A 72,089-nucleotide genomic window follows, 5' to 3' on the forward strand; every position below is an offset into this window, starting at 1 on the left:
CATTGCGTAAAACCGTAGTATAAAAACCAACGGCTACGTCTTTTAATTTAATGTCGACAATATATACTGGGTGTACGCCTACACCGGGATGTCGATGGTCGTGGCCATTTCGTAAAATGATGCCAAGGATATCCGGGACAACGGTCATTAAACCCCCCAAAGGCTTTTAAGAAACAAAACTGTTTAAATGAGCCGATCATATTATTTAATTAACCACCTAAGCGATGGAAGAATATAAATATCAATCAAGCGGTATTAATATACCGTAACCCAAGCCCATATAGGGGAAATAAGTTAAAGTATTTACCTTTGCAAGTATTATTCCTTAGTTTGATTAAATCACCGATAGCTTTTACTGGGCTCCTAATCTGGAACGAAGGTTTTAATTAACCTCTTAGAATCCTAACGGGTCTTTATATCAGCCGTAGCCTAGACCGGTTGGTTCCGGAATATAAATATGGTTTAATCGCGCGAAAAGGCGAAAACCGAGAATGGAATGTGATTCTGCCCCAAACAAGTTCAGAGACTTGTTTTATATGGGTTCAAGGTTCACACTCTGGATTTTGGGGTCAAAATAATATAGTTTGACCCGTATCGGCTAATTTATGAAAACTAGTTCCATAAGCCGAACCGTGCGCGCAATAGGCGAAACGGTTAACCATGAGAGTCTTACGCTTATTTCCTAAGTCAATATGCCTTAAAGAGGTTGTGGTATCAGTAGGATACCTTCCGTAATGCCCGTAACGAGTTTAAGTTAATATTATGCCCCGTAGGGGCTTTTCGGTCATTTTAAAGACTTTTAAAAGGGCTTTTCGAGTTCTTCAGGAAATCTGAGTTTCCCGAACAGTTTATAAAGTCTAAAATACTTAATTTATTATCTAAAATCAGTAGCAACTGGAATCGGGTTAAAAGACCTTGTAGAACTCAAGTTTTGGCCGAAAGGGCATATTCGGTATTTACCGAACCGTAGCCATAACCGCAGGTTATGAGCGAGGTAAAAATTATTAAAAATCTTTAAAATTCCCAAAATATTATTTTAATACAGTGGGTAAAAGTTTTGGTGACGAAATCTTGGTTTAGATAGGCGTTATGCTAATTGCGCCGTTTATTACAAAAGTTTACTTTAACCGCGCTATTTAGCATAACTCTCATTCTAGACCTCGGGTTGACGTGAAACTTTAAGGACATGCTTATAATTTAATAAGCAAGGTTCTGGTCCGTTCACGTGTCCGAAATACTCGTTTTATTTTCAAAATGGCGTTACGGTCAACTTTTAGGCGATTAACGGAAATGCGCAAAAGACTCGGATAACTCATGAACCGATCACAGAGGTTTATACCATCATGTAACCTGGTCCTAAGAGAGTCCTAAGGTATATCTATACCTCACTAAAACGGGTCAGAACTGAAGTCAAAGCAAAAGTCAAACTTTTGCGACATTCGGCTCCGAACCGGGTCAATATAGCAAACGGTCGATTCAAACGAGCGCAAACAGGTTTACATACTTATTTTCATGCTTTATGATTATCAAAACAGGTTTCATAGCATATACATTACAGATTATGTACAAAATGGCAAAACGACTTTCTGTTGACTTTTTAAGTGCGTGTTTGACTCGATATTTGACATAGTTAGAGTGGTGATCAGAGGGAACCCTTTTAGAGGTTTATTACCCACATAAATACCAACTCAAAACTACTTTTGATCCGACAATTCACTGGACCATTTGTGATTTATCGCTATGACAACCGTTAGTTACGACGGTTGAGTTTATAAGCTAAAACTATGGAAATATATGACCAAAATGGGTGTGAACGACTTACAGAAGTTGTATCTTGCTTAGAGAGCAGAAGAGAATGCTAGAGAGCTTCTTAGAATGATCAGATATGAGTGTTTGAGGTGTGGTGAACATATGCTCACAATGTGGCTATTTATAGTGAAAAATGAGCTCAAGATCAACACACAACAGCCTACAACTGATCATGGATGATGGGCATGTGTCCCCTGGAGCTATGGGTCAAGTATAGGGTGCCCATGCCTCATTTATTGGTGTTTGATCGTTCATAATGCTCAAAAGGCAAGAAACTACAAACATTCTGCATCTGGGCGTCCCACGCGGCCCGCATGGGAGTTCCATGCATGTTTAATGCGGGTCGCCTGAGGTTTAAATATCAGGCGAGTAAAAGAGGTGGCTCGCGGCCCGCCTCAACTTAACCCGAGACTTAATGCGGGTCGCGAGAGGTTGGATTTTCAAGTTTTTAAAATCTTTTATAATCATTACGAAATCCTGGTAATTAATAACGAAATCTTTCGTAATGATTAACCTGACCTTTCGGGTTTGAAGGGGTAACTTTGCGGTTTGGCCCTCGGTTAATTACGACTAAGGACCTCGTGTTATTTACCCGCGTTGTTAAGTCCCCGTTTAGTTTATTAATTATTCAGAAAGCCTTAACTTTCATTGTTGACGCTTTTAACCCTTCTCATACGAATTTGATTATAACTTTCTCGTTTTAAAACGGAACTTCGTGGAATTTATACAATATGTTCTTGTGAGCGTATAATACTGTTACAAAGCCTCGGGAGCGTTAAAGGGTCACTCAGAGGTATAATTAAACATGTTGACACAGTTAACCCCTGTAGCTTGTAATCTCTCACTTTCTTCCGCGTTTCGCTTCCGTACGATCCATGATTTATTCGTTTGAAGGTACAAGCACCATTTAGGGTTACTATACAGTATATTTACCCTTGTTTGACATTTATAACCCTCGAATCTATATACTTTCAAGGTTTGTCAATATTAGTCCTTTATTTAATATCAATGCCACGTGTAAACCAATGACACGTGTTAACACATTATTGGACACAAAATTCGAGGTGTTACACAAGTGTTGATAATGTTGATAATCTTTATTAACACTTAGATTTTAGAATATGTTAATATGGATATTGATAGTATTAAATTAAATACAAAGAAAAATTAAAAACTGAAATATGCATAAAATATTACACGCTACAATTAACACTTGCTATGATTTCGTAGACTCTCGCCTTCTTCCATGCGATTTCATTCTTTCTTTTGTTTTGCAGAGTGGCTAGCATGTCGCAGATTTTCTGATCCTGTTTCAGTATTTGTGTGATAAACTCTTCTGCATTGTTCTTGAAATCTGATGGAGGAGAGTGGAGGACTTCATCAAGGAATCCGATGCTGCTCCAGGTTTTCTTGTAATTATTATCACTGATGATGCGGACTTTTCTGTTTAGTTCTTCATCTGCCCTCTTTTCTTCGAACGACCATCTAGAGAATTGCGTTTTAACATCGCTGATGTCTGACTAGTGGTAGAAGCATCTGTTTGTCATCTAGAGTATTGTTGGTGTTGCTGATTTTGATTTGTTTTTTGACAGACAGTTTTATAAAAGATAATTGTTGATTTTTGAATCAAACTAATCATCAGTCTTTTATAGTATTTAAAATGCGTCTTTATGGTAAACGAAGAGGTTAATTGTAATTATGATAACCTTTTTTTTTGAAGGTTTAAAATTTGTCCTTAGGGTTTCTTGATATTTAATTTTATATGAAAACTTATTTGTGAAAGGTTTTGCATTAAAAGACTGATATTTTTAAATATAAATTTATATGTTTATATAAGAGTGAATTGCAAGAATTGTCCTTTATCTTTATGCCTCTTTACAGGCGGTGTCCTTTATGTTTAAAATTGACGAGTTTTGTCCTTTATGTTTAAAAATCAAGCACGTTTTACCCTTTGGGCCTAACCCAGTTTGTTTTCTCAGTTAAATGTGACCATGTACAGGTCACATGAGGGTAGTTGTGTCATTTAATGTACCCCTGAGCATTTCCCACTAATTTAAAGAACCCAAACCCTAGTTCTTCACATTTCCCCCAAATCGATTATGGTGTTTGTAACTTAAAATACCATCTCCATGTACTGCTTGAGAGACTGTTGACTGTTGTCTCTGCAACCTCATATTTCAATTCGCCGGTTCAACTCTTCATGACTCGGTAACAAGTATTTCTTCAGCTTCTCCCCGGATTGCTGATGGTGTTTGTAAAGCCATACGCTCCTTGAATGTCTCTGATTTGCTCGCCATCTTTGTGTTTGTCATTGACTCGTTAGATGGAGGGTCGTGGTGTAGCTTCACGAAGGTGTCTGACTTCCTGAATTGCTTCGTCGTCGTCGTCGGAATGTGACGACCGTCGGTTATCATCTTCCATGTGCTATCTAGCGTCTCTTAAGCGGACAAGAGTCTCTTAAGCAGTATACAAACACCATAATCTAGCGTCTCTTAAGCAGATAAGAGTCTCCAAGTATGATTTGTTAATTGGGTTATTAATCCCTAGTCAATATGTTTCAGGAACATGGGGAAATTGAAGGCAAGTTGGTCGTATGGGGTACAGAAAGATTTGTAAATGATATCTTCAATTATCGAAAACCTGAAACACCGTTACTACCCATGGGTATTGGATTTGGGACCTCACCTAATGATCCCCTAGTCTTGCCATCATGGTTTTCGAAAGAAGATCTCGCATACTACCCTCTTAAGCATTATATAGAGATGGTATTTTAAGTTATAAACACCATTTGGGGGAAATGTGAAGAACTAGGGTTTGGGTTCTTTAAATTGGGGGGAAATGCTCAGGGATACATTAAATGACACAACTGCCCTCATGTGACCTGCACATGGTCATATTTAACTAAGAAAACAAACTGGGTTAGGCCCAAAGGGTAAAACGTGCTTGATTTTTAAACATAAAGGACAAAACTCGTCAATTTTAAAGATAAATGACACCGCCTGTAAAGAGGCATAAAGATAAAGGACAATTCTTGCAATTCACTCTTTATATTAAATGTACACGTTTTTCCCTCCTAGATTATTAAATATACAGTGAATTTAAATCTGACCTTTGGGCTATTAGATATTTCACTATATAATATCATTGCCAGTTCACCTGTTTTTCATCACGTTTTACTACCAAGATATCATTCTTTCACATCGGTTGAGTAATATATAACTTAAAATGTCGTCATACACTTCTGCAGAGTCTGATGATTTAAAGCAGCGCTTTATCAAGCAAGTTGAGGATCAAGTATATGCGGATAGGGCTACTCTTCAAGAGCTGAAGAGATGTTTTGATGGACTGCACCTTGGTCTGTTCACGAGAGACCAGGTTTCCAGAAACCTGCTGGCGATGCCTTCGACTTCAGTTCGTGACCTTTGTGTTGTCAGTAGTATAGAGTGCGGTGACATAGACGTGGAGTTTATGGCGATGCTCAAGGATATACATCGAGAGGTTTAACACTCGATAGAGTTTGTGACACTTCAGGTTTTCCCACGCAACTATATTGTATGATACAATTCTGTGGAATTATTAAATGAAAATCTATGATATAATTATCGTGTATTATGTGAAAATGTGTAATATAATTAATATGTGCAAAAGTGTATGTATGTATGTGAACTGAAACCTCTCGGTTCCGACTCGAAACCCCTTGGTTTCGACTCGGGAATTTCCTGGTTCTGACACCCCCCTTCCCGAACTAATGGGTCATGCATTCATGATCTGGCCTAACGTAACAAGCCCACTCGGAACCCTAGGAGGGTGCGGCATCTTAGGAAGAGTATATAAACCCTCTCATCAACCGACATATGGAATGTTTTGACAAGCAATCATTCAGCTCAAATCCCTAAAACATTCCCTCATTCCCTCTCTCTCCTTATCCACTTTCTCTCTCTAAAAACCCTAAAGCACACAACCTTTCTTTCCTAATTCTTGATCTCGACGGTAGCCTTCAAGACATCAACAACTCACCACTTTGGAAGCTTTATATCTTGATTTTTCTACACCTTCTCGCAATCAATCGAACCAGTTAGTGAACCACCTTCATACTTGTTAGGAATGCATGTTAAAGGATGATGTTACACGATAACTGTTTCTGTGCAATATGTTGGTTTATTGATAAAAGCTATTTGATGCTAGAATGTAGAGGTTGATATAGGATTTAGGAGTTTGTTGTAGCAAAGCTTGGATTTTTATGAATAAAGATGATATGCTTGTTTGATCAAAACTTTTTCGAATATGAGATGAATGATGTTGAGGATTTTGATTGTTCTTGATGGATATATATGTTCCTGTTTAGTGAAAGGGATAAAACTGTGTTAAAATCAATAAAAAAAAGTTGTACGATGCTGTTGTTTGATCGGTGCATTTTATGTACACTTTATTATATATTAATTCCAACGTCAATGCATTGATTTTAGTATAAAATATATTACTTTAGTCAGGTTTTATGTTTTATAGGTCTCAAATGACAATGAGTTAAAAATGATGGAATTTATATGCATTAAAAGAGTAAACTAGCTAATCTATATAACTATATAATACATTTCCAATGGACACACAAGTAATTTAACACCTCTTTTTTAAGATGGCATACTAATAGTCTTAAATAAAACCTATATTTTTACATTGTTCTTCCCATTTTATCCTCCTCTACCCTTTATATCATCAGTTTCTTCACCCTTCACCTTCGTTCTCTGTTCAATCAACCTTTATGATTGAATCTCTACAGCCACATTTCCTCCATCAATTGTTAATGCTCATTCATACCTGATTCACTACACCAATTTAATTCTCAAGATACGTTTCATACCAGCAATTATTTAACATCGAACCCATCATGGAACTGGGTATTCATTTGCAATTTCCCTCAATTTTTTAAGACGCCATCTCAAAGTCTGAAGCTAAGTTCCATAATTTTCATCATCGCCCCCAAATCTGTCCCTCATTTAACCCTTATTAACAAGGTATCAATGATTTCTTACATCCCTCAACCCGGTCGACTGTTCCATATCCTCTCACCGCATGAAAAATTGAATACTGCAACTTGAATCGTTTCGCATCTATGTCAAACCGTCAGAGATACACTTGAAATCCATGAAGGGAGTATAAATCCATCAAATGGTACCTGTATTGAACTCGATTTGGGTTAGATTTGACTCCTAGGGTTCCTGTCGAGACTTCCAGAGGTATGTTTTTGGGTTTGAATCTGAGTTATCTTCTTCTACTCTGTTACCCCCCACAGATTTTTGATAGCTAATTTAGTTCTAATTTATTGATTATGGATGCTTGTATTGCCCGATTTCATACATGAAAAGTTTGCTAGTGAGTTTTGTTTAACCAACACAAGTTCAGTTAGAACTGGAATCTAGCTTGCAAAATTGCTACTGTTCACTAAAATTGCATTTTACTGAATTAGCTTAATATTGCAAAATTGCTACTATTCATTCTTAATTGTATTGTTTGTGAATGTTATTTCAGGTTTTGTAAATTTATGGTCAGATGTGATCAAGTTTTAGCAGATTGTGTGCTTTTGCACAAAATGGTACGTCTTCTGGGACCATGTTTCAAAATAAATTATGTGTTAAAGAGAGTGGTTTTTGTAAATGTTACATGGTGAGCCTTGGGCCTAAGCGCTTAAAAGGTGAGGGTTTTTTTTAACAAGGTGTAGTATAAACAGACCATTTTGGGGGCTTTAGTGTTGATTTAGGCTGGTTCCAGTATATTTTGGATGTTTAAGAGTTGTTTATAGCGGAATTTGTAGATTTTGGCAGGAATTTGGCCGGTGTGCTACAAGGTGGTATGGCGAGCACCTTGTGTACCTTTGACTGCTAGGGTTTCCACTTACGGAAGCATTGATTGTTTAAGTTAATTGGTATGACTTTGGGGAAACAAAACTATTAGCCCTCAATTGAGTATTCATCTCTACACCTTCAATACTTGCAACTTTCACATAAAATTTGTTCTTAAATAACCGATGAGGAAAAGAAATAGTTGGAAATTAGAGTAGCATATTAAAGTGCATGATACTTGCATTATTAGTCTAATTTAGGGGTGCAAACGACTCGGCTCGAACTCGTTTAACTTATGAAAGTTTGAGCTCGAGCTCGGCTGTTAGTTATTTTTTCAAGCTCGAGCTCGGTTTGGGCTCGGCTCGTTTATTATTTATTAATTAATTCATATTAATTATAATTATTGGTTTAAATATAATTTAGTTATTTTTTCAAAATTTTAAAATTAGTTATTATTATTTTAATATATATTTAATATATTGATTAAAAAATTATGTAAACAGTGGGCTCATTTAGGCTCGTGAGCCGACTTGAGCTCGATAAGATAAAACATATAGATTTGATCTTCATACATGAATGCTTTTACATATAGATTTGGTCTTCATACATGGCCGTTTTTGCGTATACATTTGGTCTTCGCTGATGTTGTTGCTACTGAGCTCAATACAAAACTCTTCAGCAAATCAGGGTGTGTATGATTAATTATTATTTGTTGGTCAATTCAGTATTTAATTGGTATTGTCAGGAAGTCTTTGACCCGACTTCTTCCTTCCAAAAGCATTACTTTGGTTTAAAAAAATGGTAATTTTCATCCATTTACTTGCAAACGACTTGATTTCAGCTGTGTTTTTTTTTAATCTAAAATGGCTCAAGCGGGTCGAATAAAATACCTTAAATAAAAGTGGTATGGCCCAAATATGTAAAGTACAAGATTTCTAATACTAGGAGGAAAAAGGAAGATACATATATTCAATTTAAAGTGAGTAAACCTTTTGGCAGGTCTTTCTTTGTCAAAAGAAGTAAGTTTGATGACCAGGTCGAGTCCTCAAACAATAACAAATAAGTGGTGTCACCAAGTTGGTATTGTTCTTGCAGTTGATGTGGCTGTTTGTTTGATACTATTTATTGTTTGGCTTGTGGTGTGTCGTGGAACTGAGTGTATTCATTAAGATGGGATTCATCATTGAATGGATCAGAGAAACGTGTCTTTGTTCTTTGAATTCCGTTGAGATAGTATATGGAAGCTGCACGTGATTCCGGAGTGATGATATGGAGACTGAACAAAAGGTTGTAGACATACCGCCACCCGCAAGCCAGAACGAAACTTTGACTCAGTTGATTGGTCAACCTGCCTAAACTTGAACAACTTTGTAAGTGTCTAAATATAGTATTTAAAGATAAGTTGTGAAATCATGACTTATTTGTGTCTTTGTACAGCTGCAGAAGAAATATCAGCAGCTGCTTGTGATGATAAACCAAATCGTTTGGCAGTGGGCCGCCTTTATAACGACGTAAGTACTAAATTTTAATATTTTTATTGTTATATACTCATATAAAAATCTGCATATTTAGTTTAATAATAGTTTTTGCTATCATTTTTAAATTTTTTGGACTTAAACCTGTGATCACAGATGTGCAAGATAATCGAGGAAAACACTGTTGATTCAGTAGAAACATATATTGCCAACAAACCTGCGAGTTTCAAGCTGAAAAAGAACCTTCAACCACTAGAATTAATACATCAAGAAATCATCAAAACCATCTCACCCGTAATTAAAACCGAGAAGAGAAATGGTGACGTCGCGACTTCAAGTCCACATCAGCATGAACCGGGTCCAGTCAATGGGACTGCGACTGCTGATGTGTACGAGGAATATAAACTAACAGTTACATCATACTTTCCAAATTGTGTGTATGAGGATCTTACTCTCATGTCTGATGACTGTAAAATTACATCCATCACTAAGTTGTCACTTTTAGCCCATATAAAACAATTATTGCATTGTGTTCTCTTGACCTACAATTATGGTACTGTTGTAAGATGCAACAGAAGTCATGTTGTGAAGTATATGTTCACCAATTTGTATCTCGTCGAACCCGAATTCGCTTGCTTTACAAGAACAGTTGTTGCCGGTTATACGAGGGTTAACTGGGTCGATAGAAAATGACATGAGTTTGCTGGTACACACGAACACGACTTATTTAACCCATTTTTCTATGTTTTGCATATTATTGCTCTAAAATTATATTTGTTTTATTTTTTATATGTTACCACAAATTAGCCAATCATTTTAAGTTACTAGTGGGAAACCCGCGCGTTGCGGCGGAGTTGACAATACGAGGCGGGAACATAATTCAAACATTAAAACGGCAAAGAATCATATGTTCACTACTAAAGTTTTCTTATTGTATGTATTATTTTGACACGTGTATGTGCTCGCCAGTGCACTCGATTCGAAGCACTTACAAGCATAACAAAATTTATGACCAGATGCAAAAAAAATAATAATAATAATAATCAAAGGTAAGAATGTAATAGCATATACAAGAACTAACAGGACCATTTCCAAAATCCATCTAAAAAACACATAACTTAATTATAGTTTAACTCATTTGACGCATGTTTGTTAGTTTTTTTCGTTATCTCACTGATCTACAAATTATATTACTTGAGCCTAATACAACTATCTTTAGAGCAGGTGGGAAATCGATGAACAGGACGCCCTTCTTTGCATCCTGAAAGGTCATATTAAATAGTTTATTAGTAGGTGATAATGATAATAATGTAGTTCAGCATGATATTTGTAACACATGTTCAGCATCCAACCTGTGTAACCCATGTTGTTCAGCATGATATTTGTTGTCACCTTCAAGCCTTTCTACTTCAACATACTTGTCAAATGAGGCATACACATCTCGGCAACCTTTGACATCAAGCTGAAGATCTGACACAATATATAGATTAGTAAGAAATCACAGTATAACAGAGCTATGCTCATTAGCGGGGCCCATTATTGATAATCCAACGTCAGAAACTTAAGCATTCCATTGGTCATCAAGTCGGATGTTGGCGCTTTTTACATCACAATGGATAAGTCTTTGGTGATCATGAAGGTACCTTAGCCCCTTTGCGGCATCCAAACATATCTTCAGACGTTGGGACCACGTGAGATGAGAGGAGTCCAAATAGCGGTCAAGGCTTCCACGAGACATGCTCGTACACAAGGATCATCTCATCCCCTTGGTAACAAATCCCAGAAGAGAAACAATATTTTCATGCCTGTAACAGGAAAGAGTCCTGATCTTTTTCAAGAACTTAGGGATTCCTTGTCCATACTTCGGATCAATACGCTTAATAGCCATCATGCTTCGGCCCTTGCAGTGAGACACTTCTCCTCTTGACACAAAGCCTTACAGAGATGTTGATGCCGCTGCTTAACTGCTAGAAAACACCACCATTGTCTTCACTGGTTACCAAACACCATTTACCAAGGTAGACTTAAAATAAACACGTTAACAACTAAAAGATGAGTGGGTAACTTTGATTTTTTTATTCCATTTAAAAGAACATGTAACAATAATACTAAAAAGATGCAGAATAAAACTCCAGAATTATGATAAAGCATTATGCTTCGCCTAATTGTCAACTAAGTCTTGAATACAAAATCAAGCTAAAATACTGAGCTCAAACTGGGCACAATAAATTCCGAGCCAACTCGGCCAGGTTTGAAAAGTGGTCTAAAGCAAAAAAAAAAAAAAAACCAAATTGCTACTATAAAACAACCCAAAGTGCAACTTAATGTAGCCAAGAGGCCAAAAATTCAATCAAACCAAAAGGACCAAAAATGCAAGTAAAAAGCTTGTTACTTCTTCTTTAAAGTTTACCTTGGCTTTTATAGAGAGATTGTTTTATAAAGTCTGTTACTTCCACCGAGTGGAACACCAACAACATGCATGACATTCATTGCAGATTTTTTACAGAATCATATTTCAATTTTATTTTATTTTTTCATTTAGTTAAATAATTCAAGTGCTTAATTTGAACCAGCTTATTGAACAACAATAAGTTACAAACTTACTCTTTTTTTGAACTATTTTGACCAGCAAACTTTTGCAGAGATGAGAGTACATTGTTGTACACATTGGTTAGGCTAGAGATGATGCCTTTAACAAGTTTTTCAGCGAGACTGGTTCGTAAAATACATTACGGGAGCGATGTGTGTAGATCTTGAGCCAACTGAGTTTCACGGGGTACGAACTTACCCAGGGACCCAACAGTTCTGTCACCAGGAACAACTCATCAGCAGCGAAGAAGACATTACCATAAACATCATACTTTAAAAAATAGAAACGCCAATCAAATACTTTCGTTAGTTAATACTTAATCAATAATCAAATACTTGCATTTTGAAGAAGTTCCAGAAAGTAGGGACAATGTGGATACCTGCAATCCTCCAAAAATAAACAGATATTAACAAACTGTTGAAAAGAATGACTCTTGATACAAACATTCAACATAATAAGATTGTTAGACTAAAAGGCAAAGCACAACTCAAATAATATATTTTATGTATTCAGGTCGTTGCGAGTACTGAAGGTACTTCATGTAGCCAATGAAAGCTTTATCTTCAAAATAACGGTTCTAAGCTAGATCTACATCAATGAATAAATTTGAACTTCATAAAGGGTAAAAGAAGTCAAAAAACATAAAGAAGAAACTGACTATAAACTACCTCTACATTTAGTGACTTAAAGATCTCCTAGAATAAATAGATACCACTTATTCTATTTGTTTAAGGTTCCAAATCAATTAATTTTTGTTTCCAAATTTCAAATGTAGAAACCACATCACTGTTGCAAATATTTCTCATCATTTTTAGTACAGTCCTTCATAATATTGATTTTACATTGTAACTTTAACTTACAGTGAATATAGGTTGGATTAGCAAGGTACTGGACAAATTCATGTTCAAGCAAAAATCTTTGACACCCATCGTCTGGATCCTTGTATACTTTTTTGGGCCTGTAACAAAACTCAAGTCAGACACATGGTAGAATAATATGATAACTTATATCCACACTATATGAGATGTAGAAGCTTACGAGCTGTTATTATTTGAAGAATCATCAATTTCTTGACCCGAAGCCATGCACTCGAGTTCCCATGTACACTTGATGCTTTTTCTGGCCCTAAATAGAAAACAGCCCCCATGGCGATTAAGCTTACCGCCAACTACAATGGTGGCGGTCTTCATGGCTCCCTTCGGTGAGACGAAGAGTCAGATGCGTAAGGGGGCCACTGATCATCATCACGTATCAACGTGCTTCGTCTTCGATAACTCAACCCTTTAGAGTCATAACCAGGGTACCTAGGCGAGAAGCTAGACGGCAAGGAACCGATGACCCGGTCAACTCCAGGCGGCCCATCGTCTCTATAATCACGGTTCCACCTATCTTTAGGATAATGGTGAACATAAATTACATTTCATGGCGGTCAAAAGCCATCAAATTCAAATTGATTGTACAGACCAAGAGTCAAAGAATTAAATTCCACTATTTTCTAAAATAACAACATAGATTCCACAGTTGACCAGCTAAATGTATGCATATCATCGAACTGTTGCTATTTTCATACAGATATACGTGCAAACATAAATGAAATGTCCAAAAAAATGCAGAAACAAATCAATTCACTTACCAGAATACCAGTGACTCAAGATCTAGCGATTTCAACAATCTAATTTCAGTTTCAAGACCTAGAACCTGCAATTGCAAAGGAACTTGTTTCAATTTCAAACATATAAAACGATGAACCGATATATGCAATTCAAGGTGTTGATGAGGAACAAACTTGTTGAAATCTAAAAAGATGAAAATAAGTAACCAACATCCTTGCTACAATACACAGAATCGATAAAAATCTTCAGCAAATAGAGAGTGTAATTCGATAACTACAGTGTTTCATGGCAAATCCTAGCCGTTGGCCTTTGACGACCACCAATACCACAGCTACCACAGCCCCTGGAACCACTGTCGCCGGCAGAGGGTGGAGTGAGAACGTAAGGGGGATTTGAGAGGACAAATTGAAGGTGGGACGAGATGAGAAGAAACTGTGATTTGGGCATTAGGGTTATATATATATTCAATTCCAGGATAAGAAACGATTCAATTATCTGACAAGTTAATGTACGGTTATTCCATGATCAAATTCCTAACACACCCGTATGGTGTCTTAAAATTTTGGAAAAGTTGCAACTTTAGCCCCTTTAAAATGGCTTCTCTCTATCTATATACTATATATAAGCATTTCCTATGGACATAAAAGTAATTTACCTATACAATTTTAAGACGGCAGACTAAGGGTCTTCATCCTTCCCTATATTTCATCCTTTTCTACCAATTTTGCCCCCAATCAATGTACGTTGCTCACAAAGAAGTCTCCAACTGAATGCGACAATTGAATCGTTTGCTTCTCCCACCTTCCCTTATTCTCTCCCAAATCGGTTGTGCTTCCCACACACATATACAAGAGGGAGTCTCTGCCTCTCTTCGTTTTCAATTTGGTTTAGTTCTTCCCCCAAATACACAAACAATCACTCAATCGGAAACAAGATTATCATGTAAAACACCAATTTTACACTTTTTCACCTGAATCTGTTGGTAGATTTCTCTTAATCGATTCAATTTCGCTTTTTTGTGGCCCATGAACATTTTAGGGTTTCCCGTTTTTAACATATTGAAAAGAACACACACATAGCTTCTAAGGTACGTTTTTTCTTTGTTTTTCAATGTTTCTCAATCTAAAGTTTCGATATTGTTATAGATTATTAGGTTGATTGGTTCATAGATCCTTGTTTGAGTTATGGTAGATCTCAATTTGTGTTCTTTTGATTGATCATATGTTTTTTTTGTTTGTGAATTGGATGAATTCTTGATTTACTGATATGAATTTAGGGGCATGAGGTTTGGAATTGATGAGTTTTGGTGAATTCAGGTGGGGAGGGTAAGTGAGAATTGAGAAGATGACGGATGCTCAGTTACAACGGTTACAGAAGCCAGAGAGTACGACAGATGCGTGTTCGGAATACGAGAGGGATGCGGTGTGGACTCGACTATGTCGGAAAGCCGAGCAAGTGAGCGCGGGAGTGAAAACGATTACAGGGCTTGGCCCAATGATCAAATGGAAGCACAAAACGAGAGTCAAGAAAATGATGGTTCTAACCGTGAGCAGTCTCCTGATTTAGTTGAGCTTGATGTTGAACGAGAGAGGGAGAGAGTGAGGCTTATAGTTCAATACTATATAAACCGTTTCTTTGTAGAATGGACAGGTATGGTAAATGTTGACCCGTTTATGTTTTTTGGTCCACTTTTATACAACTGATTGGTGAAAAAATAAATGTTGTATTATTGTAGGAGTGGTCGGTATGTATGGGAGGACCATAGTCCTCAATCGGGTTTCTTTAAGGGAACTAATGGAGGTGAAGTTATCTTCTTTAGTGGCTGTGATGATGATCAATCTTCTGCGGATACAGTGGTAATATGTTGCTAAACCTATTTCCTTCATTAACGATTAAATATGAAATTTTCTAATGTAATAAACTAATGCATATGAGCAGGCTCCATCGAAAGTGACTTCAACCGGGGCAATGACATTTTCATTCATACAAGCAATTGAACGAGGACATGCAACTACGTATGGTGATATGTTGACATCTATGAGAACCACCATACGCAATAACGAAAGTGATATGGGCGGCGGTGCTGTCACGTCTCTCCTTGGTATGCTTTTAACCGGAGGAAGCCTTGGTGGTGGTATAAGACAGATATCTTCATCTTTACTCGAAATCTTTTTACTTCATTACTGTGCGGGACAAAACGAGTGGGTCGGGTTGACCCAGAAACATATACCTCTACTAATAGAAAATTTAGTCGACTGAGAATCAACCTGTTCGGTCTATCCTTATAATTAAATTGTTAGGGAATATTTTTGTTGGAATTAATATTTAATTTTGTGTGTAAGGTTTCATGAGGTTAAAGTTTCCTGAAACATTGTTGAGGGAATTGAATTTTTATAGGTTCACAACTTTGAAGTGGAATATGGTGTTTGTTTTAGTTCAATTGAAAAATGTATTCTGTTGTCGGTGATTTTGCGGAAAATGGGACTTATGGATCATAAAGAGCTGCATGAATGTCAAAAAGTAATTATTCTCAACAGAAGAGATCAAGAATGAAGAATCTAACATAAAGTAGAATAATACAATTTAATTGTGAAATGATTGTTTGCTTTGGGCTCAATGTGTGGCTGTGTGGGTAGGTAGTCAGTGGAAAAGAGATATTGTTCCATTTTTGACCTTTTTTGTGATCAAGATAGGTAGTCTTTCAGTTTTAAGGAAAAGACCAATTGGCAATCGACAATTGCATCTTAGTATCATTTAGATTATGAATAAAAAAACAGTATACAAAAAACATTATGTTAACCTTGTGACAAATTCATATCAAGTGTACATCATAGAAGTTATAACTTTGACTTAAAAAGTCAAACTTTACATTTCTATAAGAATTAGAGGTGGACAAATGGGCAGATTGGATGGGTTGAGTAACGAATTAATACGGGTTAAGGTTAAAACGACAACACATTACAAAAGTTGTGATATGGTAAAGATGCCAAAGTTATTTGTTTCAGTAGTATTAACAAGAAAATAATAAATGGGTAATCATTGATGGGGCCCACTACGCCCATTTGTGAAAAATGCCCATAATTTTTTCTTTGGATTTAATTCCTGGATTCATAATTTTTTTTTTTTGGTGAATTTTGAGTTTTAAGTAGTAAATCAACAGTTTTTCTTGATAATTTACCGTTTGACTTCTTGGTCAAACGGCCATTTTTTTACTTCAAATTGACATGACTTAATTGAATTTTAGAGGATCTTGATAAGTACCATGAATCTCATGATCATTTCTATAATCTAGGAATAATATTGGTCTCAAATATGTAATGCCAGTCTAAATTATGAATTTAGATTGTTATGAATGTTTGACTCTCATTGTCAAAGTGCTTCTCTTGTAAATGTAACCGAAAAAACCGAAATTTGTTGAAAACAGGATAATTCAGTAATGGGAAAGAAAGGAAGCTGGTTTTCTTCAATTAAGAAGTCGTTTAGTCCGAGCTCCAAAGAAAAAAAAGCCAGGTTTGTTTCAAGTCGTAAATCATCATCGTTTATCGATTTATTAAAAAATTATCGTTAAGTAACGATCTTTTTGCTGATCATACAACACCAGAAGTCAGAACCGTAAGGGGTTATGGAGGAGCAAGAGCAACCTTCAGTACCCGATACACCAATTGTCGAAAAACCAACGGTTCTTGCGACTCTCATCCATTTTCTCCACTAGAAAAGACGAGACCGCTTGAGGTGCAACCTGAGCCGCCACAGACCACCAGTCTTAATATAACCATTGCGGAATCGACTGCAGTGGTAGCCCTCATGACCCAGTATGCAGGAAAATCACGGGAGGAAGTAGCTGCGATCATAATCCAAATAGTTTTCCGCGGTTATAAAGAATGGCATACAATCTTCTTATAAACTTCTCTCTACTCTTTAGGCTTGTTTATAATAAGAAATTATGTGTTACCAACAATTGTGATGCGGCATCTTGATCGTACAAGAAGCCAATGCGCATGACTCCGCCGCAACGCGCGGGTTTCCCACTAGTACTAATAAAAAAGTCTCCTTAATGCCATGTGGCATTCTCTCATAATAAAGGATTTTATCAAAATGCCATGTGGCAATTTATTAACCTACATCAACCATAATAAATAATAATAATAACTAAATTAATATAAAGACTATTCTCCACCTTAGTAAATTTTTGTTATGCATCATCTCACTCAAAAGAAACTCACTCAAAAGAAACTGATATACCATGATTCTTGAGTTACTAAATTATACTATATGATATATAGATAAAGATATAAGAATTACTTTATCTCTTGAATATACCGACTTTACATATTAAAGATCATGATTATCTTCACCTCTATGACATACGATAAAGGATCATTATATTTTTTTAATATGTTTGTATTTAATATGAATATCCTTTAAAATCAAAAGCCTTTTATTCGTAGGTTTATTATTATCTATAACAAAACTATTATTATTTTTTATTATTAATATCCCTGATTTAATTATTTATGCATATTATATTTACTTTATTTGATAATATAACACCTCATTAAGATTAACCATATATATTTCTAAAACCAAATGATTTAAAATATTAATTATTGATAAAGATGATAAAGTAACATCTCTACTAATAAAAAAAATCCACTTAATGGCACATGTCTCTCCAATTTAACTTTTAATAAACATCAAACCTTATTTACTTTTAATATAAGATTGCAATTATTGTGACGAGTCACCTCTCCTTCAACTTTACAATTTAGAGTTACATTTTATTTAAAAATATTTTTTAATTCTTATCCTTACTAATATAATAAATTTAATTTAAATATGTTAATAATCATATTAGGATGCACTATTTAATTAATTTTATAGATAAATACAATGTATTTTATTAAATATTATCGTAAAATAAAAAAATTTCAATAATTAGATCTTTTTTACTAAACCATCCTTATATTAATAGTAATCGGAAACACGCAATAATTAGATTATACTATTAGTACATTTTTAACTATGTGATCAAGATTATATAGAATTATGATATGATTTACAAAAAAATATATATATATATATATATATATATATATATATATATATATATATTACGTATGTAATACACGGGTATGTAACACTTATAAATTAAATTATTTTTCAATCTAAGTTTTCTTTTATATTAGTTGAACTTAAATTGCGAAATTATTGTTTTGATCCGTATTTTCTTTCTCGATATCACAGCTTGTTATTTGAAGTGGCATGTTACAACCATCTTTCATGTTGGAATAAAAGAAAGGGAAATTGGCCTGTAATAATCCCACCTAGACCTTATTGGCCATTAATAATCCCACCTCAGAATATTCCCTCCACCAGTCCCACCTTTCACCTATTTTTCCTACAATGGTCCCCCGTTAAAAAACCTTAACGGAGTTAAGCTTTTTTCCAAATTACAAACAGATTTTTTAGGGCTTTTGATTAGAACGACGATACGAGTCCATTGATGTAAAACTTTCCTCGAAGCGGTGCTTCAAACGATGAAAGCGGCGCTTCAATTCGGGTGTTTAAATTTCCAATTAACAAAAATCAAGTCACTTGGAGCACCATTTCGAAGCAAGTTTTACATCAATGGACTCGTATCATCGTTCTGATCAAAAGCCCTAAAAAATCTATTTGTAATTTGGAAAAACGCTTAACTCCGTTAAGTTTTTTAACGGGGGACCATTGTAGGAAAAATAGGTGAAAGGTGGGACTGGTGAGAGGAATATTCTGAGGTGGGATTATTAATGGCCAATAAGGTCTAGGTGGGATTATTATAGGCCAATTCCCCTAAAAGAAATCAAGTGCATGGAAAGAAAGAACTAATGAGTTTGGGATGTGAATATACTATAATATATAAATTGGCTCTTGTATATTGTCACGTGGCCTAGAAAAGAGAGTGAATTAAATTGGTTAATGGGAAAATTAGTTGTGGTGGCTTTTGATTTAGTTGTTTTGGCTCCCAAGTATAACATCCCACCTATTGCAAATCACAAGGGAATAAAAGGAATTCTACGGCAGATCTGTGGTGAGTATTGACTGCTGAGTTTAGGAACAGAGAGGACGCACAGAAGGCAGCTGCCTTTTGGCGGTTGTGCACGGTTCAATGCATGAGCGACTAGGTGGCTTATTTTAGGCATACAGTTCGTAGGGTTTAATACTTTTTTTAGTTTTATTCATGTTTGGACTTGTTTTTAACATTGACAACGTTGTATAAACAATTTGATTTGTTGGTTTATTTATACTATTTGCATGTGTTTTGAGTTCTTACTTTACAACTTGTTCGGTTAATGACAAAACCTAGTAGCTTGTTGGGTGACATAGAGTAGGTTGACTCACACTAGTAAATAGGGTAATTGAACTGTAAAAGATCTGATGACAAAGACCTTTTTTTGTTACCACTAATTAAATTAACCAACTATCATGTCACACCCTGATTTTCCTATTGGCCCGGACTTGGGTTTACTTGTGACAAATTGATATAGATATTCACAATAACACAACGGAAGTCTTGGGAGTATAAAAATAATTATTACAAATTATAAATGTCCAAAAGTTCCTAAAATAATATATAGATCGATAGTGTATAAAAGATCCACAGGCGGATCAAATAACAAAAGATTATATAAAGACCTAGGCTTCTTGCATGGAGTTGCAAATTTCACTTAAGCAATTACCGGACAACTTCCAGCCTATTTACGTTATTTGCAACCTGCGCTTAGTCTTTTGAAGATACGTCAATTTTCACTGGTAAATACAAATAATCGACACATTTTAAAAATATTTCAAAATCATTTTCATGTACACTATGGCACATATATTTTCATAAATAACTTGGGACACACCACTTTAATACCCTTATTGGATAAACCCATATTGGGTTATAAAAATATTTTATCATAGCATTGGCATCTGTCAGGTGTATACATATACCCCGTGCTTAAGTCGTGGCCATTTGCAATTGAATGAGCCAAGGATATCCAGGACACGATCGCATTAACCCCCATTGTTTAAGTTATTAAGCAATACGAATTAAAAAAGGTTATTTGGATTCTTGAACACATAGGTCATTGATCCCATACCCGGCCATGCGGTAATAATTTACCGTATCTCAAGCCCGTATAGGAAAAATAGGTTAAGAGTATTTACCTGACTTAAGTCCTTACAATCCAAAGACAAATATAAGCACAACCATTCAAACAAAATAACAAGTAAGGTTGCAATTTACTGGACACCCTTAGTCTGGAATGAATGGAATTATTATCCATTAGAATGTTAACAGGTCTTATTCAAGACATACGACTTGGACCAGTTAACTATAATATAATGAAAAAGGTACGGTTCGCTAGATTAAACGGTGACCGGATAGAATGTGGTTTGTACCCTCACAAGTACTATGACTTGTATAATATGGGTCACCATAATACATTCTGGATTTTAAAAGAAATTGAAGGATTTGACCCAATTCGGTTAACTTATATAAACTAAGTTATATAAGTCAACCGTACACGCATAGGCGGTATCATGTGATAGGATGAGTTAATTTCAAGTTCATTATGCCAAAACATCTTTATTAAGTTACCACATCAGTAGGTATTCCAATATATATGTACATTATGGTTTAAAACTATTTTATGCTCAAAAGGGCATTTTCGGTATTTTTAAGGCATAATATATGAACTTGCATAAAATCCGACAATTGATTATTATCATATGGTATAACCTCATAGGGTTATTCCATACATTAATATGGTCACAATGCAACTTCAAATCAGTAGGTAACTTAGCTAAATCTGGTCAGAATCGAAAGTCAAAACAGAAGTCAAACTTCTTGACTTTCGTTGCAAACCGGACTATAAGCAGGAAATGACGAGTTGAACATGCTTTAACATGTTCTAATATGTTTTACCAACTGATATAATGTCAAAAATATGTGTTTAGATACTTAGAAGTTCATTTTATACATTTCCCGTAGAACTGCGTTTTGACTTTTATTTTAACATAACTTTGACCCGTTATTTGACCAACTTAACGTGATCTTCAGGAGGTGCCCTCACAGGTTTTTTATCACCTGCCTTATTATGATCATGTAGCATGTTCAATTCGAACATTAGCTTGACCATAATGGTCATAACTGAAAGTCAAAGCAAAAGTCAATTTGCTTGACTTTCGGCTAATAACTTAGCCTACACAAGAAATGAACTATGAAAGAACACTTACAAGTGTTCTAGGTGGAATAAGAATTCAGTGGGAGGCCTCTAAAGAAAAGCAATCTCTAGAAATAAGTGAGTAGAGAGAAAAGAGTGAAATGAGCAAAGAAATTGGTTGAATATGATTGCTATTTATACTTGAACATGAGATGTAGGATCATGCAGTGTTATGAGGGATTCTTATATGTGTACAAGTATTATGTGAGGTGTTAGAACCAGATTTAGAGTGGCAATTCGCGTATACTTGGCTAAACATGCAGGCTGCCATAGCAGACTGCATTCTGCTAGCTGCAACCCCTTACGGACCGTAAGAGGTCATGGCTTACGGTCCGTAAGCCTTATGCGCGTCCATGGTTTTCAAATGCTTACAGTCCGTAAGCTATTAAGGCTTATGGTCCGTAACCGACTGCCAGTAACAATATTATATTTATCTTACGGTCCGTAAGGCTTTAGACCTTGCGGCCCGTAAGGGTTACTCAGAGGCCAAAACTATGGCATGTTAACATATTTAGTCCCTCCACATCCAATCTTCCACTATTTTACACAATTAGTCCCTCTCGTCCAACATTGTGGCATATTTGAGAGTTAATTGGACACGTGTTGCCATACGATTCAATATGAAATTCCGAGGTGTTACATCCCAGCATCATGTCTATATGGTGTCCAAGAAACCGAGTAAATTGAGTTTTGTGTAAACCTAGAATCTGAAACTTAGAAGAGGTTACCTTTATCTTTTCTCTTATGACTTCCCCCGGATGAACGATTGTTCAAGTTTTCAAATTAAACTCTGTTTTTCTGATTCTTGTAACTGGTACTTTTGACCACTTGTGTTGATTTCTTGGTAAACGTTTATTATATTTGAACTATTTGTCTTTTAGCAAGCGTATTTACGATTACCTTGCATCATTAGTGGGTTGGTAAATTGGTGGGTAGTTGGTATAGTGTAACGGATTGTTAGGTTGTTATAGTTTATTTAAAAACGGTCCCTAACTATTAATCAAAGTCATTAATTCCAAGGCTATGTCTATGTGGTATTTGAATCAGTAAACGGGCTTTTGTGTTAAACTTGCAATCGAGATTCTGGTTACTTCTTTTTAAAGTAGAAGTTAAAGTATGTGAGAAAGAAAAGGCAAAGACATTTACCATAGAAAACAATGAAGAACATGAAAACTATAGGGAAGATCACATAAATGCCTACTGTGAAGAACTTGATCAAGATTCGATTCTGAATCTTGAGAGGAAGAATCAAGTTGTAAAAAAAAATAACATTTGAATCGTTTGATGATTGTTTAAAGTTTATTGATTTACAAGAAATGTAGAATTTGTGTTAGAGTTTAAGTTTGAATTGAGGGGCAAATTTGAAGAACTGGTGGATTGGTTCGTGCACAATTATCTAATGGTTCCCAACACTGTAGTGTTCCATAAGTCATAGAAAATGGTTGTAAGGTAGATCTGCTAGATCTTTATTTAGTTGTCAAGAGAGAAGGGGACACAGATGGGTTAATGAGCAAAACTTATGGGCTTTGATAGTGACGAGGTGTGACCCGCATCGGTCAACCCGACCCGGTTTCAACCTATTATATTAATATAAATACAAACGATTATTCTAGAACCTTCCATATCTACATGGAAGTTGCACAACCAAATCTCCAACTTTGCGGGAAGATCGTGTAAATCTCTAACTTATCGGAATATATCCTAGGTTAAAGGAAACCCTAATGGAAAACCTATAAATAGAGGTAAACGTATAAGGTATGATCATCTTGTTCTCATACATCTTCTTCTCCAAAACTTCTTTCATAAACCGATACTTATTCTCACGCCGGAGGGTGGTTACAGGAATAACCCCATTCCTGTAACGAGTCCTAACGGTGTTTCTGTTTTGCAGCCAAGCGTTCGGGTCACTAATCATTGAAGCCGTAGGTGCTGCATAGGTCAGTGTTTCTTCATTGGCGCCATCCGTGGGACCTATTTAGCGACAAGAACCTCATGGCAAGTGATCAGAACACGGCTGGTCAAACGTTGGCAGATAATAATTTGGCGTTAGGGGCGGAAACCAGTACCGTCCCACAGTCTTCCCCAGCCGTTACGAGGTCGTTAGACCCAGAGTTCGAGGCAGAAGGACCACCTCCAGGTTTTGACAATATCACCACCGTCTCTTCCCAGACTGTGGTTACAAGCCCTTTCCTCTATATGCCCTCACAAATACCACCAAGGGGGTTGGGGGGAGCTAGCAGTAACGCATTCACCCCGGTGACAACTATTTTTTCACAGGCTTCACGCCTTTACTCCACCCCTGTTATTACCTCGGCGAGCCCTAGTACCATAGTGTTAGAAATCAGTACGCCCCAATACTACCAGCCGTTGGTTTCCAACCCAATGCCGCCGCTATACTCAGCAGCGCTCACGGCGGCGTTATCTACACCACCTCATCAGCCGGTCATCATGCCAGCTGGAGTAATGAATGCCCCTGTCACACCAGGAAATCAGGTGTATTTCCCGGGGTATTGCTATGCACCCCCTTACGGGTATTTACCCTCATACGGGGGTTCAGCGTACCCGTTTCAGGGAACAGCGCAAGGAAGCTCTCAATCGCCGTACGCGGCTTACATGCCGCCATGGTGGAATGTTCCAACTCCACAACCAATGTATACTCAAGCGCCAACTGAGCCTGTGCACGACAGAGGAAATGCGGTCAGACCCCGGGTAGCCCCGTTGGAAAACTCCAACCTAATGGCAGGACCTGCCCCGGGTATGAACGTTCCACCAGCACAACCCGTAAATGTGGAAGAAGATGAACTAACCAAACCATACAAGCCGGTAGACGCGACGTTCCGGTCCAAATTCACTCGTAGGATCACCGAAGCTCCTATTAAGGAAAAACCCAAAATGCCCCAAACGGTCGGCAAGTACGATGGCCTCACCGACCCTGACGACCATCTCAATTTATTTAAGAGCGCCGGTGAAGTGGCCTGCTGGCCCATGCCCCTATGGTGCAAAATGTTCGTACAAACTCTAGTGGGAGCGGCACGAGTATGGTGGGACAGCCTGCCCACAGGCGAGATAGACAGCTTTGAAGATTTGGAATCAAAGTTTATCCTACAGTTTAGTCAGCAGCGCCGACATACGAAAGATAGGAACGAACTCCTTCATATTCGTCGCCGAGACAATGAGACGGTAGAAAACTTTATCATCAGATTCAACAAAGAAAGCCTGGCGATCCCAGTCGTCACCAACGATCTGGCATGTGGAGCGTTCCTCCAAGGAGTCAACGATGACGAGCTACTAAGAACGCTGCATGGAAGGGATGGTGTACCCCCAACCATAGATGAAATACTGCGAATAGCCAAAGTATATGTTATACAAGAAAAAGCGGTAGCAGCCAGTCATGCAGCCAATAGAAAGAAAGAAGCCCTAAAAATCAGAAGAAAAAGATCACCGGGGGTCCAAAAGCAAACATAGGGGGGACCGACACCAGAGAAACGACAAAGACTCGCGATATGACAGACACCGAAGCTCCTATTCAAGGAATGAGACGTCAAAACCTCGGTCTGAATATCCCAACTTAAGCAAGACCCCGGCTGAAATTCTTGCCTCAGAAAACCTCAGGCTTAATCCACCAAAGCCGTTGAAAGACAACCCTAACAAGGATACGAGTAAATACTGCGAGTACCACAAGGGGAGCGGGCATGACACCAACGACTGTTTTCAGCTTAAAAAACAGATCGAATACTTTGTGAAGTCGGGTAAGTTGGCACACCTAGTGCGAGATATCAAGCAAGGCCCGCCTGTGGTCAAGGAGGAGAATGATAAAGCGGCAGGCAAAAGGCCGCGCGAATTGAACATGGTGCACGCTGACACGGGAAGGGGGGCGAAGCGGAGTTTCTCCACGCTCGAGCCTTGGATGTTGGCAACAATGACTATAGAACCGCGAATGGAGGATTTGCATCTTACCACAGACCCCTTGATCATCTCCGCGGCAGTAGAAGACTACCGCATGAGGCGAATCCTAGTCGACACCGGAAGCTCAGAAGACATTATTTATGAACATTGCTTTAACAGAATGCAACCAGAGGATAGGAAGTTGCTTGAATCAGTACACGCCCCTATCAAAGGTTTCACAGGGGAAAAGGTTGACCCTATTGGTCAAATCACTTTCCCGGTAACCTTCGGGCAACCACCTAAAGAAAGAACCATACTACTAACTTTCCTTGTAGTCCGCGCTGAGTCATACCACAATGTGATAATCGGAAGATTCACCCTGGGGAAATTGGACGCCATAGTCTCCACGGCAAGGGGTTTTATGAAGTTCCCAACACCGCAAGGTATCGCTACCGTATTTCGCGATAAAATCGGGGAAGTACTAAATACCAAACGATGTCGCCAGGGGCCCACTGGGGCCACGGGCCCAGAAAGATGGGTATTAAGCACGCGCCATCCAGACCAAATGGTCACAATTGGGGACACTCTGTCCCCGGAAGTTGTAAGCGACTTGAAGCAATTGTTAAAAAGAAACGCGGACATTTTTGCTTTCGAGCACTCCGATATGACGGGAGTCCCCCGTGACAAAGCGGAACACAGGCTCGCCACACTTCCAGGCGTCAAGCCGGTTGCTCAGGGTAAGCGCAGCATGGCCCCGGACCGCCGGGCGGCGGTTGTTAAAGAAGTACGAAAGTTAGTGGAAGCTGGAATCCTCAGGGAAACGCAATACCATACATGGGTGTCCAACCCGGTCATGGTGAAAAAACCAGATGGCACGTGGCGAATGTGCATCGATTTCAAAGACTTAAACAAGGCGTGCCCAAAAGATGCGTACCCGTTACCCGAGATTGATTTAAAGGTCGACTCCCTGGTACCCTACCGATTCAAATGTTTCCTAGACGCGTATAAAGGGTACCACCAGATTAAAATGTCCAAGGAAGATGAAGAAAAAACAGCGTTTCATACCGACGTGGGCATCTTTTGTTATACCAAGATGCCTTTTGGGCTACGAAACGCAGGAGCTACCTATCAGAGGCTCATGGACAAGGTGTTTGAGGCACAGATCGGGCGAAATTTGGAAGTCTATGTAGACGACCTCGTAATTAAAAGCAGCGAAGAAAAACAGATGTTGGCAGATATCGAGGAAACTTTCCAGCGGCTCAGAGAATACAACATAAAATTAAATCCAAAGAAGTGTTCGTTTGGGGTGGAAGAGGGGAAGTTCCTGGGGGTAGTGGTCACCCGAGACGGTTTTAAAGCTAACCCGGAAAAGGTAGCCGCCATAGCGCGAATGTCTTCTCCCCGAACGCTGAAAGAAGCTCAAGCCCTAAATGGACGACTAGTAGCAATCAACAGGTTCTTAGCAAGGCACGCCGAAAAATCATTGCCTTTCATAAAAACATTAAAAGATTGCCTCAACAAGAAGAATTTCAAATGGACCAGCGAAGCGGAGCAGGCTCTACAAGAAATGAAACGTTTTATAGAAGGGTTACCTACGCTGACAGCGCCAAGGCCCAGTGAAATATTAAAAATGTATTTAGCGGCAGCTCATACGGCGGTAAGCGCCGTGCTCATGGTTGAACGAGAAGGGAAGCAGACACCAATATACTACATAAGCCGGGTGCTAGCGGGGCCTGAAACGCGCTATCCTACACTGGAAAAGCTAGTTTTAGCATTAGTACACGCCACAAGGCGACTAAGAAGATACTTTCAGGCACACCGCGTACAAATCTTAACCAATTACCCGCTACAGCAAGTCTTACACAAGCCAGAGGTTTCGGGCAGGTTGACTAAATGGGCCATTGAGCTGGGGGCTTTAGATATTGAATATCAGAAGCGAACAGCGGTTAAAGGGCAAGTGATCGCTGATTTTTTAGCTGAAATACCGGAAGGAGAAGTCATTACGGACCCAGTCGTCCAAGATATACCAGAGTCCAGCACTACAAGGCAGACTTGGAAGCTATACACTGATGGATCGTCTAGCGGAAAGGGGTCCGGTGCAGGCCTAATGCTAATAAGTCCAGATCAAATCAGACTAATGTACGCCTTACGTTTCGATTTTGAATGTTCTAATAATGAAGCGGAGTACGAGGCATTATTGGCAGGTTTACGGATGGCAAAATCCATGGGGGCAGCCAGGGTAGACGCATACGTCGACTCGTTGCTGGTTAACAATCAGGTAAACGAAACGTATGAAGCTAAAGACGAGTCAATGGCGAAATACCTGGCGAAAACTAAAGAACTCATGGATTCCTTTGACAAGGTCACACTCAACCATGTACATAGAGGAAAGAATCAAATAGCAGACGCCCTAAGCAAACTCGCCACCTCAGGCATGGAAAAGGAAGTCAAAGTCGAAACGTTACAGACACCCTCAATTGAACCACTGAGTGTTTCCGCCATCACAATGGAAGAACCTTGCTGGTATACTCCGATTCTACGCTTCCTCGAGACAGGTGAACTACCTCCCGCCAAGGGCGAAGCACAGAAGATACAAACGAAAGCGCTACAATATGAGGTCAATGATGGTGTCCTATACCGAAAATCTTACTTGGGTCCGTTGCTGCGATGTGTCTCCCCGGTAGAGGCAAAGTACCTCATCAGCGAAATTCACGCGGGTCTATGCGGCATACACGCCGGACCTCGAGCAGTGGTGGCCAAAATCCATAGCGCGGGATATTACTGGCCTGGGATGCACGAAGACGCTGTAACTGAACTACGAAAATGCCGCAGTTGCCAGAAGTTCGCTCCTCAGACAATACGGCCCAAGAATAGCCTGGTACCGGTAACAGCAGCGTGTCCTTTCCAGAAATGGCCGTGGATATCGTAGGACCTTTCCCGCCGGCCCCCGGAAAGTTAAAGTACCTAATTGTGGCGGTTGATTACTTCACCAAATGGGTGGAAGCAAAACCCTTGGCTAAGATAACGGCGGAAAATGCCAAAAAGTTCCTCTGGAAGCACATAGTGTGCAGGTTCGGGTTACCGCTTTACCTGGTGAGTGACAACGGAACACAGTTCACGGATAGAATTTTCCAGGAATGGTGCACTGATCTCCACATCCAGCAGATTTTTACGTCGGTAGCACACCCCCAAGGTAACGGACAGGTGGAGCGGACGAACAGGAGTTTACTGGAGGGCATCAAGAAACGACTGGGGCACGAGGGAAGCTCGTGGGTGGAAGAATTGCCACATGTCCTTTGGGCACATAGAACAATGCCCAAAACTAGCAACAACGAAACCCCATTCAGCCTTACCTACGGAATGGAGGCAATGATACCTGCTGAAGCAGGGTTACCGTCGTTACGCCGTCTCAACATAGGCAATGACAACGACCAATTTCTGAGAGAAGGCTTGGATTTGTTGGAAGAAAGGCATGAGGCAGCCGCCATCAGCGAAGCACGATACAAGAAAGCGTTGGAAAAGTATTATAACAAACGGGTGGCTAAACAGAGTTTCAAAGCGGGTGAGTACGTCATGCGTGATAACGAAGCAAGAAGAATGGAACCCTCAGAAAACTGGGCCCAAACTGGGAAGGCCCTTATATCGTCCAAGAAGATCTGGGTAAAGGGGCCTATCGCCTATCCCGACTAGATGGCACGCCAATACCGCGCAGTTGGAACATCGCCCAGTTGAGGAAATGCTACCTGTAAAACCTTGCTCCTAACAGCAAGAGTTAACTATTTTCTCAACTCACATTTGTAACCCGTGTTGGGGTTTTCCTGCTTTTCTTTTATTACTCCATGCAAGTTTAATAAAGATTTAAGTTTATTTGTTACAAAAGTTACCATCGCACGATGAATGCATAAAACGGTAAAAACACAAACAACACCCTTAAACACGAAATATTTTCATTCATATAAGTCATAGGGTTAACACTAACAAGCGCTTACGGCGGGTATCTTGGTAATAGATACATACACCGCCCCAAAACAGATAGGCATCACTACATGTACATAACCTATCTCAAAAAAACCATGTACTTGTCCCTGTCACTAAAAACCAAACATATGGGAACCAAAATACAGAACATGTTCAAAACACCTACTGAGGAAGGTGGGGTGCCATCACCACTGCAGGGGTATGCACCACCACCTCATCACCCACAACTACAACTGGATCGATGGCCAAATTGTCAGATGAACCATCAACCATCGGAACCACCGCACCTGAGCCATCCGCCTGCTGCCTCCTCGGCCGACCACCAGAGTGGCGTTGGTACGTCAGACGGTATCGCTGTTCAGGGTTCACCGGAATCAGACTAGATAGCACATCAGCTGATAGCTGTGGCACTCCGGGATCCACTGGTTGAGGATCCTCAATAACAATGCTCTGACATGCTCGGTTAGCACGAACCGGAGCAGCATTGGGAATGGGTCTCCTCCCCCTAAGCATCGACCTCGTTACCGGGTATTGCAGCTGGAGCAAGCCATCAGCAGCGTCAAGGACCCGGAAGATCTCGGAAAGTCTTTGCCTATATCGTTTTCTTTCCATCATGTCCAAACAACCAAATAAGGAAACGGAAGGTAAATTTATAGCAGGAGTAAAAAGTTTTGATAGTGATGACGTCGGGTGCATTAATGGAAAATAATCATCACACGTCACAGAGCCATATTGTAAAAATTCGGCGGTGTCAGAAATCATGACATTTGCATTAATATAGCTGCCAAATCAAAACAGAAAGGGGCACTAAACCCAATTCAAACAGTGTCATTAGCAAAGCAATAAGAGTACATCACAAGCAACAAAAAGAAAAACAAGGTTGTCATTCTTCTTCAGACTCCTCCGCGGGGTCCAGCATCAGACGCAGCGATTCTATCCCATCCTCATTGACTTTGTCCATTAAATCGCCATAACAGGGCAGCGGCTCGGTGTACGCCGCTTCAAGGGCGCTCGCCATATCAGTTTGCAGCTTACCCTTGACAGCATGAAAATCCGGCGATACCCTATCCAACTGATGGCAATCCATATAGCCCTTATACACACCATCATGATGCCCGGATTGGTACGCAGCCACGGAGAGACGATCAACCAAGCTGGTAAAATGGGGCGATTCACGCAGGTACTCGAACGCCCCCACAAGCCCATTAGTTATCAACCAATTCCTGTCTCCCCGCATAGCCGCTAGCTGGCTGGTCAAATCATCGACTTCTGCGTTGGATTGTGCCAGCGCATTTTCCACTTCTTTTAGTTTAGAGGAGGACGATACAGCAAGTTTGTTGTTCTGAGTGACAAGTGAATCGCAATGGTCCTGCAACTCCTTGACCTTTCCTTCCCGTTCCTCCAGCTCTGCCTGCATAAGCCGGATTTTGGTATGGGAGGCTTCTATTTCAGTTGTCAAGCTTTGGTACCGCTCTTGAACCTGAGACACAAAATCAGTGTCAACACGAAATTTTTCCAATTGGGCCGATAACTCGAGTCTCACCTTCTGAGCCTCCGCTATGGCCTTACGCTCCAACTCCTCCTGTATATTCTTGGCCTGAGCCAACACTCGATCTTTTTCCGCCATGTCGCGGGCCCACAAGATCCGTTCTTCAGCAAGATGGTTAGTCACCCTCTGCAAATCTTCCTCAGCTTTGTTTTTCTCCGACAAGAATCTGGCCTCCCTTAATCCCACAGTCTGAAGTTGACTTTCTAAGCGATGCTTGTCGTCCCTCAATTCCTGAATAGTTGATCGAGCCTGGTGGAGTTGGGTGTTATCATGCATCCACCTGCGACGGATTTCAACCAACCTTCGTGGTAGGCTCACAGAGTCAGATATTGAAGAATTCATCAGATCTTGAAGATTCAGCGATTTTCCAGTGAGGCTGATAGCGTTTGTCCTGAGCATTGGGGTCCCAACGAACAGTTGGTATAAACAGGTCGTCAATCAGACGGACACCGTCATCAGCAATACCGCTGCTCGATCCTCGAGTTTCGCCACCACCCACGCTGGTCACCTCCTGTGCCGCTGACACGGGAGTAGCATCTTGATCTACATCAGCAAAAATGCCTCTGGGCGAGTCAATCACAGGTGTATCAAGACCGCCTGTCCGAAGTGTGGACAGCGGATCAACAGTTACAGCTACTGATAACGTAGGAATAGGGAGGGGCATGGCACAGCTCACAGCGGCAGTAGCAGAAGCCGAGGACTTGGGGACTGTGGACATACTAACACTGGAACCAGGACATGACAACGCCACGGTCGGCACAAGTGTTGGTGTAACAACCCCAGGTGGCACTCCCACAGAGGTACCTGCACAATAAACGTAGCGGGGGTTTAGCAACATGAACACTAGTATGCTACAGCGGCAGTCAGTAATAGATACCTGTTGGGAAAGCACAAGCAGCCTGTACCGCCTCAAAGGCACTTAGAGTAGGCGCCACAAAGGTTTTTCTTTTCTTAAAGGCACGACCTGGACTGGTCAGATCAGTGACCAAGGGAACATCACGCCCAACACTGGAAGTTTCCTCCACGGAGGGCGCACCCCCATGGATCGATGTGTGTTTCTTCCCGGTAAGCTTTATCCGGGTAGGTTTTTTCTCCGACACTGACACGGCGGTAGTTGCCACACCTGACAATTGGGTGACGTATGATGTGGGGTCCGCCGGTACAGCGGGTAGAAGAAACTGCTCAAGATGCACCCTTAGCACATCTGGTTCTCCTTCGTCCAACACGCGGTCGGCAGGCTTCAACGCGAGATGCCGAGGAGGATCAATAAAGTCAAACATACCCCACTCCCCTGTGTGACATATTGGGAGTTAAAAAAAAAACACAGCAAAAATAGCAATACACGACAAAGTAAACATACCTGCATCGTCCCTTTGAAATGAGGGATAACGCTTAATATCAGGCCACAACAAACTCATGCCGGCCATCACCAACGCACCTTCAGGAATAATTGTGCACTCGAAGGGGCGGCCACACAGCTTTATGTACAGAACATTTGACGCGTACGCATCCTCAGGAGGAACATCGTCTTTTACTTTATCCTTTGGCCCTTTCTCTCTCTAGTGCATTTCCCCAGGGATAACAGAGGCATCAAGATAGAAGAATTTTTTCTTCCAATCTTTGTCCCTCGAACTGGTAGGAATATCCCTTAGGCACGACACGTCAGTATCCCTCCGGTCGAAGGTAAAGAAAGGGGATTTCCACACAAGCACAAAGAAAGCCCTAAAGACAACCAGTTTTGGGATATGGCCTAGTGCTATGCAGGCAAACTCAAATTGCCGAAGTTTCACTAACCCAAGGGGATGTATTTGAGAAATGTGGATACGGTAAAAATCAAGCACCGATTTCAAAAATTTGGTGATGGGTAGCCGGAAATTGCAGAATTTGAAAAAATCACTGAACAAAGTGATTTTACCCGCTTTCAAGGGGAATGCAGTGTCGGTCTTGGACGGCAAAACGGGGTTCCATTCAGCCCTAATACCATAATCATGAACAAGGTTGTTGAAGGATGTTACGCCCCACTTACAAAACAATATGTCTGTAGGGGCGGCAGCGGTGGAAGACGATTCGTTGGTTTTCGAAGCCATTGATTAGAAAGAACGACGAAGGAATGATTTGGGAGAGGGGATTTGAACTCCTACATAAAGAGTCGTTATTTATACGCAAAGGCAACTTTTCAAATTCAAAAATATGTACGAACGGAAATACGTGTCCATATGGGGTAAAAACAGTTGTCACTAATATGATGACCCAACTGTCACATCCTATATTTTCGCCGTCATTTCCCAAAACCGTAGCAAAAACCATAATACACTAACTTTTTCTTTTTTCTCTTAGTCCGACCTAATGGATTTCTTTCCATGAACTCGGACTGGGGGGACATGACGAGGTGTGACCCGCATCGGTCAACCTGACCCGGTTTCAACCTATTATATTAATATAAATACAAACGATTATTCTAGAACCTTCCATATCTACATGGAAGTTGCACAACCAAATCTCCAACTTTGCGGGAAGATCGTGTAAATCTCTAACTTATCGGAATATATCCTAGGTTAAAGGAAACCCTAATGGAAAACCTATAAATAGAGGTAAACGTATAAGGTATGATCATCTTGTTCTCATACATCTTCTTCTCCAAAACTTCTTTCATAAACCGATACTTATTCTCACACCGGAGGGTGGTTACAGGAATAACCCCATTCCTGTAACGAGTCCTAACGGTGTTTCTGTTTTGCAGCCAAGCGTTCGGGTCACTAATCATTGAAGCCGTAGGTGCTGCATAGGTCAGTGTTTCTTCAGATAGCAAAAAGAACTAGGCTTTGAATGGAGTGAAGGTTATGATATGAGCGTTACACATGCAGAATTTCTTGATGTTCTGGTGTATAAGTACACCAAACACAACATTTTCTGTTGTTTCATGTCAAGATGTAGAGGGTACAAGTGCAGACACAACCATTGCCGGAGGAGAAGCCACGATCACAAACACTACATTGACGCATGAAGAAGACTTGGTTGGCTATGCTTTGTGTGTCAGATTAGATTGGAGGGGGATGAATAGGCTCATGAAAAGGGCATTTAATTTCCAGCAAACAGCCAAGGCAACCCATGAAGCAAATCAGTCGGTTCTCAATCATGTGAAGAAACAACTTAACAACATTCTACCTGGCTAATTAAGTTTAGGGGAGTCTGTTAGACTTATAAACTTAATCATTTATATTTGAGTGTATGTATTGTATATAAGTATGTTTTAGACGTTATTTAGTATAACACATAGGATAATTCGACAATTTTGTGGATGGGTTTGGGAGGTTCATTACAAAACAGTTCTAAACGGTTTTTGGTGTTGGGGAATTTTGAATACCACAGATAATTAAAGAAGCGTGTAGTCACTCTCAGATCAAATTCTTTCGGTGGTTCTTCCGAATAATTCAATCGAATACAACTTTGATTCAAGAAATTGAACAAAGAGTATGTCTATTTTGAATTCGTGAATGAGACCAAAAAGATAATAAGAATTTAGGGATAATTTGCAGTATCTTCTTTAAAATTTTAAATTGCCTTGCAACTGCCTTAATTTTTTATCTAAAAATTATGACGAGTTATTAGAAATTATTTTTCCTAAGGTATTTTCCATAAAACAATTTAATTAAAATAAAAAAAATTCCAAGCCGACCTTAGACCCCAGTCAGGGGCTCTGCCCCTTGGACCCCGCACCCAGGGGTGCTGCCCTACAGCCCCCGCCAAGGGGTCGTTGTCCCCTTGGAACTAAGGCTGTCCAAAAAGCTCGCGGCTCGGAGCTCGCTCGAAGCTCGCTCGGATTTAGCTCGGAAAAAGCTCGCTCAATATGGCTCGGTTTGAAAGTGAGCCGAGCCGGCTCGGCTCGGTTAGAAAGTGAGCCTAGCTCGGATCGGCTTGTGACGAGCCAAATTGGCTCGGTTTGGCTCGCTTGGTAGCTCGGCTCGGCTTAGCTCGAATTATTTTACTTATAATGTATTTTATTTTTATATACATATAATATATTACAAAAAAGTGATTATTATTTACATGTATTTAGGCTTGTAGTTTGATATCTATGACATATTTAAAGGTTGATTGTCGTGCAAATGAACAAATATTGTATTTAGTTGAAATAAAAAAACTTATTTTGCGTTGTTGAACGTGATTTTGGCTTGTAATGTATTAGGTTGAACTTATTTTAAATATGTTCTTTTGAAGTATTGAATAATATTTTAGAATACAGAATTTGAGAGCTATGTATAAATTTTTATTTTTAAAATCGAGCCAAACCTAGCCGAGCCGAGCCAGCTCGGTTTAAAACCAAGCCGAGCCCGAGCTTAGATTTTCAGCTCGGTTTCAAATCTGAGCCGAGCCGAGCCAGCTCGGTTTATAATCGAGCCGAGCCCAAGCTTGCCCTAGCTCGGCTCGGCTCGGCTCATGAAGAGCCCTACTTGGAACCCCATTCGGAATTGCGCCTGAACTCTCGGAATTATAACCACTTGAACAAGCATGCACTCCCGCACCTACTAACTTGTTCGATGCATATTATAATTCCCTTTGGTCACCTAATTAATCTTGATTACACTAAAATATCTGACATTTGGCGTCAACCAAATGATTAAGCGTCTTCGTGCCATCTATGTTATGTATATATACACTTGGTTGGATCACATTTCCAGCACCAAGATATCAACATTAATCTTAAATAGTCGTTATCCATTCTTGTATTCGCATTCATTTGTTCGAAGATTATTGCTTGATATCCAACACTAATGTTTATTGAGTTTGCTAAATCGGGCTACAATCAACCACATATGAGTAAGATATAACACCTGACTCGAATACTTTATGGTGGCTACTCGAAAAAGATTGATGCTTGGTACCTGTCCTTAACCAAAATTGGAAGTATTGGCTTCAAATCAATGGCTTTTGGCTTCTGACGTTTGCAAGTTCCAGTAGATCTTGTATTAATAATGTCAAGTTATGGTGAGAAGACCCTCCTTCTTTGATTACTTTCTTCGCTACCATTCCTAGTGCTTTTGCTTTCTTTCTTCTCTCGATTCCTTCGGATCCCGAGTCCATTACTTTTTCTATAGCTGTTTTGACCTGCTCGCTCTTCACAGTGACCCCAAATCTGTCTTCCTCGCCCCAATGTACCACACCGGGAGCACCAACACCCACACCAATTCCTAACACGTGAACAACTAACTTCTCGTTCAAGAACTGTTTGGCAAACTGAGGCCATGTGATCATAGGGACACCAGCAGAAACCCCTTCCAAGACTGAATTCCAACCGCAGTGTGTCAAGAACCCTCCAACCGAAGGGTGCGATAAGATTTGGAGTTGCGGTGCCCAATCTCTGATTATGAGCCCTCTATCTTTTATTCTGTTTTCAAACCCGTTTTCTGATAACCATTTCTCAACCTCTTGAGCTTTGTCTCCAGCTCTAATCACCCATATGAATGGGGATTTAGATGCTTCCAGGGCTAACCCGAGCTCGATGAGTTGAGGAGGGGTGATCTGACTACTACTACCGAAGCAGGCGTAGACCACTGATCCAGGTTCCTTGGAATCGAGCCATTTCAAGTAGAGTTGATCATCACTAGAGGCACTGTTACCCCTTAAGGATTTACCCGAATCGTTACTAGTCGACAGTGATAACGGTCCTAGACACCAGACCTTACCCCTTTTTAACTTCTTAAATTTGTTAACATAGTCTTGCTCCAACTCCTCAAAACAGTTGATCACCATTCCATAAGCTCTCGACTCGTTTTCTCTTATTCGCACATAAAATTTTGACTCAGTCTCTCTTACTTGTTCAAGTTTCTCACTCGTCGCAACATGACGATGATTGAACTCAGGTGGAAGCTGAGCTCGAGTTATCTCAATACGGTCAGGCAAGCCAGGGAGAACAAAAGGCTCTGTCTCAGTCAAATCATCAAACCCCTTTGATGCATACAGATGATGAGTACACAACTGTTTAAAACAACTCATTCCATCAAATATGATCAAGGGAATCTCATACTTTGCCGCTGTATCACCAGCCCAGAGCATGTATTTATCAGATATAATACAACTCGGTGGAGGCTCTAGCGAGTCAAAATGTTGTTCGAGTCTTTGTTGTAACATGTCAACTGCAGCTGCAAAGTTCGGAAGTAGATGTAGACCGGGTAGAGCATCTGCGCTTTCGCATCCCTCCGGTAGTCCATTCTCAATCGCGGGAAACAGCAGTTCAAGGAAACACACCGGGAGTCCGGACTTGATTTGTTCTTGGAGAGTAGAACCGTATCTAAGGGCGTTTAGGGGTGTGGTGACGATGGTGACCGTCACATTCGGTCGCTGTGCGAGAAACTTGGCCATGTCGATCATGGGGATGATGTGGCCAGGAGCTAGAAACGGAATCAGGAGGAAGTGAAGCTGGTTGATTGACCCCGAATTTACCATTGGTGAAGTCTTGTGAAGTATTAAAGATTAAGGTTGATGGATTATGGAATTGATTTGTGAGTTCTTGGAGTTTATACACTGTTCATATTTATAGAGAAGAATTATAATTTGCTGATGAAGTTAAGTCTTCTAAGAAATTTCAGGCATTTGAAAGGTAAACATTGGTCTTACACGGAAGTTAATATTCTAGGAAGATAATTGTTCTGATTTGAAAAGTATGCAATTCCGTTCAACTTTTCTTAGCTAATATTAACTAGATTAAACTTTTTATAAATATTAACAGAAAGGTAACATAATATATAGTGTTGTGAACCAACCTAAGCCCAACTGAGTCAAGAAGCCCATTCAAACGGCCCAACAAGTTGAACAGAACCTCCATGCTTGATACATGCTGGTGAAAGAAGAGTCAGGACTGGACCTATAATACTTCAACCTAGGGCCTTCAAAATATAGGACCCTCTTTAAAAGAAAATTAATATGCTAACTATTAATATTAGTGCAAACTTATTGTTTTAGATTTTTTTGATTCCTTATACAAGCAAACCACTTTATATTATATACAACCTGACTTGACTTGACCTGACACGAGCCGAGAAAAAATGTTAATATTATATAACGATAGACGAACGACCCCTAAAAATTTCCGCTCCCCATGAAAAAAATTCTTGAATCCATCACTGGGACTAAGCTCAATATTGTGGTGTTATTGTACATTTTTCCCATGTCCATATTAATAGTTTCAATCAGAGAGTATAAACCAACAGTCGCAGAGCGCCAGAAGCTATGTGCATGTAATCATAACAGTGTATATGTGTAAATAAGTTATGCATTGTGTATGAGTGACAAACCTTTCGATTTACATTAATCGCCAAACGAAGCTAGATCAGAACAATACTCTTAGTCAGCAAGCGATGGCTAAGCTTTAGCCGACAGATAAAAGTGAGGGCTAATCCTAAGCCGGTGGCTTAAATTTAGTTAGCCTTTTACACGTGTATTAGTTTGATTGATTTTCGTGAACCCTTGATACTTTTCATCATTTATTTTGTCCGCCAAAGCTTAGCCGCCTTAGCCGGCGATGCTTATTTGGTGTTACCTGATTGGTTGGCTTTCTATATCTATTTTTGAAATATTTAAAAGTCAATGTCTATTTTGTAAACTAGTCAACATGTCTATCGTGATTTTCCCAATAAGTTTCTAGGGTTTTTTTTTTCATCAAAAGTAGTCTGTTTTTGATGTATTTTACGTCTGAAGTCGGATCCCTAACATCATGGTACTCACTTTCCCAAAAAGTTTAATAATACTGAAATTTAGTTTTTTTTTTTTTTAACGGCTAACTGTTTTCCACGTGTAAATCCACCCTTTCGGAGCTATGTCCAAAGGCCGCGACTACTCGACCACCGCTAGAAAGCGTAGCACACCCCTGATGTGCGGGAACCTCATGGAATGGGTAATTTTACTTGCCGCACGTTGTGGCGGTGTTGAGATATAAAGTAACTCGAATACATACCGTCGAATGAAAATGTATTATATTTGACCGAATCGTTTCCTAACAAAATTTACATCAAAATGTAGAACAATTGAAAACGTACACAAAAATAAGTACATATATATATATATATATATATATATATATATATATATATATATATTATATTTGACTTGGCTCATTCTCAAAAAAAAAAATACATCCAAACGTTAACCAACTTGAGTTTATATCAATAAATACATAAATAAGCACGAAAGAAAAAAATAGTGTTTTATTACCCGCCAAAGCGTTGCGGCGGGGCGAAAGGTAAAGTAACTCGAATTTATACTATTGAATGAAAACGCATTGTATTTGACCCCACTCATTTTGAAACAATATTTATGTCAAAGAGTAACTAACAACGTAAATAAAAGTAAGAACGCACACGTATTGTATTTACCTGACTCATTTTCAAAATATAAATTACGAAAAAAAATATTATTTTTCTAAGTTAAAGAATAGTATATACCTGAAACTTTAGAAACTCGACAAGGGTTAAAATAAAATTTTAGAAAGCTTTAAGAAACTTGATTAAAAAAAAGAAAAAAAAACCTTCATCGCCCATTAACTAGAGAAAAAAGTTAACAGTAAAATATGTTCCTCTCCCGTATTCCTATATGAAAAAAAAACGATGTCAAAGAAAATGTTTTTAAAACCCCTAAACTTTTCAACTAATTTTCTAGTCTTTCAAATTTAGAGTACCTTAATCTAACAGTGACTCTATAAGGTATTAGAATAGGATTTGTGACCATAATTAGGTTGATATACTTTCCTAATCTAACAATGATAGGACTCATAATCTATAATGTGAACATCTTGTGACCCTATTTTATACGGGTTTTGCGGTTCAATGCAAGGAAACACTATGTTCTTTACTTCTTTATTCGCCAAACAATAAGTACACGCATTAAGCGTTTCATTTTTCATGTCGAGATTGACAAGATTACACGGAGTTTTTTCTCTACCACTAAAATATACATGCACACGTTAAGTGTGTTTAAGGATTGACAAAATTATAAGGAAACTCTATGTTGTTTCTCTACCTAACGATAATAGCACGCCATAAGTGTGTTCGTGTGTTACCTTTCCCATGTCGCAAATGAACGATTTTGAGAGATTATATGAGTAACTTTGTCATCCGTATCATATGTTCGAGCCTTTTGTGCCACAATCATTCTTTATTAACAGGACAATAATATCATCCAACACTTTTTCATTATATTATCAAAGAAAATACAGTGACAAGATATTATCAGTGCTATGCATGTTACATGCCGTAAATTGAATTTGTGCTACTAAATTGTTATTGACATGTTATGGATGAAGCCAAGTATTTCCATCAATGTAACCTGTATTCATGTAAGGAGTTGCATCCGCTACGCTTAACTGTTTTGCGAACTTCACCCTACCTTTGAAATCTGCTCCAGGACCCGAACATGCGTGTTCTCCAAATACTACTTTCCTAAAAACACATCAAAACATTACACACAAGATTTTAATAACATTGATTAACATATAATATCTTTTGATTGCCAAAATCATGAATTGGTATCCTTTTCATGATGTTGCATGCACAAGTCACAAAATCATGTATTACAAATTTAAGAAAGACCAAAATAGCCTTACTGATCTCTAGAGGGGTCTTTCCAGTCATTCCAGCCTTCGGGAGCGACAATAGCAGGCATGAAAGTTCTTATGTACACAGTAGTTGAATATACACCCCAAGCCCTACCAAGCCATATTTTACCTTGTCCTTGAATCTTACAATTCACGAATGAAAACCCGGTTTTATCCTGCAATGAAGCCCGCTGGTGGGCTGCTATCGCTCCATTGATCCCCGGGCCGCTTGCCACGGAGTTCAATATACAATTCTAAAAGAGAATAATGAGAAAAATGGTTAAAAAGCTTCTACTTTTGTTCATCTATGCCTTCTTCTTCACTACAATAAATGTACAATTTGTACCCTTTTTTTTCTACACGGTTTAGGAATATATGCAATTCGTTGTCAAGTTGTTTATGCTTATAAACGTGTAGAATATGTTTAAACTTATAAACATAAAAGAAATGTAAAAACACTAGTAGAAAACAGACTTTCACCGGAGATATACACTAACATGTAATGACCACCACCACCGCTCTAGGACCCTCCCTCGTTAGCTAGATAGATTCTTATTGTAAGAAAAACATATTGATATACGGACATGTTATATTGATTTATAGGATAGCGTCAATATTTTTTATTTCTTATGAAAAATGCGTGTTGGTGAAAGATCCGTCTCTGGTCCTAGGTTGAGTAGAATAAATAAAGTGTGATGAAGAAGACGCGCTTACCTCATAGAGTGATCTACCATTTCCAAAGATAAAATCTATTGTCCCTTCAATGAAACAATTTTGAAAATAATGTCTTCCTGCATCATCGAAAAGAGTATCTTGAAATCCATAAAACCCACAATTATAGAAAGCTGCTTGATCACCACTGATTCTGAATGCAACCGCTTGTCCTCCAATTGCGCCTGGACTTGGAAGAGGAGCTTCGTTCTATATCATTCCAGAACAACACAAGCATATCAATCTTGGGTATTAAGCACAACAAAAACTGTTGTATTGCACTTCAAAACAACGATTTACTTGCATTATAAGTTACCTTAAAACTGATGTCATGAGCGATGAACTTTGGAGCGAAAACACCAACCGAGTAGCTGTAGACAGTGCCATTAGATTTAGCCGCGGTGTCGTGCCAAATAATGAACGTATTGGTAAAACCCTTGCCTTGAATTATCAAATTGGATTTAGTTTTTTGCACATTTACTTTCTCCCTGCCAAAACAAAAAATGGTTCTTGGTTTAATTTTACTCTTTTATAACCATGAGAACCCATTCCCAGAAAACTCACAGGACTCAAACGAGATCAAGTAAATCGCAGGTGTTGGGTGGGTGGCCTTCAAGTGATTATGGTACGAAACCAGTGGAACCAATATTCGAACCTGAGACCTCGAATCACTCAATCAAGTGCTTACCATTGCACCACCTTTGAAGGTTAATTTTACGCATTTTAAGCACAAATTATGATGCACAGCGTCTACAGTAGCGAACCATAACTTTTTAGTTGGGGTCATCGTAAGGTATTTTTCTCTACCAGTTACAATCAGAGGGTCCAACTCATCTCATGTTTAGAAAAACTCAGATTTTAATTATAGTATAAATTCAGTGGACCAACTGAGCAAACATGTATTACCTGTATTGGCCTGCATCAACTATGATAAGTGTTGGTTTTGGTGAATTGGCAGGAACGGCATCCACTGCCTTTTGAAGACTGGTGAATTTGCCGCAACCCTTTTGATCGACGGTTAAAGTAAGTGCCACCCCGTATTTTGCTATGAGTGGAGACTTCCACTTTGATTCATCACAAGGAACCAGCAGCCTATAAAGGCGGACTAAAAATTGGTTTATGAATGAGATGAACTCATGAATGGATCCACTTTGATCAAAAACACTTTTGATGGAAGTGATTTTAAAGGATTGTAAAGAGATGGAAGTAATTATGTTTGGATTTTTGGTGTAGATAGAAAGAAGAACAATTGCAGTGACAGATAGCCAAAACAATATGCTTCTTTTAGTGTTCATGTTTTTGGATCAAAGAATTGTGATTAAAAATTGTTGTGGGGTGTGTTCTTATACATACATAAGAGTCGAAAAGCTTCTTTTTTGTGTATGGTATACGTAAATGGGAAATAGAAGTTGACCGTGTGAAGGGGTATGGTCCCAAAAAGCCACGCAGACCATTCAGGTCGCGCGGCGGACCATACTCCTTACTCAATAAGCTGATTAATCTATAGAACTCGCGCGGATTGCTTACGTAAAACCTGAACCTCACGCAAGGCCCAAACAAGAGATAACATCAGTTTCACACCTAGTATTCTGAATAAGAGCCCTCAACTCCTACAACCTTGTGCGGGCTAGTTACGTGCACAGCAAGGGGCGCGCAAGAGTTACGGCGCAGGGCCACTTCAGAAAATACCAAAGGTACGAGTGGAAGAAGAACGAGCCAATCAGCGTCCATCAGGCTGTGCTCTATCGTGCTCCACGATCGACTGACGTGCAGGAGGAAGAGAGTACACAAGGACGCCTATGTGGCACCAATCAGGGGCCAGCGACAACTGAACCATGATCTCCACTCACCTGCTAATGGCGGAAGGACAACAAGGCCGACAACTAGGACACGTGGCTCTATTCAAGGTGCGCCAGCACCGAAGAGCTTCTAGAAGCCACTAACAGTCGATACCGGTGAGACAAAGAGGATATTCTTTGTTGTCGCCTTCCGGCCCAAGGCCTATCAGGTTAAAGAGGGAGTTCTCTCTACTCTCACTCTTAACACACACTTATCTCCTCAAAGCAGTTACTTATTCTCACGCCGGAGCCTGGTTAAGAGGGAAACCCCCATATTCCCCTCTTAACGAGCTAACGGTGTTGCTGTTTTGCATGAAGAATCATCACATACGAGCTCAGAAAGGATTAAAGAAGATTAACCCTCATGTTTAAAACATAAACCAAACTAATTAACCTAAATTTAGTTCCGTGTTTCTTCACCGTGTGACCTCCAAACTATATATATCACCATCTATTAGGGACAGCTCAACCATTTTTGGGGCCCGAAGTGAAGCAAAATTTTCAGAGCCATTTTCCTAATATCATTGTTATAAATCTTTCTCCTTTCTTTATCCGGGCTTCGGACGCGAAATAATAAACTAAAAAGCAAAGGTAAAGATAAACTTGCAATCTGGAATCCATTAAAAATAACCCATTTGAATAAGAACTCAAATGTTTTCCTGCTTTTAGAAACACAATAACTAGATCAGATATTTGAAATAAGCAATCCCAAACACCCCTATGATCAACGTTGGAAAATCATACCTTCAAAACTGGTACACATAGGATATGTATCCTTGATCCCACCTCTCTTTGATTTGCAAAGTTGGATTTTCACAACACTAAATCCATTACATGTAGCTCAAAATGCATTGTACCTATAAAGTACATTAAAATAACTTCTTAACATACAAATTTGAGCATATCAAAAGATACATTCAATTCGTGATTATCAGTGGAATAGTGACACTATGTTGGCATTATACATTTTTACAATGCCCTACTAAAAATTTACCATTTTGGCATTTTGATTTGGACATGTTTGGCCCCCTTGATTGCAAATTGCCTCTACTAAAGCCAGTTTGTTATTGCAGCTGTAGAACTTTAGAAAGAACGAAACAGTCCTCATTTATGTCATAAAGATCAAACTCATTTGTGAAATATTTGCTTGTTTCTTTATCACTTACTCGGTGGCGGAGCTTGACCGCAAGAACAGAAAGTCATGAGACCCAATTTATATATTATATAAATATTTAGGCAGAATAATTGGGGGCGATCCTATATAATTTTAAAATTTTCAGATGAAAAATCAGAAATTTTACACTTGTAACTGAAACATTGGTGGGGAGCGGGTGCACCCCTGGTTCCCACTAAGTTGCGCCACTTCCCTTACTAGCATTTTCACGTCGAGCATTCAAATCATACATGCAAGCAAGAAGACATAACTATTAACCACTTATCTTGATGCTAAAATGAATTCAATAACACAAACACTAAAAGAACCCACATTTTTAGTTGAATTACAAGAATGTTCGTAATTTTTTTAACAAACCATTTGCATTAATTGGTGTTAATTGTGTTTCCCTTATTATTGGGATTTGTACTTTGTATATATGAATTTTGAATCAATGAGAAGGGATCAAGGATTGAACCATATCTTTCATGGTATCAAGAGCCTAGGTTACCCTAGCTCGTTTTCCCCCCTCCTCTTCTTACGGCTGCTGTGCTTCTTCCCTTCATCCCTCATCTCCAGCCGTAAACCCCTTCCCCCTCATCATGACTTCTCAATCTATCCATCCTGCCGTCACTGTTAATAACATCAAGAACTCCATCCCCTTGGTTCTTGATCAACAAACCAACCACTACAACACCTGGGCTGAACTTTTCAAAAATCACGATCACCTTCAACCAAAGAAAACCGATACCTCCTCCTCCTCCGAAAAACAAACCGCCCCGACACCACCAAAACCTACCTATTCCGAGTCATGGGAACGTATCGATGCCAATACGGCACCATAACTCAGGATCTCCTACACACCATTATGAAAAACGACACCACCGCTTACAGTGCATGGACCACCTTACAAAACATCTTCCTTGACAACCAAGAATCCCGCACCATCGACCTCCAAAACAAATTCACCAATACCCGCCTCGACCAATTTCCCAACATGTCCGCCTACTGTCAAGCCATGAAGCTTGTGTTCGACCAACTCACCAGCCTTGGCTCAGCCACTACCGAAAAACAACTTGTCATGCAAATCCTTACCGGCCTCAATGATCAATACGAAAACATCGCACTCATCGATCAATACGAAAACATCGCACTCATCCTCCAACAAACCGTCCCCTTGCCCGACTTTTACAACACCCGTTCTTGACTCTGTCAGAGGAGCGTAAAACGACTCAAGCCAAGTTATCAGCCCAAGCCGCGGGTACCGCTCTCACCACCACATCGGACAACTCGCACCGTGCCACCACCGACACACGTGATCGAACTCGTAGTGACAACTACGACCGCAACCGGGGACGAGGATGTGGCCGCGGTCGTCGTGGACGCGGCTCCTATGGTCGTGGTCGGTTCAATAACAATTATCAAAGTGGCAATGCATGGCAGTCTAATACTTGGGCCGGCCCACAACAACCCCCTTGGAACCAATGGGCTTCAGCACCTCCATGCCCCTACCCCTCAGCCCAACACATTCAACCCAGCCCAAGGTATTCTCGGGCCCAGACCGTCTTCCACGGGCAGCGGCAACAGCAACCAGGCTCAATCATACACCACCGGGTATTCTCCTACGGACATTGCACAAGCTCTTTACAATTTGGCTCTTCAACACAATGATCTTCTTGGACAATGGACACCGGGGCCTCAGGTACTATGTCTCCTCAACACACTATGTTCTCATCTATTTTTAATAGCATAATTCGTAACATTATTGTTGGTGATGGCAAAACCATTCCGGTCTTAGGGCAGGGCGACATCACCTTACCACCACCCTTCCCGCCTTTTAAACTTAAAAACGTCCTTTATGCACCCAACCTTGTTAAAAACTTAATTTTTGTCCGTCGTTTTACCACTGATAACCAATTATCTGTTGAATTTGACCCTTTTGGTTTTACTGTGAAGGACCTCTGGACCAAGAAACCTATCCTACGGTGCAATAGCTCGGGGGATCTCTACACTCTCAGCCCGTCCAACATCACCCCACTTTCCACCGCTTCTACTTTTGCTGCTATTTCTCAAGACCTCTGGCATCAACGGCTCGGTCATCGAGGCCTTGCTATTTTACAAACTTTAAAAACTACATCTTCAATTAAATGTACTTCTCATAAACATCAACTTTGTCGTGCTTGTGTTTACGGGAGACACATTTGTCTTCCTTTTGCTACTTCCTTTACTCGTACCTCAATGCCATTTGATCTCATTCTTCATAGTGATGTTTGGACATCTCCCATCATTAGCAACGGGGGACACCGTTATTATGTTTTATTTTTAGATGATTACACCAATTTTTTGTGGACCTACCCCATAGCAAACAAATCTGATGTCTTTACCATGTTCACCATTTTTACCAACTTCATTGGAACACAATTTAACCGTAAAATCAAACAACTTCAATGTGATAATGGTCGTGAGTATGTCAACAATCAATTTCAAACCTATTTCAAAAATAATGGAATGCACTTTCGTTTCTCTTGTCCACATACTTCCTCTCAAAACGGAAAAGCCGAGCGGAAAATACGATCCATTAATAACATTATGAGAACCCTTTTGGCCCACTCCTCCATGCCCAACACGTATTGGTCTCATGCCCTTGAAGTTGACACTTATCTCTTAAACAGCATACCTTCCAAAGTCCACAAATTCGAAACACCTACCAAACGTCTATATCACATCCACCCCGCTTATGACCACCTACGTGTCTTTGGGCGCATTTGTTATCCTCTCATACCCCACACCACAATCCACAAACTTGAATACCGCTCCACCCCATGTGTCTTCTTTGGTTACCCTCCAAGCCATAGAGGATACAAATGTCTTGATCTCTCCACGCACAAAATCACCATAAATCGTCATGTACTATTTGACGAGACTATTTTTCCCTTCGCCAACAAACCGAAAACCCCGCTCCAAAACTATGAATTTTTGGACGACCTAATCCGCCCTTTACTTCACCCTCTATTTCGAAACCCACCAACCCATAACCCCGCCGCCCCCATCAGCCCCATCATACCAGCCCCAACCACCCACACTTCGGCCCAACTCCTCTCAGCCCAACCTCCTCTCCGCACTCCAGCACTACTCAACCACCCACTTCTCAGCCAGCCCAAACTGAATCCCAACCCACCATCCAACCCGCCCAGCACCAAACCCAACCTGACACCCAACCCGATGACATAGAGCCCATATACTACCCGCATAACAGCCATCCACCCACTCCTCCCAACACCATTCCTCTTCCTCCACCATCTCCTACCAGGACTATGCGCACACGTGCCATGTCCGGCATTACCAAACCTAAACAAATTTTCAACCTTCACAGTACATCCATCTCTCCCATTCCCAAAAACCCTGTAGGTCCCTTTCACGGAGGATGACGAACCTAAACCTTGTTATACAAACCTACTAGCGAGTGCGGAATCCAAGCTAGTAAGCAAACCGGGATGAAGCAAGTAGAGAAACAAACACACAAGAGTTCACCGATTAACACCACTGTATTAATACGTATGAAGGATCCAGTTACAAGCACAATGTTTACAAATCTAACTTGCAAACTCTCACTATGTGTGTGTGTGTTTTGGACAGAATGCTCTCAGCTCTCAAGTCTCTTGTCTGTGTGCATCTCACTTAAAACACAATACACTGCATGGGTATTTATACCCAGCCCATGATGTCTGGTCCGAAGGATCCGATAGATGGTCCGAAGGATCATCTTTCGGATATAGTGCTTTCGAAGGATCAGCAAGGACCTCGAAGGATTGTCTTTCGAGGTCCATCAATCGAAGCATATCTTTCGAGGTGATCGAAGGATCTGCATTATCCTTCGATCACTCATCCTTCGAGGCAGACAAACAACAAGCATATGCTAACTGTTGGCCAAGTCAATCCGGAGGATGGTTGACTTGGTCAACTTACAGACTACCAAGGACATCGTTTACATACAGACCGAATACAGACAAAGTACAGACACAAGTGCACCAACAAACTCCCCCTTGGCTGTAGCTTTGTCTTTATCTTCTATAATTGTAGACTCGTCTCGAACTTCGATGGTCTTCGGTCTTCGAGTTCTCAAAAACTCTGATGTCCTTTCAAGTCTTCAAAGTCGGAGGATCTTCAAAGTCTTCACGTATTGAAAGTAAAGAGTGTATCGACAAACTACCCGTATCATGTAGGAAGTGTGTTGACAAACTCCCCCTTGGCATAAGCTCCCCCTTGAGCTGTGCTCGTGAATGACTTGATCTTTATGAAGTGAGATCCTTGTGGTGTTGATGATAGTCAGCGGCTACTCGATCATCTTCATCTTTTGAGCGCCTTCTCGTCGTGTCTTCATTCCAAATCTTGTCATCGACCATGTTCTCCTTGCCTTTAGAATCTGCACATGCAAGAAATCTAAGCGCATAATGAGAACAACTGCTTGGAATATAGTATAAACAAATGACACACGAATGACCATGTCACCATCAAACACCGTCCGACAGTTTGAAAGTTTAATAAATTTGTCAATTTTAGTCTTTAACTTTCAAAACATGCAAATTTCGACCGTTTATGAAGATTTAGTCAGTTCGGTTTTCAGTCAGGTTTCAGATAACGAAGACTCGAGCTCCAACATCGTACGATCGAAAATAAAGAAGAAATAAAATCTTTTTGGCTTTTATAAAGTTTATATTAAAACACGCCTAAAATCTTTTTGGTATTTTTGAAATTAAAAAAAACAACAATTTAAAATCCTTTGAGTGTTATCAAACGACATCACCGCTAATGTCGTGCTGATATGCACCAAACGACGAAACTGTTTAAAAGAAAAACAATAAAAGTTAAGCAATAAATAAATATATACAAACATTCTTTTTGCGAGTTTCGAGGGTAAGAGAATCATATCAGTGTACGGTCATGCCAAAACACTCTTGTTGTTCAGTTAGTTAACATTAAGATAAACATCCTATAACAATTATCGGTATTGTTGTCCACTTAAGCTCAACTTATCAGATGTAATCATGGCGAGGGAATACGTTAAGGTATTATTTATACTTACCGACCGGTGTTCATCCACATCACGACACATTCCCGTATCAAGGTATGCACGAGAGTTCATCTTACCGGTGAGTATACCGATTATCATCTGTTTGACCGTATAAACTGTGAGATACTCACTTATTTTGATTTGAAAACAAGCCCTTTGTGATATAATCACTTATTGATGAGGAACTTGATTTTCGTATGCATGAGGGCATAGGTGCAAGTCCGTGAACAGGTCAGTACTTCCGTACAGCAGAGAGACGAACTTGGCACCCGGATAGATGTGATATTTTTATCACTTATTTGTATGGACATGTGATTGTTTATCACTTATTGAGGTCGAATGCAGTATGTCATATGTACACGTATGTATAGTATCATGGAAGATCTAGACTTGCGTCCCCGTTATTTTTCGGTAAAAGATACAACCATGATACCCAGATGATAAGCAGCATAAAGACCGAATATCTCAGAACCTCGGCAATCCATCAAACGAAATTTCGGTACTAAGACCATATGCCAATGAATGGTTCCCACCTGGTCTTCAGTCGATTAAGATTTATATCACCCTGCACACTTTAAAATGATTGTGAGCCTACCGATACATCTTATATAGAGCTGCTTATCGTTTTTCATTTAAGGTTTAAAGAGGTTGGATAGACCACTGATGTACTATCATTTTCTCTTTTGCTCGCCAGGAAACTCATTTTTGTTTTTCTATGTTTTTGTGTTTTTGAATTTTTCGATGTTTTTGGATTTTCAGATTTTGGATTTACTCCCCCTAAAATCAATAAACTAAGATAAATTTAAAACACACAAAGGTATTTACAAAAATGATTTTCCGATGTTGGTTTACTCTTGCTTGACCTTAATGCCATTTACCAATAATAAGAAGTCAAATCTAGATTTGTCAAAAGCTTTGGTAAATAAGTCGGCACGTTGGTCATCGGTGTGGACCTTAACAACATCGATTAGCCTTTTCTCAAAGCAATCACGTATGAAGTGATATTTGATTTCGATGTGTTTGGTCTTTGAATGCTGCACAGGATTTTTAGTGATATCTAAAGCAGCAGAATTATCAACGTATATAGGAGTAGTTAGGAATTCAAAACCGTAGTCCCGCAATTGTTGTTGAATCCAAAGAACTTGTGAGCAACAACTTGAGGCAGCAATGTATTCAGCTTCGCATGTTGATGTAGCGACGCATGTCTGCTTCTTGCACTGCCATGTGACCAGGCGATTTCCTAAAAACTGACATCCAGCCGTTGTGGATTTGCCGTCGATTTTGCATCCGCCAAAATCAGAATCACTGAATGCGACCAAGTCAAAGTTATTATCCCTAGGATACCACAGACCGGTGTCGGGGTACGCCTTCAAATAACGAAAAATCCTTTTGACAGCTGCAAGATGTGAGGCCTTCGGGTTAACTTGATATCTGGCAAGCAGGCACGTTGGGTACATTATATCTGGCCTTGATGCTGTGAGGTACATAAGGGATCCGATCATCGCGCGATAGTATGAAGGGCTAACAGGTTCACCCTTCAAGTCAGGAGTAATTCCGTGATTAGTTGGCAATGGGGTACCAATGGGCGTTGCATCGGACATCTGGAACCGGCTCAAGATGTCACTAACATATTTAGTCTGATGGATGAATATCCCAGACTCCGTTTGTTGCACTTGTAGACCCAAGAAGAAATTCATTTCCCCCATAGCACTCATCTCGAACTTATCCTGCATGATGCGCTCGAAATTCCTACACAAAGCATCATTAGTTGAACCAAAAATAATATCATCAACATATACCTGAACCAGAAGAAGATCTCCATCTTGTTCTTTGATGAAGAGAGTACAATCGATAAGACCTCTTCGAAAACCATTCTCCAGCAGATATGTAGATAAGGTTGCGTACCAAGCTCGTGGCGCTTGATGAAGACCATAGAGAGCTTTGTTGAGCAACCAAACCCGATCGGGATGGACAGGATCTTCAAAACCTGGAGGCTGTTCGACATATACCTCTTCTTCAACCACACCATGTAGAAATGCACTTTTGACGTCCATCTGGTAAACCTTGAATCCTTTGAATGAGGCATAAGCCAGAAAGATCCGAATAGCTTCCAGACGTGCAACAGGTGCATAGACTTCGTTGTAGTCGATCCCTTCTATCTGACGAAAACCTTGAACGACTAAACGAGCTTTGTTCCGAATAACCACTCCACGGTCGTCTTTCTTGCATTTGAAGACCCATCGAGTGCCAATCTTCTTGTAGTTCTCAGGTTTTTCAACAAGCTTCCAAACACCCAGCTTGTGAAATTGCTGCAATTCTTCCTGCATGGCTTCAACCCAAGCATTATCTTTCAATGCTTCTTTCCACGACTTTGGTTCTTCTTGTGACACGTAACACGCGAAGGACCAGTCATTTTGTTGACCAGATTCTCTTATAGCTGAATACAAACCAGCATTCCGGTTGTTTCTCAGCTGATTACGCGTCTGCACACCGCGATGGACATCTCCTATGATATTCTGCTGGGGATGGGTATCGTGAATCCGCATTTCAGGATTATCTGGCACACGAGCATTGATACCCAAATTGGTAAGATTAAGATCAACAACCAACTCCACACCAGGAATGTGGGTAGAGGTGGATGCATTCCCTTCAGCAGTATCTATATTCTGCGTATGAGGTGTATCACCAGAGGCACCTTGAACAGGAGTAGCTGGAGCTGAAGATCCTTCGGCTGCATCATGATATTCATCATCTTCAGAAGAGTCATTATAATCAGCAGCATCTTCATAAACCTCATTTTGAACCATATTGTTGACAGACGAAGAAGCTTGAGGGTCAACAACAATAGGTCTAACCAAAGGTGAGACAGCAGCGTTGTCACTTTCCAACAACATTCGAGCCGCTGCTGATTCTTCGTCAAAGGTTGGCAGATAGCCCATCATAATCGAACATCCACGGATCACCCGGAGCCCTAACAGGACTCTTGTACCTTTGAACCCTAACTTCGCTCCATAGCTCAATCTTTTTGGTAGCTAGATTCCAAACACGAAAATTCGGAGTAGCATATCCAAGGAAGAAACCCTCGATAGCTCTTGCACCAAACTTTCCATCCGGCTCAATCATAGTACAAGGAGCACCAAACGGTTCAAGGTAAGAAAGATCCGGTTTCCTTTTCTGAAGGAGTTCGAAGCAAGTCTAGCCATGTCTCTTTACTGTAAGAACTCTGTTCAACGTGTAGCAAGCAGCCGATACAGCCTCTCCCCAGAATTGAATAGGGAGTTCCGACTCTACTAACATTGTTCTTGCAGTTTCTATAATCGTCCGATTCTTCCTCTCAGCGACACCATTTTGTTGTGGAGTATAACGAGAACTGTACTCATGAAGAATGCCTTTAGAAGTACAAAACTCATCCATAACATGATTCTTGAATTCGGTTCCATTGTCGCTTCGGATCCTCTTCACTTTCAACGAATAGAGATTCTCCAACATTGTAAGAAGATCCTTGAGGATGCCAGGAGTTTCACTTTTGTGTGCCATGAAGGATACCCAAGAAAATCTAGAGTAGTCATCAGTAACTACTAAACAATAGGCATCACCAAACGTTGTCTTGTGCTTCATAGGTCCAAAAAGGTCCATATGAAGACGTTCGAGAGGCATGCTGACAGTGTTGATTTTCTTCAAAGGGTGAGACTTCTTTGTTTGCTTCCCCTTTTGGCACGAGACACAGATATCTTGTAGATGAAAACTTCTTACAGGCACACCATTCACAAGATTATTTTTCACCAAATGGTTCATTTTTCTCAAGTGAATGTGTCCCATTCTTCTGTGCCAAGATATAGACTCCTTTTCTGTGGCTTTTGAGACAAAGCAAGTGACTTGTGCAGATGTTGTAATAGCCTGGCTCATGTCGAGAATATAAAGATCATTAACTCTCGGAGCCGATAAGAGAATCCATTCTTGTGGAATTTTGAATCCAGGTTTCAGCACATAACAGCCGGCATCATCAAAATGCACGGTGAATTTCTTATCGCAGATTTGCGACACACTGAGAAGATTGTGATCAATTTGCTTCACATAATTGATCTTATCGAAGCACACGATGCCGTTGGAGATACTTCCCTCTCCAGTGATAAATCCGCCTTTGTCACCCGCAAAAGCAACATACCCTCCTCTAATATTTCTCACGTCGTATAGGAGCCGTAAGTCGCCAGTCATGTGCCTGGATGCTCCACTATCAACAATCCAATGACTATTAATAGTTCCTCCTAGAACATCATGCACATGTCATAAAAACATCAGTTGAGAATGGGGACCCAAGCCTTAGTGGTCTTGGGTCGTCCCTTAGCATCACGAAACGTGAGCTCGATCTCTTGATGGTTTTCAAGAACAACTGCTCCCCCTGAATTGTCACCCGACTTAGGTAACCAAGTTCGTTTTTGCCTACCAGTTTTTGAAGATTCTGGTTTTACAGGTTGTGACACACTTGGTTCCTTTTGAACTGTTTAAACTTCAGATTTTAAAGCTTTTTCAACAGTTTTCATGTTTTTACGTCGTTGTTTAGTTTCTTGTTCTTTTACAGTTCGTTTATCATGTTTAGGTGAAACTGACCGACGTTGAGGGCGAACTGTTTCAGGTGGAGTTTTCTCAACAAATTTCTTCCTTGGAGCATTTGGGCAGTTTCTGATAATGTGCCCAATTTCTCCACATTTGAAACAAGTTCTCCTTTCAACAGACTTAGGAGAACCTGATCGACTAGCAGATGTTGAACCTGTAGAACCTGAGGTACTCGCTCTTTCATCACACCCGTTTGTGTGTTGGGTGTAATTGTTTTCACTGTTACGTTTCAAAATCTTGACTTGTTGTACAAAATCAGTGTTTGATTTGTTTTCAAAAGTCTCAATTTTATCTGTACCATTTGATGCTACAAATTTAACATCTTTTCCTTTCTTCGTGTAACGAGCTCCTTTTGATTCAACCTTAGCCTTTGGCTTTGGAGCTCGTTGTTGTTGTTTACCCTTAGAAGCAGTCGGTTGTTGAGTGGTTGGAGATTTTTGATTACCAAACTGTTTTCTAATCTCAGCCTTAGGAATTGGATCACAATGTGTTACAACAATTCCCGGAAGTGTTTTTCCCAAAAACTTGTTTGTGTTGTCTTCAAAGACTTTATCAATCAAAGACTGATTTACATTTTTAATTGGAAAAACATGATCTGAGTAGATTTTATTATCTCCAACCAAAGTGTACAACACATTACTGCTTTTAACAGTAGACACACCTGTCTTATCAACTTTGACAGGATCAATCACTTGCTTCTTAACAGATGGAACCTCAGGAGTATCAGGATCACAAAGGATGTGATTCTCTCGTGGAATATCTACTCCTTTCATCTTGCTAAGTGATTTATCCTGATCACTTACAGCCACTTCTGATTCATCATCCGATGTCTCATAGTCCTCGATAATTGGAGGACTTTGCTTCATGGATGATGAAGTTTCTTGTTCCTTAGAGGCTGTGTTTGAAGAATTGTCCGGTTTGAACCCAAGGCCAGTAGCAAACTCCTCAACATCAAGAGGCACACTGGGTTCATACCGAGGCATTTCTTCCTCATCAGGCATCTTGGTATAGTTGTTCATCAAGGGGGGCGGACATTTGTTATACCCTATGCCTTTCTGATTTCCCTTTAGTTGTTGAACATCGATGATGTGATCAAGCACAAATTGGGAGTTAGAATAACTATCCAATTTCTGTTTGATCGCATCATGTTCGCATTGGGCAATGGCTAATTGTTTTTTAGTTTCTTCCACAAGGTTAATATATTCATTTATACTTACTTGCTTGTGGTAAACTACTTTGTTAACCTCGGACACATTTTTCTTTAATGTTTCTATTACAGATTTAAATTCTTTTTCATTCCGGGTTAAAGCCATGTTTGCCTCTTTGCATTCCGACAGTTCAATAACCAAATTCTGGTTATGACTATGAAGCTTTTCTGATTCAAGCTTCATCTCAGCACATGAGTTACAAATACTAGAAGCAGGAGGTTCAGAATTTACCTGACTAGAAGAGGCTGAGCCATTTGCCATAAAGGCAGTTTGAAAAGAAAAAGCTCCAGCTTCAGAAAACAGCTTCTCCATTTCCTTTGATGCAGTAGCAGCCTTCCTAATCAGAATTGATTTCTGACATTTAAGCTCATCAGCTTCATTCAGTAGATCCTGAATATCATCATCTCCTTCTTCCTTCACATCAGGCTCTGAGTGATTATCCCCAGAAACAGAGCCTTCTTCATCCGAACTTCCAGAATAACCAGAACTGTCATCACTCCCAGAAGATTCTTCTTTATGAACCTGCTCGATGACCTTAGCATACAAAGCAGTTCCACTTCCCTGATCACCTTCACCAAACTGCACTGACCAGTCACATCCTTCATCTGCTTGAACAGCCAAAGCCCGATTGTGATTTGTAGTTCCAGGCTGTCCCTGATTGTTATTCACTGCCACCATCCTCCGTTCACGGTTTTCTTGTTGGGCATTCACATTCGTTTGGTTTCTGAAAGGGTTGTGATTGCCGTGTTTTGTTGGTCGAGTGCACTCACGTTTAAAGTGCCCTTTCTCGCCACAGTTAAAGCATGTGACAGCATTAATATCAAACCCATACTTCGTGTTTTTCTTTCCTTCCAACGAAGTTCTTCCAGTTCGGGCCATAAAATCTTTCGCCCTTCTAACCGCACTAGCAAAAGCCCATTTAATATCCATCAACTCCATTTCTTCCTTGTCGATCTGATCATAATCTTCATTAGTCATGTTGATGTTTCCAAGCTGACCTGCTACCAAACCACAGTAAGCACTGATCATGGTGTTGATAATTTCCATGTGTTCCTTAGCAACTTCAATGCTAAGGTGTGAAAGATTTGAGTTGTCGACTCGGATTGTGTTAGGATTTTGGGGTTGAGGTTGAGGATTGCTTGTATAATGAGCTTGCTGTTGTTGTTGTTGTTGAGATTGTGGTTGTGGCTGTGTTGGGACAGGGATGTAAGACCTCGGATCAAATTGAGGTTGAGGTTGTGGTGGAGCAGCTGTTGACTGAGGAAATGGAAAGGAACTTGTGTTGGAGACAAATGCACTCTGCAGTTTGGGTTGCTGGGCTGCAGCTGCTCTAGCTAGAGCATCGAAACCCGGAAGATACATTTCTGTATTTTGAGGGGCGGGAGCTCTCTTGGCTTTCCTGGTTTCTTCATCATTCTTGTGTTCCAGCTTTTGAATGAACTCGTAGATATTAACCGTGTCTAGAGTTCCAGTGTGCTTCAACAACTCAATGAAAGAGCTCCACTTTGGAGGTAAGGCGTCAGCAAACCTACTCACCATGTCTTGTTGAGTAGAGACAACTCCATAAGCACACATTTCACTAATCAAATGATAGAAACGTGTGGTCATATCATTCAGAGTCTCGTTTTCCAAAAACTGAAAAGATTCAAACTCTTTCTTCAACAAATCATGCCGAGACTTTCGTGCAGCTGCATTGCCTTCTCCTCTAGCTACTAAACAATCCCACAATGCTTTCGTAGTCTTGCAGTATGAGAACTGATGGTAGATGTCTTTGTTGAGTGCTTGAGTAAGTGTGGCAAAGGCCTTTTTCTCCAATTCATAAGCCTTCTTGTCTTTTTCAAGCATATTGGCATATCCCTGAGAAGTGGACGCAGCAGTCTCCAGATTTTCATTGAATGCATTGATGAAACACGTCCAAAGATCGGTGCTTTGCCCTTGGACATACGTGTGAAAACGGTTTTTCCATGATGGAAACTCATTCATATGATTTAGCTTTGGTGGACGATTGTTACTGCCCGTTTCGCTTTCACTGATCAAAAGGTTTTGAATGCTTTGACTTTGATTGGATACCAAAGCCCATTGACTTGGACTGATTGATGATTGAGGAAGCATACTCTTTGCCCAATCTGCAGCAGTGACTAGCTCTTGATTGGATCGTGAGTCCAAACTCCAATCCCATGGACTTGTACAACTCATTTTAATCAAATATTAATAGAAGAGCTGAAAAACCACAAACTGTTAAAAACACAAGCAAATAAGAATCGAAAGATACTGACTTGTTCGAAAGATCAATGCTTGTTTGAATGATCAACAAGGTTCGAAAGATCCCTGTTGAGTTTCGAACAAAGAGTTCGAAGGATTGATTTTGAAAGATTGATCACACGAAGGATCCTTATCTGTCGAAAGATGATTTCGAAAGATTCTCCTTATGTTTCGAACACAGATCTCGAAAGATTCACCAACACAAGGATCCTTATCTTTCGTAGAGAAACAGTAGCTCGAAAGATGTATCCTACGACAAGATTCCTTGGCTCGAAAGATAGAACGCAGGCTTCGAAGGATATTCGAAGGATGGGTATCTGTCGAGCCTCCTTGATTCGAAAGATTATCTTTCGATGTCGTCGAAGGATGTCTTTCGATTGCTCTGACACAACGACCAAGGGTTGACAGGTAGGTGAAAAAGGTGATGGGTTGGTGAAGTACTTTCGGCAGAAAGGATATGGTCTGCCAACAACTTTTCACCAACTTTTTGGACTTTCAAAAAGTTTACCCAAAATGGACACAACCTTTTCCAAACCAGTCACCGGAGATATGACCGGAAAAATGGCCGGAAAACACAAAGTTTCACAAAAACAAATTTTATGTTACCCAAACCGACCTTGAACACTCCCGAAAGGTTTAGAACGCGTTTTTATGCAGAAAACTACCAAAAACGGGTGCTAAACCAAGTGTCCAAACACACCAAAGATCTTGAACAACCCGGTTTTAAACAAGGTAAAGAGCCAAGGCTCTGATACCACTTGTAGGTCCCTTTCACGGAGGATGACGAACCTAAACCTTGTTATACAAACCTACTAGCGAGTGCGGAATCCAAGCTAGTAAGCAAACCGGGATGAAGCAAGTAGAGAAACAAACACACAAGAGTTCACCGATTAACACCACTGTATTAATACGTATGAAGGATCCAGTTACAAGCACAATGTTTACAAATCTAACTTGCAAACTCTCACTATGTGTGTGTGTGTTTTGGACAGAATGCTCTCAGCTCTCAAGTCTCTTGTCTGTGTGCATCTCACTTAAAACACAATACACTGCATGGGTATTTATACCCAGCCCATGATGTCTGGTCCGAAGGATCCGATAGATGGTCCGAAGGATCATCTTTCGGATATAGTGCTTTCGAAGGATCAGCAAGGACCTCGAAGGATTGTCTTTCGAGGTCCATCAATCGAAGCATATCTTTCGAGGTGATCGAAGGATCTGCATTATCCTTCGATCACTCATCCTTCGAGGCAGACAAACAACAAGCATATGCTAACTGTTGGCCAAGTCAATTCGGAGGATGGTTGACTTGGTCAACTTACAGACTACCAAGGACATCGTTTACATACAGACCGAATACAGACAAAGTACAGACACAAGTGCACCAACAAACCCAAAGGACGCCCTCTCCAACCCGGACTGGTTTAAAGCCATGACAAACGAATTTAATGCTTTAATTAAAAATAACACATGGGAACTAGTCCCCAGGCAGGAAAATATGCATGTTATACGCAGTATGTGGTTGTTCAGGCATAAATACAGGTCGGATGGCACACTAGAAAGGTACAAGGCACGTCTAGTCTGTGACGGTCACACACAAGAAGTTGGTGTGGATTGCGGTGAGACTTTTAGCCCGGTATTCAAACCCGCAACTATTCGCACGGTTTTAGCACTGGCTTTATCTCAGTCTTGGTCAATAAATCAACTGGACACCAATGCCTTTCTTCATGGAAATCTACATGAAACCGTTTACATGTACCAACCGATGGGGTTCCGTCACAAAGATTTCCCAGATCACGTATGTCTTCTTAAAAAGTCTCTATATGGACTCAAACAGGCGCCTCGAGCATGGTATCAACGATTCACGGATTTTGTACTTTCTATCGGTTTTATACAAAGTCAATGTGATAATTCTCTATTCACATATCATCACGAGGGTGCTACCGCGTATTTACTAATTTATGTAGACGACATCATTCTGACAACCTCCTCTGATGCTCTTCGTCGATCACTCATGTCATCTCTCGCCTCCGAGTTTGCTATGAAAGACCTTGGCCCGCTCAGTTATTTCTTGGGAATTCAGGTTACTCGAACTGCCAACACCATGTTCTTATCGCAACAATCATATGCCAAAGACATTATCGCTCGAGCAGGTATGCAATCATGTAACTCGGTCGCTACCCCAGTTGACACTAAACCTAAGCTGAGTGCCACGTCCAGTTCACCATTTGATAACCCAACATTATATCGTAGCTTAGCTGGGGCTCTTCAGTACCTCACTTTTACAAGACCTGATATCACATATGCGGTTCAGCAGATATGTGTTCACATGCATGCCCCGACTGTCAATGATTAGAACGCTCTCAAGCGTGTGATTTGTTATCTTCAGGGTACTTCCTCATACGGCCTCACACTATCACCATGTACCCTCGTCTCTCTTCGGGCATATACTGATGCTGATTGGGCAGGCTGTCCAGACACACGACGATCCACTTCTGGTTATTGCGTCTACATGGGTCCTAATCTTCTTTCCTGGTCTTCTAAACGGCAGTCCACCGTTTCTCGCTTTAGTGCCGAAGCCGAATATAGAGCTGTTGCTAATGTGGTTGCCGAAATTTGTTGGCTGCGGAATCTCCTTCTCGAACTACATCACCCTCTCCGGACTGCCACTCTAGTTTATTGTGACAACATTAGCGCCATTTATCTCTCGGGCAATCCGGTTCAACATCAACGTACAAAGCATATTGAACTCGATATTCATTTTGTCCGTGAGCAAGTTCAACGTGGCAGAGTTCGTATATTGCACACTCCAACACGATTTCAAATTGCTGATATTTTCACCAAGGGGTTACCGAAGGTCTTATTTGATGATTTCAGGTCAAGTCTCAACATTCGGCCACCTCTCGCTTCGACTGCAGGGGTGTAATAGAATAGACCTAGTAATGTATTTTAGGAATTGATTTGTATTTAGGATTCAAGTCTAAGGAATTCTCCAATCAGACATCTATAGAGAGAAAAAATAAATGAAAACCTAAAATTGAAACAACTATTTATGAAACTACACATTGAGTTTTTTTATTTATTCCTAACAATTTTTAGATTTATATTATCCGGTCAGAGTTAATGAAGTTAGTAATATGATTAATCACTTTTTCTAACGTCAAGATGGAATATATTTAATCACCAAAATGTACGGACACGCAAGCAAGACACTCCAATGAACCATCTGACCCGTATCTTGTCTGCAATGAACCAATCCGGTAGACGGGTTTTTTGGTCTCGTAATGACAAAAGTTTTTTTTTCAGATTTACATGTCCTAAACTAATACCATCCCAAGTAGGTTCGGTTTGGGTTTCAATGTAATCTGTTTTCGGGTTTGTAATTGGAAGGCTAGAGTGGATTTTTAGTTTTGGGCTACTAATCTATAGTGTTTTGGGGCTACCAATTAAAGCAATCTGATTTGGGCCGGACCGGATTTGACTTTCATTGACTTGATCTGAACCACTTTTCAATTGATCTCGTTTGGTACAATAACTGATATTGTGCATCTCTAAGTCGACATGTTCTTATTTCCCAAGAGCAACTCTTCATGTCTTCCAACAGTTTCTGGCCGGCTTTACTTTTCTTTATAGCCAAATTAAGAGGCATGTTAAAGTGGAGGCCCAAAGCCCTTGATTTACTTGTTTAGGTTTTGGGCAGGCCTGGCCATCTTGCTAGGCGTGGCCTCTTAGGCCCATAAATATGTTTAGTTACCGCACTTTATCAGTCATGCCATTGTATAACACGACTCATATGAGTAGTTAAATCATACATTGCTAACAAACCTTGAACAGCACGATTCTAAAGTTGTCTAATATATTTCCCTAGAAAGCCCCACATACATTATGATGATGTGTCTCTTTGTGTGTGTAAATGAAAATGTATTAGTGATACTTATTGTAAACATCGTGTGCCCTCAATTACATTTTCGTCTAAGATACATGAACGCTTTGTTCCCGAGTTTACTTAAGGAAAGAAAGGAATGAAAGAAAAACTTGGTTGCGTGAAAGAGATTGATTTTTATAGAGGAGTAGAAGGAAAGAAAAGAAGGTTGTGCTCCGAGATTTTTTTTCTCGTAGAAATGGAACGAAGATAAGAGAATAAAAGAGAAGGGGAGAGAAGGAGAGGAAAGGAAATGAAATGTGAGTGTTTCTCTTCTTTTCTCTGTGTTCCAAAGTTTACTAATGGAAGGAAAATGAAAAATATTGGAAGGAAAATGAAAAATATTTGTGTTCCAGAGTTTTATTAACAGTAAAGAGACGGAAGGAAAATCTTCCTTTATAACTTTCCTTTCAAACCAGAAGGAAGTGGAAGGAAGGGAAAGAAAAACAATTAAAAGACTTTAAAGGAGAAAATTGGTGATGGAAACACTTCCGACTTATTACTTTTCTATTTTTAAAGCCCATTGTAAGCTAGTTGAGCAACTATTGGCGAGGAGGAAAAAAAATGTAGTGGAAATGATGATAAAACAGAATGGTGTGGGTGAGCTGGGACAAACTATCAAACATGACGGGTACGTGGAAGGTAATTGCAAATCTGGAAAATGAAGAGTCAGAAAGACAATCTCGAACTTGCAAATCTGTTTGAAAGCACCACCCCCCGGATGGAAAATTTTCACTACAAGACATGGAAACCATTTCAAATTAAAATAATAATTAATGTTTTAAAATATATTTTTAGTTATATCAAAGTTTTCTAAATATATTAAAACTTTATAAATATATTTTTTTTGAACGGCCTACGAAATAAAAGTCCGCCAACCCGGGGTAACCCGATGACAAAAGGCGACCACATATGTTGAAAGGTGTAAAAGATATCTTCAGTTGCATTATTAGTAATAATAATATTGTTATATCTAATGTTGTGTTCGTATTGTTTCTTTTTCATGTATAATGGGCTGGAGTTAATTGGACTTGAAGATTGTTGGGCTGTTGGACTTAAAGAATGCTGTTGGGCTGAGTTCAGTTTCCAGTCGCATATGGGGCTCCGGATGCGGGTTGATATAAAAGAATATTATCTGAGTTCAGATCTTAGATTTTTGGCGTTTTTTCCTCTCTCAACATTTTCTTCATTTCTCTCTCTAAAGTTAGGGTTTCTCTCATTATTGTTGCAGCTTCTTTCTAATTCGTTCTAAAGATTTGAACATCGTTTGTTCGTTTATCAATTAGTTCGAGTATTAGCGTGTATAGGTCATTGTGTTGGTGATCTAGTAGGTTAGCTGTAAGGTGTTTGTTGAGAGTTTTGTATTTGAACAGATCTGTTATTGTAATTCGTTTGAATCTTGATTGTTTTTAGTAAAGTTACCATATTTTGACAACATATGTCTGCAACGCATACAGTGTTGGGTAGCCCAAGCCCACCATCACCAGTTCCGGGGAAAACCTGTCGTCCAAAGGCCCGCTACGGTAAAACCCGGTTGGGATCGGATTCGAACTTGAGACCTCTGGTCTCAAACCTAAATCTTCACTTCCCCTCCCATCATAGTTGTCGATAGCGAATAGCGACAAGGCACCTATAGGCTACGTAGCGAACAGCGACAAATAGCGATGACTATTTTATAAATAGCGATTACACTAGAAAAAGAATCTTGAAATTTTTTATATGTATATTAATTACATCAAAATACCCTTGTATATATGCTATTTTACATGTATATTTAACAAAAACCTATGAATCCAGCTAATTACAGCTATATCTAATTGATATTAACATCAAAAAAAAAAAAAAAAAAAAAAGCCCCTGACTGTCGCTAAGCTCGCTATTGATCGCTAAGACCCATATAGCGACACTTGGTCGCATGGCTACATAGCGCGTTATGATACCTACTGAATATTAGGATGATGACAGTCAATGAATTTGAGTGTTTAAAAGATCTCTTTTGGTCTCTTACAATCTCATTTGGTTTATGTTTCTTACTTTGGTGGATTTTTCATTAAAAAAAACTGCACAATGCTATCATTATGCTAAAAGATTTAACTAAAAAGGAAATGGTTCAGGTTGGTCAAACGGGTTGAAACTCGTTAGTTCCTTGTAAGTTCAGGAATAATGTTTGTGGGTTGGCACTACCCGAACTGACCCATTCTACTGTGTGCTAAAAATGATCTGTTTGTGAGTTGTGACCCATTGTCCAACCCGCACATTTTGTTCACGGCCCAAAATGTTGAAGTTTCCCATATACTTAAATATACATACGAAAACAGTCCTTTGCCAGCATCTGTCTAGTTGTATGTGTCATAGTTGTCAATAGCGAGCATAGCGATCGCTATAGCGCGCTACGTAGCGTATAGGTCTAGACTTGCTATTAGGGTTGTAGCGATAATAGCGACAAATTTTTTTTTTTTTAATATAAATAGCAATTAAATATAGCTATAAAATAACTGGATTTTAGGTTTTTGTTAAATATACATGTAAAATAGCATATATACCAGGGTATTTTGACATAATATGCATATAAAAATTTTTAAAATTTTTTCCTAGTGTATCGCTATTTATAAAATAGCCGCCCACTATTTATCGTTATTCGCTATGTAGCATATAGGTACCATATTACTATTTCTCGCTATTCGCCATTAACAACTATGGCTATGAGTGTTTGCTATAATAGATGGCATTGCCTGCACATAGGATTGATGTGTTTGGATTGTGCGTTGTTGTACAGAATGCTATTGCTCCGTTCATTTGTGTCTCTAATCGGTAGATAATATATCATAAAAAATGTTCATTTCTTAAAATCTTTTCATTTTCTTGGTTACCTAGTGGATACCAACACTAGTTACTAATATAACCTAATTTTTTTAGAAAGATGGCAAAAGATCAAATACAAATAATCTTAACATACTAAACATACAAATTGAACTTTACCCTTAGAAAGATAGGTTTTTTTTAGGTTTTTGGGGGTGGGGGGGGGGTTAGGTTTTTTTGGGGGTGGGGGGAGTGGTTAGGTTTTTTTTGGTATATTTGTAGAGTAACTTTGATAGTTATTGATAATTACAAAAATGCCACCTTGTCTTTTTGAGTTTTCCTTCAATTTGTATGTTTAGTATGTTAAGATTATTTGTACAAGAACTTTACCCTTAGAAAGATAGCCTACATGGATAGCAGCTTTGCTTTGACTGAGATTTAAAATAATCATCAACAAAAGGATTCTTAGAACATATTTGAGTAGAAATAATGTATGAAACTAAGAATTAACTGGAAATTTCGTGCAGGTTTACGCGAGAAGCAGTGCCATCAGATCCGTCAAAATTAGGAGACAAACTTATTCTAAGGGGTTTGATGTTTCATGGTTTTCATGGAGTGAAACAAGAAGAAAAGAAACTTGGTCAAAAGTTCATGATAGACGTTGACGCATGGATGGATCTTCGTACACCTGGTCAGTCTGATACAGTCAGCTACACTGACATTTACCGGTAATAACTATCTTGACCTTTTCTGTTTCAAATCAACTACAAAATCAGTAACAATTATTTGGCTACATTAATTAGATTCTTAAAGTAGAAAAATTGTGAGCTAAAAGTGAATTTATTACACCAAAATGCAACTTGCTTCTATTTTTTTTTTTTTTTTTTTACTATTGTATGTAATATTCAGTGGTTAAAATCGAAAGTATGTTATGTACAAAGCAAAAAACATTTTTTACATGCAATGCCACAAAGGTAAAGTAAGTTACATTTTTTATGTAACCCTTAAAAAAAGCAAATTGCATAAAAATGTGACTAAGTTTTATATTAGTCGAGAAAGAACCATCAAACTTCTTCTCAATATGATCTAGACGTACAAACACGTCAGCTGCCACATCATCAATTTCGGCCTGCAACGGGTCAAATCACCTTCTAAATCGAATTGGAAATTATCTCAGATTATTGTAATTTTTTTTTTGAATTTGATGGTTTTTATCCGTCTTAAATTTCGTTACTTGAAATATGTTTGTTTACTGGTCTCCCTTGATTGATTTGTTGACTTTTGGAGTTAACTAAATTTTTTTTTTTTAATGTTTACCAGTCTGCTTTGAATTTCCTAGGTTTTAAATTTTTTTTTTAATGTTTAATTTTTTTGTTGAAATAATAAATGTGACAGCATTGCGAAGAACATCGTAGAGGGTCCTTCTCAAAACCTATTAGAATCGGTGGCTCAACTGATTGCAACAACAACGTTAAACAACCACTCCCAAATATCCGCGGTTCGTGTGGTTGTTGGAAAGCCTCATGTTGCTGTTCCTGGTCCTCTAGACCATTTAGGTGTCGAGATTATGAGATACAGAAGCACCGATATGCCTCTTTAAGATGATTTATGTGGTACAACGAGTTGACGTCACCCGCGCGTTGCGGCGGGAAGTTTTGACACGTGCATGCCAAAATTGTTACATTTTATAGGGTTACCACATGTGTGTAAAAGGCATTGATGGTCGTTTTTTTGTATACATCAAGTTAGAATGTATGTTTTGTAAATGTGGTATACATAACTTCTAGATGCAACGATTAAAATATGTATGGATCAAATATGTGGTTAGAATATGGGTAATGTAAAATTTGGACTATAATGAAATAGATCGAAACTGACTTATTTAAATTGTATAAATCTTTAAAATATTTGGCCGGTATATGTATTAACGTTTTATGCCACTTAGGTTATAGCCTAGTGATCAAAAGAAATTTTCTCTTGTGGGGAAACTAAGGTTTAATCATTAAGATGTGTAAGTATTTCAGGGCAAAAAAATTAACCGTTTAAAAAATATGTATTAACGTTTTATGTACCAATAAATTGGCATTTCTGAAATTTGCATTTCCTAATGTTTCTTCAATTTTCAATTGGTAGTTCATTTTGCTTGTTGAATAAAAATTAATGAAATAATACCACGAATAAAATATATAATATAAATCTATGCTTTTGCTTTCTTTCTTATTTTATATTAGAAAAATGACAATGATTGGAAGATTGTCTGTAAATTTTTTTCATCTTTAATGGCTTATGTTTTAATGAATTGAGTAATCAATTTAATTAAATATTTCAAATTTTAATTTATATAAATATAAATAGTTTAAGATATTTTCTTTCTTTTCACGTATAACGCTTGTTTTGAATTTTTGATAAAATCCACCTGCTATGCTATCAAATGCTGCAAAGTGAAAGAAATTATTATATCAAATGCTGCAACTTGAAAAAGAAATTATTATACTATCATAAAATGGTATGAGAATGAATTTCATATTATGATTTGAAGGTCCCTTTTCGCGGAGGATAACGAACCTAAACCTTGTTATACAAACTCACTAGCGAGTGCGGAATCCAAGCTAGCGAGCAAACCGGGATGATGCAAGAACAAACACAAGAACACACAAGACTCAACGATTAACACCACTTGTATTAATGCGTAGAAAGTTTCCGGTTACAAGCACAGTGTTTACAATCAGTTTGCAAACTCTCAAAGTGTGTGTGTGTGTGTTTCGGACAGAATGCTCTCAACTCTTGTCTGTCTCTCTAAGTGTGCATCTGTCTTCTGTCTGCCTTGTGTCTACTGAAACCAACACACTGCATGGGTATTTATACCCATACACAGCAGGTCTGGTCGAAGGATCCGATAGATGATCCGAAGGATCATCTTTCGAATACAAAGCTATCGAAGGATCAGCAAGAACCTCGAAAGGTAATCTTTCGAGTTCCATAGGCATATCTTTCGTGGGGATCGAAGGATCCACATCATCCTTCGATCCCTTATCCTTCGACTCAGACACTTTACATTACAACATATTGGCCAAGTCAAACTAGGAGGATAGTTGACTTGGTCAACTTACAGACTAACTTGGACATCGTTTACATATAGACCGAATACAGACAAAGTACAGACACAAGTGCACCAACAAACTCCCCCTTGGCTGTAGCTTTGTCTTTATCTTCCATAGTTGTAGACTCGTCTCGAACTTCGACGGTCTTTGGTCTTCGAGCTCCCAAAACTCTGATGTCCTTTCAAGTCTTCAATGTCGGAGGATCTTCAAAGTCTTCACGTCTTGAAAGCAGAGAGTGTATCAACAAACTACCCGAATCATGTAGAAAGTGTGTTGACAAACTCCCCCTTAACATAAGCTCCCCCTTGAGTTATGCTCGTGAAAAGACTTTATCTTTATGAAGTGAGATCCTTGTGGTGTTGATGATGGCCAGCGGCAACTCGATCATCTTCATCTTTTGAGCGCCTTCTCGTCGTGTCTTCATTCCAAGGCTTGTCATCGACCATGTTCTCCTATCCTTTAGAATCTGCACATGCAAGAAATCTAAACGCATAATGAGAACAACTGCTTGGAATATAGTATAAACAAATGACACACGAATGACCATGTCAAAATCAAACACCGTCCGACAGTTTGAAAGTTTAATAAATTTGTCAAGTTTTAGACTTTAACTTTCAAACATGCAAATTTTGACCGTTTATGAAGTTTTAGTCAGTTCGGTTTTCAGTCAGGTTTCAGGTAACGAAGACTTGAGCTCCAACATCGTGCGATCGAAAATAAAGCAGAAATAAAATCTTTTTGGCTTTTATAAAGTTTATATTAAAACACGCCTAAAATCTTTTTGGTATTTTTGAAATTAAAAGACAACAATTTAAAATCCTTTGAGTGTTATCAAACGACATCACCGCTAATGTCGTGCTGATATGCACCAAACGACGAAACTGTTTTAAAAGAAAACAATAAAAGTTAAGCAGTAAATAAATAAATATATACAAACATTCTTTTTGCGAGTTTCGAGGGTAAGAGAATCATATCAGTGTACGGTCATGCCAAAACACTCTTGTTGTTCAGTTAGTTAACATTAAGATAAGCATCCTATAACAATTATCGGTATTGTTGTCCACTTAAGCTCAACTTATCAGATGTAATCATGGCGAGGGGATACTTTAAGGTATGTTTTATACTTACCGACCGGTGTTCATCCACATCACGACACATTCCCGTATCAAGGTATGCACGAGAGTTCATCTTACCGGTGAGTATACCGATTATCATCTGTTTGACCGTATAAATTGTGAGATACTCACTTATTTTGATTTGAAAACAAGCCCTATGTGATATAATCACTTATTGATGAGGAACTTGATTTTCGTATGCATGAGGGCACAGGTGCAAGTCCGTGAACAGGTCAGTACTTCCGTACAGCAGAGAGACGAACTTGACACCCGGATAAATGTGATATTTTATCACTTATTTGATTTGGACATGTGATTGTTTATCACTTATTGAGGTCGAATGCAGTATGTAATATGTACACGTATGTATAGTATCATGGAAGATCTAGACTTGCGTCCCCGTTATTTTTCGGTAAAAGATACAACCATGATACCCAGATGATAAGCAGCATAAAGACCGAATATCTCAGAACCTCGGCAATCTATCAAACGAAATTTCGGTACTAAGACCATATGCCAATGAATGGTTCCCACCTGGTCTTCAGTCGATTAAGATTTATATCACCCTGCACACTTTAAAATGATTGTGAGCCTACCGATACATCTTATATAGAGCTGCTTATCGTTTTTCATTTAAGGTTTAAAGAGGTTTGGATAGACCACTGATGTACTATCATTTTCTCTTTTGCTCGCCAGGAAACTCATTTTTGTTTTTCTATTGTTTTTGTGTTTTTGAAATTTTTCGATGTTTTTGGATTTTCAGATTTTTGGATTTACTCCCCCTAAATTCAATAAACTAAGATAAATTTAAAAACACACAAAGATATTTACAAAAATGATTTTCCGATGTTGGTTTACTCTTGCTTGACCTTAATGCCGTTTACCAAAATTAAGTTTTATCAGAAAAGATTTAACAGATTTTGGAAAAGTGAGTTGGCATGTCGGTAAGCGGTGCGGACCATGACAACATTGACGAGTTTCACAAAGAAACAATCACGTGTGAGGTGATATTTGAGATCAACGTGTCAGGCCAAAGAGTGCTGTATGAGATGATAATAATTCATAAAGCAGCTTAAAAATCAACAAGTATAGGAGAGATTAGAAATTTTTAAAAACCGTATCCTGCAACTATTTCGTGCATTGCAAGGAATCTGAGCATTCTCCCAAACTGGATATCCACCCGGTGTGGCCTTCAATGTCGATTTTGTAGCTACTGAATAATCTCTTGACAGCAACAAGATCATAAACCTCCGGGTCCGGCTGGTCTTCCACATTTCACCAGCGAAGGTCTTTGACTTTCTCTTTCAGAAATGGTGTGTGGATGTTCAATCCACGCCAAGGCATCGGCACACATTTCACTTCATTCGTTCCTGTGGACCCGATCAAAAACCATAATGACCAAATTTTGACACGTTCTTCATTTGGTCGAATTTTGCAACTTCATTCAGCCACATTTTCTTTTTCTTTTCTTTCTCTCTTGGTGTCTGCCTTGTGTCTCTCTAAGTGTGCATCTATCTTCTGTCTTGTGTCTACTGAAACCAACACACTGCATGGGTATTTATACCCATACACAGCAGGTCTGGTCGAAGGATCCGATAGATGATCCGAAGGATCATCTTTCGAATACAAAGCTATCGAAGGATCAGCAAGAACCTCGAAAGGTAATCTTTCGAGTTCCATAGTTCGAAGCATATCTTTCGTGGGGATCGAAGGATCCACATCATCCTTCGATCCCTTATCCTTCGACTCAGACATTTTACATTACAACATATTGGCCAAGTCAAACTAGGAGGATAGTTGACTTGGTCAACTAACAGACTAACTTAGGACATCGTTTATACACAGACCGAATACAGACAAAGTACAGACACAAGTGCACCAACATGATTTTTTCCTTGTAAGAACATGAAACTTTAAAACTAATTGTCCATAATATGGCTAAAGATCTAAAACAAATACATGTGTGTTCCACTCAACCCAACCTCAAACAACCGTTGGATAGGATGGGGAGTCGGCCAGGGGCGGGAGGGGGCGTCCGACCCCCCAAACTTTTCACTCAGTAGTGTTATATATGTAGTTTTCGTATAGAAATTTTTGGGTATATACGTTTTCGACCCCCCGTCATTCGGGTCAAGCTTCGCCACTGAGCACGGCGTATAAAGGTGACGCACCAAAGCGATGGCAGAGCTGCGACCACCGTCACACTACCCCCATCGCCATCATCGTTTCAACCTGAAAAGAATAGCCGGCGTGAGTTCACACCAATATCGGCGAGCCAACCCCCCTCTCCCTAGACAATCTACACATGTCATCTATTGAGAATACCGGCGGCAGGTGCAAGTCTCATTTAGAGCGGTGTAGTGCCCAATCGAGGGGAAACTGTAGCCTCCCCACCGGCACACCATGCCACCGTTATTAATCACTACTGGAACTGTCGCAACTCTTCCTTTGTCAAACCGCCATAGAAACCTTTGAAAACCACCACAAAACTCTTTGACAAAAAATAAATAGGATGATACAACGAAACCTAAATTTAATATTTCCTCTAATTATAAACATTTTGATAACAATAACAGAAACATCGACCCAAGAAAAACCTTTTTCCTTCATCTCTCAAAAAACACAAATAAACACACATGTTTTTCTATCTCTACACTCTGCTATAAAATCACAAACAATATACATACATGTTCTTTGTATCTAATGACTATGTATATGTTTGCACGTCATATAAGCCAATTCAAATTCATCATTTTCGTTTGATTGCAAACACATGCATGTTTGAAATTGTATTTGTAATCAATCACTATAAACTGCATATGATAAAACAGATCTTGACGTCACGATTCAAGAAGAAAAAATAACTACAAACATACAAAACACGTATGTGTGAATTGATTGAACAAAGTAAAAAGTTAAATGTCTTAAAATGATTACCCAATATCACTATGTATTTGCAGATTAAAAAATAATCATAAACATGGAAAAAAAAAGTCTGTTCCGGATTCAAAAAAAAAAAAAAAAAACATTCAAGAAGAATTTCTAAATGCCAAAAAAAAACACGACAATCATGAAAAGACATGATTGAATTGATTCAAAAGTAGGCGGATTCAAGAAGAACATGATAATCGTTATTCAAAAAAGGATATAAACAAAAATCATGAAAAAATGTTTACCTTTGATGATGTCGAACGTAAATGAAGGGTGGATTGGGTTTGATTTAGGAACGAAGATTAAGGAAATGGATTTGGTTAAAACAAAGAAGTGGACGCGGAACAAAGATGATGTGGCTATTTATTGATTTAGTTTATTTACAATATGGTTTACCGATGTGATGAATCAACAGACCAATTCATAAGATGGTTGATTAACTTTTACAAACGGATCGCTTCGGTTATTACGAAGAAATGAATTTCATATGGAAACACAATATTACAAACATAGAGCGTAAGGAAAAAGTTAAACAGAAAATCATTGTTGGTAAAATAGGTATCAAATATGAAGTTTACTCTAATTGTGATTCAAATTGAGAGCAAGAACCAATTTGCCGAAAATTGTTTGCATACATAAACACATAATTATATGCATATGATATGAGGAACAAATATAACGCTATCCAAATCTTAATTCAAGTGATATGATATGAGGAATAGATATAAAGGGTACCTTAATGCTGATTCAAGTGGAGAGATCGAACCATTTTGCCCTAATTAAAAAAAAATTACCC

The 72,089-nt window shown here is 39.3% G+C and overlaps 5 protein-coding genes and 2 long non-coding RNA genes across 15 annotated transcripts in view; 3 read left to right on the forward strand and 4 right to left on the reverse strand.

The window, feature by feature from the left end:
• The first annotated feature begins 8,993 nt into the window (after positions 1-8,993).
• LOC110867771 lies at positions 8,994-9,827 on the forward strand. Its single transcript, XM_022116772.2, has 3 exons — positions 8,994-9,016; positions 9,084-9,157; positions 9,278-9,827. Exon 3 carries the CDS (start codon positions 9,278-9,280, stop codon positions 9,812-9,814), a length of 537 nt encoding a protein of 178 aa, XP_021972464.1. The 5' UTR covers positions 8,994-9,016; positions 9,084-9,157; the 3' UTR covers positions 9,815-9,827.
• Positions 9,828-10,224: 397 nt separating this feature from the next.
• LOC110867772 lies at positions 10,225-13,851 on the reverse strand. 8 transcript variants are annotated; one of them, XR_002551871.2, is made up of 8 exons: positions 13,498-13,851; positions 13,345-13,409; positions 12,750-13,096; positions 12,572-12,669; positions 11,726-12,090; positions 10,765-11,085; positions 10,474-10,591; positions 10,225-10,382 (listed from the first exon to the last, which is right to left on the reverse strand). It is a non-coding gene; the product is annotated as an uncharacterized LOC110867772 (long non-coding RNA). The 8 variants fall into 8 exon arrangements; XR_002551869.2 differs by having other exon boundaries at positions 12,750-13,100; XR_004863807.1 differs by having other exon boundaries at positions 10,765-12,090; positions 12,750-13,078.
• Positions 13,852-35,738: 21,887 nt separating this feature from the next.
• On the reverse strand, positions 35,739-37,496 carry LOC110867773 (UDP-glycosyltransferase 73C6). Its single transcript, XM_022116774.2, has one exon. It carries the CDS (start codon positions 37,424-37,426, stop codon positions 35,897-35,899), a length of 1,530 nt encoding a protein of 509 aa, XP_021972466.1. The 5' UTR covers positions 37,427-37,496; the 3' UTR covers positions 35,739-35,896.
• Positions 37,497-40,144: 2,648 nt separating this feature from the next.
• On the reverse strand, positions 40,145-42,611 carry LOC118480847 (putative pectinesterase 14). Of its 2 annotated transcripts, none has more exons than XM_035975762.1 (5): positions 42,186-42,611; positions 41,596-41,650; positions 41,283-41,489; positions 40,578-40,822; positions 40,145-40,413 (listed from the first exon to the last, which is right to left on the reverse strand). In XM_035975762.1, the coding sequence occupies exons 1-5, from the start codon at positions 42,572-42,574 to the stop codon at positions 40,266-40,268; spliced, it is 1,044 nt and encodes a 347-aa protein (XP_035831655.1). In that variant the 5' UTR covers positions 42,575-42,611; the 3' UTR covers positions 40,145-40,265. The 2 variants fall into 2 exon arrangements, with proteins under 2 accessions (XP_035831655.1, XP_035831654.1); XM_035975761.1 differs by having other exon boundaries at positions 41,596-41,767; positions 42,186-42,606.
• Positions 42,612-45,138: 2,527 nt separating this feature from the next.
• Positions 45,139-45,477, forward strand: LOC118491636. The gene has a single exon (XM_035989563.1). The coding sequence runs from the start codon at positions 45,139-45,141 to the stop codon at positions 45,475-45,477; it is 339 nt and encodes a 112-aa protein (XP_035845456.1).
• A 19,179-nt stretch (positions 45,478-64,656) lies between these two features.
• On the forward strand, positions 64,657-65,750 carry LOC110940628 (dihydroneopterin aldolase 2; the record flags this gene model as incomplete). The annotated part of the gene is made up of 2 exons (XM_022182181.2): positions 64,657-64,874; positions 65,542-65,750. Coding segments are annotated over 2 exons (423 nt in total), but the record flags the coding sequence as incomplete, so codon positions are not given.
• A 4,463-nt stretch (positions 65,751-70,213) lies between these two features.
• The window catches only part of LOC110940620, a 2,073-nt gene continuing 197 nt past the window's right edge, over positions 70,214-72,089 (reverse strand). The window contains exon 2 of the long non-coding RNA XR_004863828.1: positions 70,214-70,831. This is a non-coding gene — a long non-coding RNA (uncharacterized LOC110940620). The remainder of the gene's footprint in view (positions 70,832-72,089) is intronic.

Source organism: Helianthus annuus, chromosome 1, assembly GCF_002127325.2.
Source record: "Helianthus annuus cultivar XRQ/B chromosome 1, HanXRQr2.0-SUNRISE, whole genome shotgun sequence".
In the NCBI taxonomy this organism is placed as follows: domain Eukaryota; kingdom Viridiplantae; phylum Streptophyta; class Magnoliopsida; order Asterales; family Asteraceae; genus Helianthus; species Helianthus annuus.

Bases quoted from the DNA above. Each gene is read 5' to 3' on its own strand.
- LOC110867771 (XM_022116772.2), top strand. From the start codon at position 9,278: ATGTGCAAGATAATCGAGGAAAACACTGTTGATTCAGTAGAAACATAT.
- LOC110867773 (XM_022116774.2), bottom strand. From the start codon at position 37,426: ATGGTAAATTCGGGGTCAATCAACCAGCTTCACTTCCTCCTGATTCCG.
- LOC118480847 (XM_035975761.1), bottom strand. From the start codon at position 42,574: ATGAACACTAAAAGAAGCATATTGTTTTGGCTATCTGTCACTGCAATT. The intron at 41,768-42,185 runs GTAATACATGTT...TTGTTTTGGCAG, and splicing joins GTTGATGCAGGCCAATACAG to GGAGAAAGTAAATGTGCAAA. The intron at 41,490-41,595 runs GTAACTTATAAT...GGAATGATATAG, and splicing joins CTCATGACATCAGTTTTAAG to AACGAAGCTCCTCTTCCAAG.
- LOC118491636 (XM_035989563.1), top strand. From the start codon at position 45,139: ATGAAAAACGACACCACCGCTTACAGTGCATGGACCACCTTACAAAAC.